Genomic DNA, 63,554 nt, shown 5'->3' with positions numbered 1-63,554 from the left:
AGGATGATGCCACCCTAGTGCCAAAAACTGAAAAGTAGGCTCATGTGATTTCTGGTAAAGTCTTACTTTGAAAAGGGATATCTCTGAAAATTTAATTCTGAAGAATTTAGTAAAAGAGCTTGCTGAAGACAGCCTGACTCTTGAATGACCTATTTGATAAAGCTCAAGTGGAATGAATCTTAAATTTATCTGCCAGTTGTTGACATTCCAGCCCACAGCATAACATGAAGATAGTTGTTTCATGGCTTGTTATGCATTGCATGGCTGGAATGCCTGACGTTTTACTCCTAATTTTTTACAGATTGATACACAACAATTCAATAATCCACATTTATATGGTTCAAGGCTTTAGGGCTACCATCCTTAACAATCCCTGTGGTTTTATATTCAGCTTGTAGTTAGTTACCTTAAGGCCTGCAGGGAAAATCTGTTGGGTCTTGCATAATATAAAGGCATTTTTCTATGGGCCTTGAAATCATTCAAGTAAAACCAGTGTTCAAACACTAAGATTGCAACTGGGATAAGAACTTGGATACTCCAATCCCAAGAAAGATGGAATTTAAAACAATTCAAATAAGAATTCAAATAAATAATCATGACTTTGTCAATTATACACTTTTTGGAGTGTTATAATATAGTTATACCGCAGCCAACTTGCACACAGCAAGTCCCTATAAAGAACTACGTAATGATGACCAGTTAGTTTGTTTTTGTGATGTTGATTGAAAGATAAATCTTGGCCAGGACACTGAAGAGAACTCCCCTGCTCTTCTTCAAAATAGTCCCACTGATCCTTTTCCATCCAGCTGATAGGGTAAATGGACCCTTGGTTTAACATCTCACTCAAAAGATGGCACCTCAGAGAATGCAGTACTCCCTCAGTACTGCATTGGAATGTCAACCTATATGTTTTTGTCAATTCCTGGAGTGTGATTTGAACCCACAACCTTCTGACTCAGAGATGACAATACTAGCAACCAAGCCACAATTGGCAAAGTCTTTATTAGGTAAATTAATATTGGGCAGAATATTGCAATCGGCTTGTGGGGGCGGGCCCAACATGCCAATGCATCAAATGACACGCGATAACGTTGGGTGTGAGTCCCGACATCATCACGTGTCATTTCGATATTTCGTTTAGCGGGCGCACAGCTGCCAAACTGTCAACGGCCTAGTAAGGCCGTTAACAATATAATTTAGCTTGTTAACAATGCTGCAGGTGAAGAGTCCAAGCGGCCTTTGCGTTTTTCAGGAAACCACATCCACAAGCAGGGTGAGGTTTCCTGCAGGTTTTATAAAATAATTAAATAAATTTCCCACACTTCACAAACATGTCCCAGCTCATGTGACACTGTCACATAAGGGACATGTTTAGATCATTTTTTACTTTATTTATGAAAAAGTTTTATTATCTACTTAATCTCCCAGAGGCAGCTCCATGCCACGCGTTACACTGGGTGGGCCTTAACTGGCCCGTCTGCATAAAATGGCAGCACGCAGCCGATCGTGCCCGCCTGCACCCACACCCAAACAGCCCGTCCACCATAAGAAAAATTTTGAGGTCAGTCTAATCCATAGGTCTTCACACTCGAGCATCTATACAATAGGGGGTCTTTGAAAAAATTCTAAAGATTCATAAGATTTCTGCATTTGATGACTTTATAGCAAATTGTTTTGCTCATCTTGAGAGGTTCAGAACAGTCTACTAGAGTCCAAAAGAAATGGAGAAACAATCTGAAAAATCACTTTCTTTACGAGGAACAAAATCAAAGACCGTTGGGAAGGTTGTATCCTGCAATGTTGTTGTCAGACAACAGACATTCTATCATTTTTACTAATGTGGAGAACAATTTCAAATGTGTTGCTTATTGATAACATTACGAGGTGAGGGCTAGGTTCACAAACAAATGGATCAATAATTTTGAGGTCAGTCTAATCCATAGGTCTTCACACTCGAGCATCTATACAATAGGGGGTCTTTGAAGAAATTCTAAAGATTCATAAGATTTCTGCATTTGATGACTTTATAGCAAATTGTGCACAAACAGCCTCTCATCCTAAGTTACACATTTGTTAGTGAAGTAAGTAAAACCTTTTGGAATCTAAAAGGATTGCAAGATTGAGAAAAGTCATTGACCAGATCTAGCTAAAAGCTTTCAACTATATCCCCTCAGGTCAATGAAGCTTCCCAAAACTTGGTGGAAAGGCTTTAAAACTTGCATTGTGCATATATATTATGCTGATACAGTAATATTGAAACTTTTTAAAATATTTCCTTAGGATAAGGGGGCACCGAAAGTTAGTATTTATCCTTAGGTATTGTGAGGCCATTAAGAGTCAACCACACGGTAAGGCAGAAGTCAGAGGTAGGCCAGATAAAGTAAAAGGAATAGGTAAGTGTGTAGAGACCATTCCTAAAAGGCCATTAGTGAATCAGGTGAGTTTTTACTGATAATCCAGTAGCTTACAATGTCATTGTCTGGCTCATAAATTACCAGATTTCATACTTGTGCTCATGAATTTGAACAAATACAACTTGCATTTATATAGCACCTTTATATGGCAAAATACTGCATGGTGCTTAATAAGCGCACTATTAAAAATATGTTTGCCACTGGGTCACTGAAGGAGATGTTGGAATGACCAAAAGTTTGGTCAAAGAGGTAGGTTTTAAGGAGCACCTTAAAGGAGAGAGAACTAAAGGGCAGGGAGATTTAGCAAGAGAATTCCAAATATTAGGGCCGAGGTAGTGAAGCGAGTAAAATCTGGGCCACAGAAGAGGCCTGATGGATGTGCACAGATATCACAAAGCTATGCAGGGCCAAAATAGGTTACAGTGACAGAGGCACAAAGCCATTGAGGATCAGAAAACAAAGCTGAGGATCTCAACACTGAGACATTGTCAGACCAGGGGCAGGATTTTCCCCCCGTCAAGGGGGAAGTTGAAGTGCTTAGGCGCGCCTCCAATCGGCACCCCTGATCGGGGGGGGGCCGCCGGCATTTTACGTAGGCGGGTCACTTGAGGCTCGCCCAACGTGATGTCCACACGGAAGTGCTATGCACTCCCAGTGTGGGCAGGGGGGGGTGGTGGTAGGAATCTCTAAACCTGAGAGCGCGCTCTTTTGCGCATGTGCATGAAAGAGTGCATTCATCTCCCTGAGGCTAAGTGCTGCCTCAGGGAGATCGGCTCCAATGTACAAATTATTAAAAATAAAAAATTCCCTGACATATGTCCTCATGTGGCACTGTCACGTAAGTTGGGACATGTCCATAACTTTTTAAAAAAGATTAATTAAATGCTTTAAAACGTACATGAAACCTCATCCCGCCCATGGATGAGGTTTCATGCTTTTTCTAATGTCTGCCAAGGCTCCTAGCCTGCCCGCCAACCTTAAAGTTGGACAGACAGGTCCATTAATTACTTTAATGACTCTGTCAATGGCCTCAATTGGCCATTGACAGGTCAGCAGGCGCACAGCTGATTCTGCTGAGCCCCCACCTACCTGAAAATTTAAATGGGGCGCGGTGATGTCAGGAGTTCCGCCCAATGTCACCGCGTGTCATTTTATGCATCAGCAAGTGAGCCCCGCCCCCTGCTCACCAATGGGAAAATCCTGCCCCAGGAGCCTGTGGAGGTTAGCGAACACAGGGCCGATGGATGAAAGAGACTTGGTATAATACCAACAGCAGAGTTTTGGATGAGCACAAGTTTATGTAGTGTGGAAGGTGAGAGCCTGGTAAGGAGAGCATTGGAATAGGCAAGTCTGAAGGTAACAATGGAATGGATAAGAATTTCAGCAACAGATATAGAATTACAGGTAGTTACAGAGGAGGTGGTACAGTCCATCTCTGCAAGAGCAACTCAGCTATTTCCAATTCTGTGCCATGTCCCCATAGACCTGCAATTCTTTTCTATTAAAATAATTATCCATTTCCCTTTCGAAAGCCATGATTGAATCTGCCTCCAGCACACTCTGAGGCAGTATATCTCAGATCCTAACCACTCACTACATTAAAAAAGATTTTCCTCATGTCACCTTTGGTTCTTTTGCTATTCACCTTAAATCAGTGTCCTCTGGTTCATGACCCTTCTGTCAAAGAGAACAATTTTTCCCTATCTACTCTGTTCAGACTCAGCGTGATTTTGAACACTTCTACCAAATTTCTTCTCAACCTTCTCTTCTCTGAGGAGATCAGCCCCAAATTCTCCAATCTACTCATGTAACATTCATCCCTCATTCCTGGAACACCGTTCTTGTAAATCTTTTCTGCACTCTCTCTATTGCCTTCAGATCTTTCTTTAAGTGTGGTGTACAGGTTTGAACACCATACTCACTTTGAGGCCTAAGCCTTGTTTTATAAAAGTTCACCTTGCTTTTGTACTCTATGCCTCTATTCATAAAGTCCAAATTCCCTTATGCCTTTTTAACCAATTTCTCGAACTGCCCTGCGATCTGCAATAACTTGTATACATATGTTCCCAGGATCCTCTGCTCCTGAACCCCATTTAGAATTGTATCTTTCTTTTGTATTACTTGTCCTTGTTCTTCCTACCAAAATGAATCATTTGTCTACATTAAATTTCATCTGTCACATGTCTGCCCATTCCACCAGTCTGCCTATTTCCACTTGAAGTCTGTCAATACCTTTCTCACAGTTTACAATGCTTCCAAGTTTTCTGTTATCCACAAATTTTAGAATTTTGCCCAGCAAACCCAAATCTATGTCATTAATAATGATCAAGAAAAGCAATGTTCCTAATACCCACCCCTGGGAAACCGTCTGCCAGTCCAAAAAAACAACCGCTCATTCCTACTCTCTGTTTCATGTCATTCAACCAACTTAATATCCATAATGCCACTATATCTTTTATTCTATGGCCTTCCCTCTGCTGACAAGTCTGTTGTGTGGCACTTTACCAAATGCCTCCATGTACACCACATCAACCGCATTACCCTCATCAACCCTTTCTGTTACATCATCATCAAAAAAGTCAATCAAATGAGTTAAACTAGATTTGCCTCTTGCTGGCCCTCCTGAATTCATTCACGCTTGTGCAGGTGAATCTTAATTCCATTCCAGATTATCATTTCTAAAAGCTTTCCCACCATTGAAATTGATCTAACTGGTCTGTGGTTTTTGTTATTAACTTTGCACAAGTTTTTGAACAAGGACGGACATTTGCAATTCTCTAGTCCTCTGACATCACCCCCAAATCTAAGCAGGATTAGAAGAAGGCCAGTGCCAATTAGAGGCCAGTGCGTCTATAATTTCCACCCTTTCTTCCTTCAGTATCTTTGAAAGTATCTGATTCATCCTGGTGACTGATCAACTTTAAGTGCAGCCAGCCTTTCTAACACCTCTTTATCAATTTTAGCCCATTCATTCAGTGTCACACCTATCTCCTTTGTCATTATGGGCAGGATATTGTGCTCGTCGGGCGGACGTGCGCCTGGGCGAGTGTCTCAGCATCATCATATACTTGCACGATATTTTAGTCAGCGGACGAGCGCAGGAGTTGGCAGCGTGCCCACCGACAATTAACAGACCCATTAAGGCTGCTAAAGTACCAATTGAATTAAACTTTTCACTGCCCATCCAACCTTAAGGTTGGTGGACAAACGAAAAGGCTAAGCAGCCTTTGGATTTTTTAGGACCTCATCCACAGGTAGAATGAGGTTTCCAACAGCAATTAAAAATTAATTAAAAATTTTAACATTTCATTCATAACATTTCCCTGCACATTTGAGAGAGTCACATGAGGGGGCATATTTTTTTAACATTTTAAAATTCTTTACTTTTCATTTTTTGAAATATTCAGCTCCCTGAGGCAGCTCCATGCCCCAGGGAACTTTCATTGTGTGCACTTGTGCATATGTGTGAACTTAAGCGCTCGCCCTCCTCCCGCCCCGACTCAGGCAGCGCTGCAGTATGCGCTTCCCAGTGGGCAGTCCTTAAATGTCCCGCCATCATGAAATCGCGGTCAGGGCCCGATTGCGGGTGGCAATCACTTTCACGGCCACTCCCACTCGCCCCCTGCTGAGCCCGCCCAAAATTCTGGCCAAGACTTTGACAGCATCTTCTTCCTTGGTAAAGCCAAGTGCAAATTGTTAATTTTGTTCTTCAGCCCTACCCTCTGCCTCCATACTTAAATGCTCTTCCTGGTCTCTTACATGCTCCAACATGTCTCGTATCATGATTTTACCATTTATATGCTGATAGAAGACTTAGATTCCCTTTTATGTTAGCAGCCAGTCTCTTCTCATATTCTCTCTTTGTTCCTCTTACTTCTTTTTCCACTCTCCTTCTGAACCTTTGATGTTCAGGCTGTTCTCAATTATATTATCCACCTAACATCTGTCATAAGCAGGCTCTTTGTGCTCCATCTTCATTCAGGGGGCTCTTGCTTTGTTTATCCTACCTTTTCCCCCTCAAGGGAACATATCTTGATCATACCTGAACCAGTTCCTTTTTAAAGTCAGCCCATTGTTCTGGTATAATTTTGCCAGTCAATCTTTGATTCCAATTTTCTGGACCAGGTCTGTTCTCATCCCACTGAACCTGGCCCTGCTCAATTAATTATTTTTACTTTTTTTTTGTTCTTTTCACGGAATGTGGGTGTCACTGGCTAGGCCAGCATTTTTATTGCCCATCCCTAATTGCCCTTGAGAAGGTGGTGGCAAGCTGCCTTCTTGAACTGCTGTAATCCATGTGGATTGATGTGTCCATTCTGGATTGCTCATTGTCACTTTTCATAGCTAACCTCATTCTTCTTATTTTTATTAATTCACAGGATGTGGGTGTCATTGGCTAGGCCAGCATTTACTGCCCATCCCTCATTGCTCTTGAGAAGCTGGTAGTGAGCTATTTTCTTGAACCATTGAAGTCCATGTGGTATAGGTACACCTACAGTGCTGTGAGGGAGGGAGGTCCAGGATTTTGACTCAGCAACAGTGAAGGAACAGTGATATATTTCCAAGTCAGGATGATGAGTGACTTGGCAGAGAACTTGCTGCTGGTGCTCTCATGCATCTGCTGCCTTGTCCTTCTAGGTGGTAGAGGTCACAAGTTTGGAAGGTGCTGTCAAAGAAGCTTTGGCAAGTTGCTCATCTTAAATCTTATGAAACTATGATCTCTGCCCTCTAAATGTTCCCCTACTGACACTTGATTTAAATGATCCACCTCATTCGCCAGAATGAGATCCAGCAAGGCTTTCTTCCTCACTGGATTGGAAACATACCATGTGGAAAGTTCTCATGAACACACTTCAAAAACTCTTCCCCCTTCCTGCCCTTTATACTAATACTAACCCAGTCTATACTGGGATAAGTAAAGACCCTGTGACTAGTTATGGTTTTTGCATCACTCTGTAGTTTCTTGTAAATGCATTCCTCTATATCTTTCCCACTAGTTGGTGGCCTATAGAATACACTGAGTAGTGTAATGGTAACTGCTTTATTTCTTTGCTCTAACTAAATGGATACTGCCCTTGACCCCTCTAGAACATGCTTTTTCTGAACATCATGTATCCAAGAATACTGGTTACCTAGTCTTGCCTTTTTTGAGCCAGGGTTCAGTTTCACCACATCATAATATTCCTGTGTGGCCGTGTCTGCATCTCACCAACCTTATTTACACATGCACCTACATAAACAGTAAACTGAATTTAGACCTTATTGTACTCCCTCTTAGTCTGACCCCACTTAATACTTTACAATTTCTTACTTTAGTGCTATCTGTCTCTCCTAGTTCTCTGTGCACCTTGCCGCCCTCAGTGCTTCCTCCAAGTGGTGTTCAACATGGAGGAGCACTGATTCATCAGCTGAGGGAAGGCATACGTGGTAATCAGCAGGACGTTTCCGTGTTTGAAATGATGCCATGAAACATCTTGGGGTCCAGAGTCGATGTTGAGGATTCCCAGGGCAACTCCCTTCCAACTGCATACCACTGTGCTGGGTCTACCCTGCCAGTGGGATAGGACATGGTGGTGATGGCGGTGTCAGGGACATTATCTGTAAGATATGATTCCGTGAGGATGACGATGTCAGGCTGTTGCTTGACTAGTCTGAGAGACAACTCTCCCAATTTTGGCATTAGCCCCCAGATGTTAGTAAGGATGACTTTGCAATGTCAAGAGGGCTGAGCTTGCTATTGTCATTTCTGGTACCTGGGTCGATGTCAGGTGGTCCGTCCAGTTTTATTTTTTTTTTTGAGGCTTTGTAGCAGTTTGATACAATTGAGTGACTTACTGTCTTTGAGATCCTACATCCTAGTTTCTTCCTAGCTCCCTAAAATCTTCCTGCAAGATCTCATCCCCATTTCTACCTATGACATTGGTACCAAATTGGGCCATGACTGCCAATATATAACAGATACACTTGGATGAGTTGTCTATAGGGTTTTAGTAAGATATATAGATATAAATTAGTAATTTTGTAGCTAACAGATATTTTAATATTAACTTTTAAGTGGCACAAGGCATTTCATTTACTGATCCATAGGAGCCCAGGGTTCATTCCTCAATCTTTGTCTGTGGTTCATCATTGTAAATGAAACAAACATTGGTGTATTGGACAGTTTTCATGTCCAGTGGGCAATGGTGAGGGTAAGAGTGTGTTCCCCTAATTCCCCACCCTCACACCATATAGGACTAAGCATCTTACTGACTGATATAAGTATGGTTATCGCCATAGAGGGAGTATTAAATTTGCATCCCATTAGATTGTTAATCAGCTTGCAGAACCTTCACTATTTTACACTATTCTTATTTGTTATCATTGTTATGCAATTAAAAGTGCTTCCATTTCTAATTATTGTATCTGTTCTAACTTCACAGGGTTAATCAAGTACTCTGATAGATCAAATGTATCCAGGGATGATGAAATGGATTGAGCTCTGTCAGAGACTTGTTAGGAGGGCATGGTCACTGATTGACTGCAGTCCTGTGATGGATAGCTTTGTAACTGAAAATTCTCATATAGACTTACAAATGGTTGAGGAAGGCAAAATCAGCAAATTATCAGCAGAGAAACTGGGTTGAAATAAAGAGAGAAAATGCTGAAAAAAATTCAGCAGGTCTGGCTGCATCAGGGGAGAGAGAAACAGAGTTAACATTTCAAGTCCGTTATGACACTTCTCCAGAATAGAGAATCCGGGTTGGTTTGATTTCATTGCTATGTTTTGCCATGTTAGAAGTGAACATTGTTGTCATGCTTCAAAGGCCAGTGGGCAATAGCTTGGAAGGAAGCATTATCATAGTTTTAATGGCGAGAAATATTGGGTCAGACTTTACGGTCTAAACAACAGTGTGGCTAATGGTGTTGCCATTATTTATATGCAACTACTGTAGCAACTTCTAGCAAGTATCAGATGTGGGGTTAAACTCAAGTATCCAAAAGTTGCTGTTGGAGTTATGTTGCTTCATAAAAACAGCACCTTGGCATCTACAGCACCATTGAAACACAGTAAATGGCATGAAGTTACTATATTCGCTCAATGATAGGAACTTTACTCACCACATAAAGTCCAATCTCGTTCAGTCTAAGTACCTTTTAGCAATGTGATATGTGTTAATTACAGCCAGTCAATCACTCCAGCACTGAAAATTAACTATTAAAAGTGTGGAGTCTCATTTATTCAGCTTTTAATTGTTGTTGAAAATTTGAAAAAGGCAAGATTAAGAACAAATATTTTTACTTTTCCAACCTTTTTTTTCCCCAATCTCTTCTCTTTTTCTCTTTCTTCCTAAATTGGCATTGAATTCACCCATCAATTTATATTTCCTTGCACTGTAAATTTCATTCATCTCCCAAGTGCCTGGCTTCCCTCACTGCACCATTATCAGCTTGCACTCTCAGCAACTTGTTCCACGAAACAATTAAAACCCCAAACACGCATGGGGTAGTCTAACTGACGGCAGACACCAGGCCCTACCATGGAAAATTGTGGTCCACCTTGACACCAATGCCTCAACAGAAGTGCAGCAGAGAAGGGGATTTCCTCAGATTGGACATTAGGTGGCAAACAGAAGCAGCATTAGAAATATCATGATGATAAGACAACTTACAGAACTTTGATGCAAGGAATTATTGCTGTTGCTTTGACAATCTAATTTTTCCATAAAAATCATAAAACAGTGGTTCTGGTAATGGCTGCTCTTCAACTTGTTTGCTTCAGTGGGGTCCTTTTAAAGGAAATTGGGCTGAGGTAAAATATGATTTCTGACAATGAATAGACAGCCGCCTGCAACATTTCAGCCTTCTCCTTGCTGAGCAGGCCAGGAGCAATCGGGGTCTGAAAAAAGTAGCGATGCTTGAAAGGATCATGTTTTTTTTAAGAATGTTTCTGAAAAATGTTGCTTTGTTTCAAACGCATCAACTTATTAAACTTACAGACCTTACATAGTGAGATCTGATTGGAAAACCTAATACTTGAACCTCACTAAACCCTATATAAAAATAACTCAACAGTCTTTTTAAACAAACTGTTTTGAGAGATAAGCAAAGTATTAACAATACAGAAACAGACCATTCAGCCCAACAAGTCTATTATGGTGTCTGTGCTCCACACAAGCCCCCTTCCACCCCTCTTCATCTAATCCTATCAACATATCCTATTACTTTCTCTCATGTACTTATCTAGTTCCCTCTTCAATGTATCTTTGCTGTTTGCCTCAACTACTTCTCTACATCTAGCCAATCAAAACCTGTCATAATCTTAAAAGACCTCTATCAGGTCATCCCTCAGTCTTCTTTCTTGAGAAAAACCATGCTTAATCTTTCCTGATAGATATAACCTCTCAATTTTCACATTATTCTAATAAATCTTATTCTGTGCCTTTTCCAAATGCCTCAATATCCTTTACAGAATATGGAAACTAGAACTTGTTCACAGTACTCCAAGTGTTGGTATAACCAAGGTCTGTACAATTTTAATAACTTATCTGTTTTTTAATTCTATCCCTCTAGAAACGAAACCAGTGCTGCAATTACTTTTTAAAATGGCCTTATTAACCCACATCATTACTTTTAGTGATCTGTAGTCCCAGATCCCTCACTTCCTCTCCTCCAGTTAGAGGCTTACTTTCCAAGGAATATACGGTCTCCTTATTCTCCCTATCATATGGTATAACATCACACTCGTCCATATAGAGCATATTTTTACTTTGTCAGCAGTTATTAGTTTCAAAGAAACGGCACATTTAAACCACTCTGCACCAATTATGCACACGTGGAGCTCAGAAATGAAATGAAGGACACTCAGAACTACATGTATCCTTCCTAAAGTTGCCTGTATCCAATCCTGTACTGTTTCCTGTTCACCCACCCTCACCAACCTGGCATATTCCTTTCAAAATCTTTCTGTATTTATGAATGCCTCAGTCAGCCCAACCAACTCTTGTGCTTTAGTCTTTCAACTCTACATTACTGTGCAACTTTCCGCACAGCAGCATTGGTAGCAAAGCCTTTAGGCAGCACAATCTGTACTGTGGAATTGTCTCCCAAAACATATCTGCCATGCTGCATCTCTATCCTTCTTAATAAACGTCTTTAATTTTCACTTCAACCACCTCCTTTAACTCAACTCTTGCGTGGTATCCAAAGTTCCCATGTAAAGAATTTGGGAAGTTTCACCAGATTGAGAGAACTTTACCATGATTGGTCATTGTGCCAAGCAGATCAGAAAGATCCCAGGTTCAATCTTTGATCTTTGCTGAATTAGTTACATTCGACAGATGCCTGTGTGGTACATTACAATCGGCAGTGACCTCTGAAAGTGCAGGAGTAATAAACAAAATTGAGCCAGATCTTCCAATTCAGTTCGGTATCTGCTAGGAAGATGAGATTGCACTTGGGTTAGAGGCCGCCCATAAATGAACTGCAACCAGGCTCCCAGAAGATGAATGGTCATTTTGTTTCGAGATTGGAAGGCTAGGAACCTAACACAAGGCACTGCACTTGAGAGGAGGGTACACTCATCCGATGCCTCAACAAGAGACTTTGTCTCTTTCTTTCAGGTGCAAAGGAACGCAAGCTCCAACAACTAATCGATACCAACGCCCATCCAGGACCCTCCACCCCTGCCCATCCCTCTGTCCCCAGCCTGTCTTCCAATCCTAGCCCCAGCTGTGTATTCACTATACCCCCTGACCTTCCCCTCTCTGCTGTTGAACGCTCAGTGCTCAGCAAAAGACTCAGTTTCATACCCATACGCCCTCATCTCAATGAATTTCGGGTTCGGCACGATGCTGAACTCTTCTTCCGCTGCCTTCATCTCCGTGCTCACTTCTTTGGGCAGGAGTCCTCTCCCTGTTCAATGGATCCTTTTACCTGCCTCCAATATTCTCCCTCTGCCTGGACCCCTCCCTCTGGATTCTTACCTGCTCTTGATCTTTTCATTGAGAACTGTTGGTGTGACATCAGTCGTCTCAATATCTCTGCTCCTCTCACCCATTCTAACCTGTCTCTTTCTGAACTTGCTGCACTCCATTCTCTCAGATCCAACCCTGACTTTGTCACCAAACCTGCTGACAAGGGTGGTGCTGTTGTTGTCTGGCGCACTGACATCTACCTCGCAGAAGCTGAGTGTCAACTCACAGACACTTCCTCCTACCTCCCCCTGGACCTTACCCCACCACAAACAGGACTGTCCTGGCAGACCGATTGTGTCAGCCTGTTCCTGCCCCATGGAACTCATTTCTTGCTATCTTGACTACATTCTCTCTCCCCTCGTCCAGTCTCTTCCCACCTACATCCACGATTCCTCTGACACCCTATATCGTATCAACAATTTCCAGTTCCCTGGCCCCAACTGCCTCCTCTTTACCATGGGCGTTCCTCTACATTTCCATCCCCCACTGGGATGGTCTGAGTGCTCTCCGCTTCTTCCTCAAACAGAGGTCCGAACAATCCCCATCCACCACTACTCTCCTCCGTCTGGCTGAACTTGTTCTCACACTGAACAATTTCTCCTTAAACTCCTCTCACTTCCTCCAAATAAAAGATGTACCTATGAGTACCTGCATGGGCCCCAGTTATGTCTGTCTCTTTATGGGGTATGTGGAACATTCCTTGTTCCAGTCCTACTCAGGCCCCCTCCCACAACTCTTTCTCCAGTACATCAATGACTGCTTCGGTGCTACTTCATGCTCTCGTCTGGACCTGTAAAAATTAATTAATTTTGCTTCCAATTTCCATCCCTCCAACATTTTCGCATGGTCCATCTCTGACACTTCCCTTTCCTTCCTTGACCTCTCTGTCTCAATTTCTGATGATAGACTGTCCACAAATATTCATTACAAGCCTAGCGACTCCCACAGCTACCTCGACTACAGGTCCTCACACCCCGCTTCCTGTAAAGACTCCATCCCATTCTCTCAGTTCCTTCGCCTCCATCACATCTATTCTGATGATGCCACTTTCAAAAACAGTTCCTCTGACATGTCTTCCTTCTTCCTTAATTAAGGTTTTCCACCCAAGATGGTTGACAGGGCTCTCAATCGTGTCCAGCCCATCGCCTGCACATCTGCCCGGACACCTTCCTCTCCCTCCCAGAACCATGATAGGTTCCCCCTTGTCCTCACTTATCACCCCACCAGCCTCCGCATTCAAAGGACCATCCTCCGCCATCTCCAGCATGATGCCATCACCAAACACATCTTCCCTTCACCCCACCCCGGCGGCATTCCGCAGGAATCGTTCCCTCCGGGACACCCTGGTCCACACCTCCATCACCCCCTACACCTTAACCCCCTACCACGGCACCTTCCCATGCAACCGCAGAAGGTGCAACACCTGCCCCTTTACTTGCCCCCTCCTCACCGTCCCAGAGCCTAAACACACCTGTCAAGTAAAGCAGCACTTCACTTGCACTTCCCTCAATTTAGTCTACTGCATTCGTTGCTCCCAATGCAGTCTCCTCTACATTGGAGAGACCAAACGCAAACTGGGTAACCGCTTTGCAGAACACCTTCGGTCTGTCCACTTCATTTCAACACATCACCCTGCTCTCATGCCCATCCTTGGCTTGCTGCAACGTTCCAGTGAAGCTCAATGCAAACTGGAGGAACAGCACCTCATCTTCCGACTAGGAACTTTACAGCCTTCCAAACTTAATATTGAGTTCAACAACTTCAGATCATGAACTTTCTCCTCCATCTCCACCCCCTTTCCGATCCCCCCTTTTCCAATAAGTTATAATTTTTTATTTTTTTAAAATATATTTTTCTTTTCCCACCTATTTCATTATTTTTAAATGTATTTCCATCCATTGTTTTATCTCTACCTTTTAGCCTATTTCGATCCCTTCCCCTCACCCCACCCCCACTAGAGCTATCTGTTACTTGCTCGTCCTGCTTCCTACCCTTAATGTCATCATTAGCACATTTCTCAGCTAATATCACCACCGTCAACACCCCCTTGTCCTTTTGTCTATGACATCTTTGGCAATTTCGTCTTTGCCTCCACCTATCACTTGCCCTCGATCCAGCTCTACCTATCCCACCCCCCTTCAACCAGCTTATATTTCACCTCATTTCTATATTTCTTAGTTCTGATAAAGAGTCATACGGACTCAAAACGTTAACTGTACTTCTCTCCACAGATGCTGTCAGACCTGCTGAGTTTTTCCAGCTGTTTTTGTTTTTGTTTCAGATTTCCAGCATCCACAGTATTTTGCTTTTATATTACAGTAAGAGTGATGGTGTTACTGGATCGTAATCCAGATGACTAATGACCTGGAGGCAGGTGTTCAAGTGCACCAGCAGGAGAATTTAAATTCAGTTGATTAGTTAAGTAAATAGATTTAAAACAAAAATATCAGATGACCATGCAACTATTGGATTGTTGTGAAAACCTATCTGGTTCACTAATGTCCTTTCGGGAAGGGAATCTAACGTCTTACCCACTCTGACTTATATGTGACTCAAAACTAATTATGCAAGTCACAGTGAATTTAATTGGAACGCCCTTAAACTATTTGGAAGGAAAAAAGGGCTTGGCGAATTAAACTTAAAAGCACTCAAGACCATCAAATATTTAAGAGGACAATTTAAATATCTGAATGTGAATACCTTGCTTTAAATATTAATTATAATTGTGTAAGAAAAAGATTGGGGTGTCATGGCTCCTGTTTGCTCTTAAAAACTTGCCAATTTTCTCAGTAAATGGGAGCACATTTTGTCTAATAACATCTACTTGTGGCTCAACTGTAATTAAAGTTTTAAAAACACATTCTTCTAATTACATCCAGACATCAACAGGTTCTACTGACAGAGTTTACATGCAATCTAAAAATAACTTTAAAAGGACCATTTTGTGTACATAAATACAGGCACCATGCAAGTGGCTTTAAATAAATGCATCAACTACAGTTTGAATACAACATTCAGAGCCTGAAGTGGTTGGAGTCAATTAGGCTTGTCGCAGCCATCCTTGGTCCCCTTGACTCTCATTCTCCATCCTGTCAGTGAAAGTGCCCACCTTAGATAAATAAGGCACTTTTAGCTAGAAGCAAGATAAACTTCAAAACTGCCAGGTCCTGAAAGACACTTTGGCATAAAGGAAGCAGCAATCTTTTTTTTGTATCTGATAATGTACACACTTAATTTCTTTCTCAGGGCTCAGTTACATTCTTGGACCTTATTTTCATTCATCTACCAAACTCCATCAAAGCCAATTCATATATTTTACACAAAATGCTGGAAACACTCAGCAGATCTGCAGCATCTGTGGAGAGAGAAATAGTCAATGTTTGAGATCAATGATCTTTCATTACAATTGAAAATTTAGAAATGCAAGAGGTTTTAAGCAGGTGAAAGAGATGAAGGTGGAAAAAGAACAAAAGGGTAGGTCTGTGGTAGGGCGGAAAACAGAAGAAATTAAGTGACAAAAGAATTGGTGGTGCAGGGCCATAGGGAGTGGTCATAAGTCAAGTGAAGAAACAAAAGCTGGGTCCAGAGGAGGTGAGGATGATTGGATAATAAACAGCTGCCTTCCGCAAGCAAGAACAAGAGTAGGATCGAAACATGGAAAGAAAACAAAATGGGGACAAATATTACAGTATAAAATTGTTGAACTCAATGTTGCATCTAGGGGGTTGTAAGTACCTAATAAAATAATGAGGTCTGTTCTTTAAGCTTACATTGAGCTTTACTGGAACACCAAGTAGCCAAGGGCAGAAAGCACAAAGTGAGAGCAAAGTGGAGATTTCAAGTGATAGGCGACTGGAGGCCCAAGATAATGCTTGCTGAGTGTTTCACAAAGTGGTTGACCAATCTGCATTTGGTTTTACCAATGTAGAGCAGTTTACATTGAGAGCATACGGTGTACTAAATTGAAAGTACAGGTAAGTTGTTATTTCATCTGGAAGAAGTGTTTGGCCCCTTGAATGGTGTACAGGTGAAAGGGCAGGTGTTGCATCTCCTATACTTGCATGGAAAGGTGCCATATGGGAAGGGAGGTTAAGGTGATTGAGGAGTAATTCAGGGTGTCATGGAGGGAACATTCTATTGGGAATGCTGAAAAGGGAAGAGACAGGAAGCTGTGCTCGGTGGTGGCATCCTGCTGGAGGTGGCAGAAAGAACGGATAATGATTTTTTGAATACAGAGGGTGGTGGAGTGGAAGGTGAGGACAAGGGGAACCCTATCATGGCTCTGGGAGGGAGGGGAAGGGAAGGGGTGAGTGCAGTAGTGTATGAGATGAGGTGGAGAGGATTGATGGCCGTGTCAACTATGGTCAGGGGGTGAGGGAAAGGCAACCTCAGGCAGAAGCGCTGTTGCAGAAAAATGGGTGAGGGACCAGGCCAGAGTCCAGGACTGGAACAAAGAATGTTCCACAAAGCCCAAAAAAGAGCAGGCACAGTTAGGAACCATGTGGTTACCCATAGCAACAACTTTTATTTGGAGGGTGAGTTGCATTAAAGGTGGTGTTCAATGTGAGAACACATGCAGTCAGGTAGAGGAGGATGGTGGTAGATGAAGCCTGTTTGAGCCTTTGTTCAAGGGGAGTAGCTGAGACTCCAAAGACCGTCTTAGTGGAATATGAAACTGTGGAGAGATTGGACACCCTTAGTGAATGGGAGACAATTAAGGCCAGGAACCTGGAAACTGTAAATTGACAAGGGCTTCAGAAAAGTCATGGATGTCAATGGGAAGAGACTGGGCAAGGGAAAAAAAAGATAAGAAATAAGCTCAGTGGAGTAGGAAGAGGCTGAAAAAGTAGGTCTTCCAGGGTAGTCCTATTTATGAAGGGAGGGGGGAGAAGCAGGCTGAGTGGGATTGCACGATTAAGATGTTGGAAGTCATGGAGGACTCATCAGGGGCAATAAAGCGAGCGACAGTATTGGAAACAATAGCTTGATTTTGGTAGTGGAGAATATACAAAGAAGTGTTGGAAAGTTGATGTTTAGCCACTGCTAGGCAGAGGTCAGTTCACAAGTTAACAGCAGTACTACCCTTGTCAGCAGATTTGATGACAATGTTAGGGTTAGACCTGAGAGAACAGAGGGCAGCAAGTTCAGAGGAAAACAGGTTAGAGTGGATGATGGGAGCAAGGGCCCTCTACCCTGTCCATCCCATTTCCTGCTCTCACCCCTCCCCTCCCTGTCCTCAAATTCCACTCCACCAGTTTCCATATTCAACAGAGTATACTCCATCTTCACAACCTAAAGCATGATGCCACCACCAAATACATCTTCTCATCCCCCTCAGCATTCTGAAGGGACCATTCACTCATGACGTTCTGGTCCACTACCCAATCACCTCAATAGACCTCCTCTTCCCACAGAACCTTTCCATGCAAGTGCAGGAGAAGCAAAATCTGTTGTTTTACTGCTTCACCATCTAAAGCCCCGAACTCTCCAGAAGAAAGTGAATTATTTATACTTCTTTCAATTTAGCATACTGTATTCATTGATCATTGTTGTCTTCTCTACATTGGGGAGATCAAATGGGGATATCAAATGCAGATTGGAAATGTTCTGCAAAGTGATCACCCATTCAGTTTGCCAGCATGACTCTCAGCTTTGGGTTGTCTATCATTTCCATTCTCCACCTTGCTCTCTCATCTTCAGCCTACTACGGCATTCCAATAAAGTTCAACATAAGCTTGAGGAACAGCTCATGTTTCAGTTAGGAACGTTACAGCTTTCCAGACTCTGTGTTGAGTTCAACACTTTCAGATTGTAAGCTATGCCCCCATTTTGATTCCTTTTCTTTCCATGCTTTGGTCTTACTCTTGTTCTTGCTTTTAGACGGCACATGTTCGTCATGCTGTCATCCACACCTCTAGACATCTTTTGTTTCTTCACTTGTTCCATTGCTCCACTGCAATTTCAGGCTCAACGTATTAGGTTTGGATTAAGTTGCACACTGAAGATGTTTAATGTCCCATTAGTAAAACAAATGGCTTCCTTTACAGATGAAAGTAACAATTTCCCTGGTCATTTTAAGTCAAATTGCTACCCAGTGTAGCACTAAGACAAAGACTACAGAGCTATCAGATTCATTGGCCAGTTGGCTTTTATCAGTCGATTGCACTTGGGGTCTTGCAATTGGCCTCAGAACCCGTAGTGTAAGCAAGACAAAATGATGATCTTGGCATTGATTGCTATCCAATCAGTCCTGTTGGAACCAGACGGGTTTTAGCAAAGAGCAAAGCCTAGGGACCAAAGATGCCCACTGGCAAAGTTCAGGAATAAGGATTGGCGATCCAGGATACCAAGGCATGAAAACGTAAGGATGCTTCCAACTTTGCAACTGAAGGTACAGCATTGTGACCTAACTTCAAACTCTCAATGACCAGGAGGTCTATGAGGGTTTTGTTGCAAACTAAATAATACAAATGGGCTATACTAAAGGTTAAAGAAAATATTAAACATCAGATATAAATATGATACTAAAAGAACCAAGAACACAAATCGCTAATAAAGAGCAGAATAATTTTATTAAAGCCCACAAAAGAGGCAAAAAAATTACATCATCTTTGTCATCTGGGAGACACCATCTCACTTGAAGAGCATTTTTTAGAAATCTCAAACGCAATCCTTCTGCCAGACAAAAGCTCATGGAGTTAAGCACCATAATTTGCTGCAGCGTATAGAAAAATTAACAGAAATGAATATTGACTTGGTTTGCATTGTTCCGTACCGTAGGTGTAATTACTGAAAATTGGGTGAAGACTGTTCGAACTTATTTCACGCAGCAACGTTTAGCAGGTGTGGGAGACTTTCGCTCCATTGATGCTATGAAAGAAAAAAATTGTAACCCGCACCTGCATCCTTAAAAACAAAAATGGCCTAAAACCAAAAAACATATACCTTTCAATCTGATGTTCGAATGTTGCTGCAGTTTTCAAAGAACTGAAGAGAACTCTACATTTTTAAGAATGACAAGGTCCATGCAAGCTCATCATTAAATTTGGACAGTGGGTCTTGAAAGAAGCAGAATTGTGGTCAATTTTGATAAAATAAATGTTCACCTACAGAAATTGTAAGCTTATGTACATAAACACTCATCACTTGTCAAAATGTTTACAACTATTTTTATTCACTGCTTTGTGGTTCTTAAATGTACTCCTGCACAGTCTGTAGTTTTCTTCAAACAGCACTGTAGGCTCTATTTGTTAAGTACTGCCCTGCGTTAAATCCTTTACTTTGTCCATGTTGTGCTCAATTGCTCCACTTAGAAACTGCAACCAGCTGTTCTCAGATTCAGGGCATATGTGACTGGATCTATACAAAGAAAGAGAGAATTAATTCTTGAAACTGCTGTACCATACAATGCAGAAAAGCATAGATGATGAGCAGATTGCTTATATATCCCCGTTTCAAAAATGTCACTGGTCAATTAAATAGTTAATCAACGTGATATATCATTATAGTTAGCAATAACTATATAACACTTCTGGGACTAAGTAGCTACAGTACTGCTATAAGCTACTTTTACAATGCTGTTACTCGTCTCAGAATAGCGCTTACTATTCAATTCTCCTAGTGCTAATTCTACAGTGCTGAATAGAATTCTGTACATAAGTGGCTCCATGGACATGTAGAGCTCCTCCCTCAGTGACATTTGGATAGCACAAGACGTAATCAATATTGTATAAATAAATGAATTACAGTTTGATCTGAAGTCCGCAGGATGTCCAAGGGGCTCACCTAAGTACCTTTTATACCTGGGTTTCATATTACATTAACCCTAGGCTTCACACATCGTGTAACCTAACAAACTCCATGCGCTACCTTTCATTCCTTATATCAAAAGTTCAGTGAGGAACTGTCTTAAGATTTACACGACAATAGCTTGATAATGTAAAAATAAGCACTGCCTCAAATTATGACTCGAGGTTTCAAGATCAGGGTTTGATGCCCTTGGAAACCATCCCTTACTCCCAAAGCCCAGTTCTTCTGCTGAACAGTTATATTTTCCACTGGTTGTTCTAATCACCTGCCATAACTCCAGTCAATCAACAGAAATCTTGGAGAAATGCTGTTACAACAGAAGCTAGGGAATCTTCTCAGAAATTCTGCTCACAAAATCATAAGAGTTGTTGATTCATAATCACTGCTCTTCACCCTGAACCAGTCTCATGTTTTTTTATCTCAAATATAGACAAAAAGTGCTGGAACTACTCAGGTTTGGCAGTATCTGTGGAGAGAGAATCAAAGTTTAAGACATTTCATGTGCACAGACGCTGCCAGGACTGCTGAGTATTTCCAGCGTTTTCTGTTTTCATTTCAGATTCCCAGCATTCGTAAAGTAAAACATTAATACAAAACTAAAACATTAACAGTTTCTTCTACTGCACCACAGCACTATTTTGAACATGAGTGAGCAAGATTGCACTGCAGATTAACAAATCTGATTGCATGTTCTTATTTCTGAGTGTAGATGTGCGAGCTGTTGCTGCATGCATTTCCCCCTCTGAATTAAATAAAGCACATCACATTACCAAGAATTTCAGTCATCAGGAACCAAATAATTCAAGGTCAAACTCATGTATTCAAAGACCAAATTCCATGACTTAGAACATGGGATGAGACCATGTATCCTTTTATTGTCCAATGCTCTGAAGTATACTTTCTCTACACATGCATTTTTTTTGTTAAATGCTTTTCTTCAAGTACATCTTACAGCAGGGTACAAACAGGCTGATAAGATGAATCTTCCTGTCCCACAAATGATCACCAAGGTCTATTCCTTTCATCTTCACATTGCCTTCCTCAACCCCCATGTCTCATCTCTATTCTCTAGAACCTTAAACAATACTTTATCACTTGGCAGTTGAACTTCACAAATGTTCTGCTTGCTTCTACCATTCCTAAATTATAAGTCATCCATAATGCCATTCTCCATCCAGATAATCAATTTCCATTACCTCCTCAAGTCCTACAGTCACTCCCCACTCACTATCAGTGGCTGCTCCTTTAGCCACTTTATCCCTGCTTTCCAGAACTCCCTGAGCATATCACCTCCTCTCTTTCAAAATTTCCAGAAGGCTCCCAATTGTTTGACCAGGCTTTTGCCTTTCTTTCTCTCCCCACTTGGCACCAAATACCTTGTAAATCATTCCAAGTTCATCTTTTGTATATACTAAGCACTGTAGAGCAAAGTATTGTGGATGCTCAAATCTGAAATGAAAATAGAAAATGCTTGAAATGCCCAGATGATCCGACAGCATCTATGGAGAGACACTGGGTGACCAGCACAGATTCTGACAAGACCTATTGAGTATTTTTAGCATTTTCTGTCTTCATTGTAAAATCGCAAGCTGTTGGCCTGAAGGCAGTATAATTACAAACAAGACAAAGGCAAAAAGAGGGATGCAGCTCTGCAGTTAAAATTTAGGGAGCTAGGTAGGGAATTATCAAGCAGGACTTTAAAAGTAGTAATCTCCAGATTACTCCCAGTACCACGCACAAGTGAGTACAGAAACAGTAGGATAAAGCAGATGAATGTGGATGGAAAGACTGGGATCAGTTCTGGGAGAGATGGGACCTGTACAGGGCAGATGGGTTGCAGCTAAACAGAGCTGGGACCAATTTCATTATGGGGCGATATGCTGGTGCTATTGGGGAGAGTTTAAATTAATTTGGCAGGGGTGTGGGAACCAGCAGGTAACATCAGAGTACCACTAAGGTGTGCAGAATATTAGGAGAGACAGCCAGCACCAGAATAGGAAATAGTAAGATATTAGGTGGGCTCAGCGTAAGAGGGTAAGTAATAAAGTATAAATTAAGGTTATTGCGCAAATATGTGAATGCGCTGTGTGTGGTAAATAAGATTGGCAAGTTGCAGATGCAGATAGCCACATGGAAATATGCTGTTGTGGCTATATCGGGGTCCTGGCTCAAAGAAGGACAGGACTGGGTATTAAATATCCCTGGATACATTTCTGGTATTGATTAAGGAGAACACTGCAGTGCTGGAGATAAAGGATGTCCCAGAGGGATCAAGGATAGAGTCTAATTGGCTAGACTAAGGAATTTAAAAATGTGCAATTACATTGCTTGGGGTGTAGCCTATAGGCCACCAACAAATGGGAAAGATGTGGAGGAACAAAATTGCAAGGAAATTAGAGAAATGCAAGAATCTTAGAGTAGTTATAATGGGAGATTTTGATTATCGTGTAAAGGGCCGAGAGGTGCAAGAGCTCCAAGCACGTGTTCAGGAGAATTGCAATACATGTCCAGTCCAACAAGAAAGGAGGCACTGCTGGACCTGATTCTTGGGAATGAGGTGGATCAAGTGTTAGTAGGAGAACATTTAGGGGACAGTGATCATTGTATCTATCATAAGGTTTAGGTTGGCTATGGTCAAGGACAAGGAACAATCTAGAATAAGAATAATTAACTAGAGGAAAGCCAACTTCAATGGGGTAAGAGTGGATCTGGCTCAGATAAATTGAAACCAAAGATTGGCAGGAAAACTGTACTGAACAACAACGGGCTGCCTCTGAAGAGATAGTTTGGGTCCAGTCAAGACATATTCCCACGAAGGTAGGGGAAACAAATCCAAAGCTCCATGGATGAAGGGAGATGATGCAGTAAAAGTATGCTTATGGCAGGTGTCAGGTGGATGATATAACTGAGAGCCAGCCAGAATATAGAAGGTTCAGAGGAGAATTTAAAAGCAAAGAAGAGAAGCAAAGAGTGAGTGAGTGAGAAGAGACTGGCAGCTAACAAATGGGAATCTAAAAAGTTTTCTATAGGTATATAAATAGTAATAGGATGGTACAATGGGGACTGGGGCCGATTAGGGAACAAAAAGGTGATTTACGCATGAAGGCAGGGAGGGGCATGGCTTGGGTATTAAATTAATACTTTGCATCTGTCTTCATGATGAAGATGCTTTTGCTCAGGTCATGGAAAGAGTAGTAATGCAGACACTTGAAGGGTTTAAAATTAGTAAGGAGGCGGCACTGGATAGGCTGTCTGTACTTAAAATTGATAAGGAACCAGGACCAAATTAAATGCATTCACGGATACTGAAGGAAGTGAGAAGGGAAATTGCACAGGCACTAGTCATAATTTTCTAATCTTTCTTAGACTCAGAGATGGTGGCAGAGGACTAGAAAATTGCAAATGTTACACCCTGTTTGAAAAAGGGTGCAAGATAAGCCTAGCAACTATAGGCCAGTCAGTTTAACCTTGGTGGGGGAAAGCTTCTGGAAACAATAATTCAGGACAAAATTAATAGTTACTTGGGCAAATTTGGGTTATCATTTATACTTATGTAAAAGTCTAGTTTCAGAGACCAAATTTTCAGCCAAAAAGTAGTGGGTCGATTTATACATGAGTAATATTTGAGGGGTTGAAATCCACCTTCTCCCATTGTCTCGCTACCTGACTGGCAGTACTTCAGCTTATACGCAAGATATATAATTCTTGAGGATTTTTGGGCCAAAAGTTGGGGGCCGACTTTTACATGAGGTCAACTATTACTTGAGTATATACGGTAATTAAGGAAAGCCAGCATGGATTTGTTAAGGGCAAACCGTGTTTAAATAGTTTTTTTTGACAAGGTAACAGTGGGTTGACGAGGTTAATGCTGTTGATGTGGTGTGCATGGATGCCCAAAAGGCATTCAATGAAGTGCTGTACAACAAACTTGTGAGTGAAGTTAAGTTCATGGAATAAGGGGAACAGTAGCAACATGAATATGAACTGGCTGAATGACAGAAAACACAGTAAAGGTGAATGGCTATTTTCCAGGCTGGAGGAAGGACCAAAGTGGAGTTCCAGGGGATAGGTGTTAGGACCCCTGCTTTTTGTGTTATACAAATGACCTAGGCTTTTGGGTAAAATTTGTAGAGGACATAAAACTTTGAAGAATTGGGAACTTCAAAAGGATGTAGGCAGGCTGGCGGAATGGGCAGACAAGTGACAGGTGAAATTTAATGCAAAGAAGTGTGAAGTGATTTATTTTGGTAGGAAAAGTGTAGATAAACAATGTAAAATAAAGGGTACAATTCTTAAGGGGGGTGCAGGAGTAGAGGGACCTCGATGTGTATGTGTGTACATCATTGAAGCTGTCAGGATAGGTTGAGAGAATGGTTAATATTGCAAAAGGTCTCCTGGGCTTTATAGAGGCATTGAGAACAAAAGCAAGCAAGTTACGTCAAACCTGTGATATAAAACACTGATTCGGCCTCAACTGAAGCTTTGCATCCAGTTCTGAGCACCACATTTTAGGAAGGAAGTGAAAACATTAGACAGGATGCAGAAAAGACTCAAGAATGGTTCCAGGGATGAGGAACTTCAGTTATGAAAATGGATGGAGGAATTGGGACTGTTTTCCTTGGAGAAGAGGCTGAGAGGAGGTTAATAGAAGTATTCAAAATCATGAGGAGTCTGGGCAGAGTACGCAGGGAGAAACTGTTCCCATTGGTAGAGGGATCAAGAACCATAGGGCACAGATTTAAGGTAATTGGCAAAAGAAGCAATGGCGACATGTGAAAAAGCTTTTATATGCAGTGAAGAGTTAGGATCTGAAATGCACTGCCTTGGAGTGTGGTGGAGGCAGGTTCAATTGAGGCATTCAAAAGGGAATTGGATCATTCCCTGAAAAGGAAAACTGTGCAGCCCTACAGGGAAAAATTAGATGAATGAGCTTAGGTGAATTTCTCCAGCATGGACACAACAGGCTGAGCAGCCTCCTCCTGTGCTATAACCATTCTATTATCCCAAGATAACTTAGAAAACAATTGTTAAGTGAACACATAGCAAATATGATATAAAAAAGATGCATAATGCACACCCTTTAACTTTGTGACTTTGTTAAATGAGAATAAATTTCTTAATGATAGTGCTTAAGTGCAGAAGGCATGCATGAACTGGAATTTGTTCATTTAAATACACCCAGTCTTAGATTTAGTGGAATACCCCTTTTATGATACTTCACTGAAACACCTGCATGCAAATGTTGCATAACATATCCAATGCCTGGGAGGAAATGGTGGCAGGGACTCAAGTTATTAATCCAGCCAGCATTTCACCCTGGGATTACTGTAGCGTGAGTCACACCTTAAGAGAAAAACACAGTTGCAGACAGGGGAACCTAGGAGATAGAGAATCAGGTCCCATAGACACTGGTCCTATCCAATAGGTATGAGGTACTTGCTACCTATGAGATAAGGATTGAAAGCTGCAGGAAGCATGGACAGAATGCTAACCATGGCACTATAAGGGAGCCAATCCAAGTGGAAAAGGAGCAAAAGTCTAATGTAGGCAATTTGATAATTGGTGCATGTTAGCATCCTTTGCAGTCAAGGATCAGTAGTTCCAAACTGTACAATGCCTATCTGATATCAAGGAAGGGAGATCTTGAAGTGACTGGAAAGGGAGGGGGAACATTGTCAAGGTTAGGACCAATGACATGGGAAAGAGTAGACATCAGCAGGACCTTAACAATGGCAATCTTACCATTATTGCCTGAACCACCTGTAAATTAGCATAGGGACAAACAGATTTGGAAAGTGGCTGTAGGGTTGGAATGGGAAAGAGGGATTCCAATTCGTGGGACACTGTCACCAGCACAGAGAAAGGAGGGAGCTGTACCATTAAGACAGGCTGTACCTGTAGGGATCAAAGTTCCAGCAGATAGGTAGTTAGGGTGGTAAAATATGACATTAAACAAATAAATGAACTAGCAATAGTCATTAAGAATATTAAAAAACGATAGCTTCAGGTTTAAAAATGTTACAAGCAGAGTTCAACTCTTAAACCGTGACATAAATACTCCAGGTGAAAACAATACCAATTACAGTAGTAGTGACACAAAGAGAATTGGACCTGCAGAGGGTCAGCATGAACACAATGGGCCGAAAGACCTCCTCTTCTGTAACTATTACATGATTCTATAATAAAAAATCCCTATTAACTTGGAATGCAACTGTTAGTAAACACAGAACAAACATGATTTTTTTTTTAAAAAGTATGCATACTACACCAATAAGAAACATGTTAAGTTAAATGATATGAGAAAAACAGAAGGATAGGTTAGGATCTCTTGCCCAAGAATGAATTTTCTTATACCCCATGTGTCAGTATAGAAATGAATTGAGTGAATTAGGGGCTTAAATACAGCTTAAACAGGTGGACAAAACTGTGGCAGATGGATTTCAACACACGGTGTCAGATCATTTTGGTCTAAAAAAGAATAGATTCATGTATTTTTTTTAAATCACATGAGGCTAGGAACATTGGAGGTTCAGAAAGATCTAGTTTTCCATGTAAACAGGTTAATGCAGTGGTCAGGTACAAAATCAAAATGCTTTATGACATTTTGGCCTTTATATCTACAGAGCTAGAATATAAGGTGGGGCGGGGGGAGAGATTTGCTAGAGCTATAAAAAGCCCTGGTTGGACCACATCTGGAGTACTGTGTAAAGTCCTGGGCATCGCATCTTAGAAAGATTACACCGAGTTTGGAAGTGCCACACAGATACACTAGAATGTTACCTTGGCTCCAAGCGTTAAATTATGAAGAAAATTACAAACTCAATTTATACTCTAGAATATAGAAGGTTAAGTGGTGGTTTGATAGGGTGGACAGAGACCAGGTTTTTCTACTTTAGGTGGAATCTAGAACTAGGGGGCATAACTTTAAAATCAGGGCAAGGCCATTTGGGAAGGGTTAGGAAACAGCTTTGCACAAAATGTGGTAAAAGTATGGAACTCTCTCCCGCAAAAAGCTCAATCAATAATTTAAATCAGAGATTGACAGAATTTTGCAGGCCAAGGATAGCAAAGGATTATGAAGCCAGGGCAGGCAAATGGAGCTAGAATACAAATTGACCATGATCTGACTGAATGGAGGAGCAGGCTCGAGGGGCTGATCAACCGAATCCTGTTTCTATGTCGATGAGGTGGGTGTTAGCCTGATATAACTCTGAACCAGTACAAATGTAGTTGGATTTGGAGAAAAGTAACACTCCCACCACCTAGTGGTAGGGAGTGCTCAACTGAAGAATCAGGAATGTTGCCTATTCCAGAGTGCTCCTAATTTTACCTTTTCAGTTTGCCTTACGCCCTTATCTCCAGTAAGAGATGTAGAACCAAATTAATGTCTGAAGGCATCTGTAGTAATATGAAATGCAATAGAGTACCTTCTAATAGGAGAAAATAGCACGATACGTATACTGCAATTTTGTTTTAGAAACATAGGAATTAAAATAATTACGGGCATGTTGAAATGAGAATATTTTAGGTAAACTTTAACTCACTTCGTTATTTCCAGAACTTTGTTCAGGACAGAAGCAACCTTTGCAGCCTGAAACAAATAAAACATTTTAATTATTTGAAAATAATTCAGAAAAATATTTTGACAACATCTAAAACAGTAAATTTGCGATTTTCTACCGATGACTGGAGATGATTAAATCGATCATGCGATGCAACAATGACACGCGTCAGTCTGTAAGTTCACTTAGGAGGCAACAGGTCAGAAATGAATAACTGAGGTGTGAGGCTGATAAAGTATACTAGGTTTAACTCAGCAGGTCTGGCAGCATCGGCGAAGAAAAGAGTTGATGTTTCGAGTCCTCATGACCCTTCAACAGAACTGATTTTTCTTTACAATGAGAGGGTTGAAATATAAGCTGGTTTAAGATTGGGGGGGGGGAGGGGGGGGGGGGGGGGGGGGGGGGGGGGGGGGGGGGGTGTGGAGAAGTGGAGGTGGGGGTGTGTTGCTGTAGGGACAAGCAAGCAGTGATAGGAGATCATCAAAAGATGTCACAGACAAAGGAACAAAAGAACACAGAGGTGTTGAAGTTGGTGATATTATCTAAACGAATGTGCTAATTAAGAATGGATGGTAGGGCACTCAAGGTATAGCTCTAGTGGGGGTGCGGGGCATAAAAGATTTAAAAATAATGGAATTGGTGGGAAAAGAAAAATCTATATAAATTATTGGGAAAAAAAAACAAAAGGAAGGGGGAAGAAACAGTAAGGGGGTGGGGATGGAGGAGGGAGCTCAAGACCTAAAGTTATTGAATTCAATATTCAGTCCGGAAGGCTGTAAAGTGCCTAGTCGGAAGATGAGGTGCTGTTCCTCCAGTTTGCGTTGGGCTTCACTGGAACAATGCAGCAGGCCAAGGACAGACATGTGGGCAAGGGAGCAGGGTGGAGTGTTAAAATGGCAAGCAACAGGGAGGTTTGGGTCATTCTTGCGGACAGACCGCAGGTGTTCTGCAAAGCGGTCGCCCACTTCACGTTTGGTCTCTCCAATGTAGAGGAGACCGCATTGGGAGCAACGGATACAGTAGACTAAGTTGGGGGAAATGCAAGTGAAATGCTGCTTCACTTGAAAGGAGCGTTTGGGCCCTTGGATGGTGAGGAGAGAGGAAGTGAAGGGGCAGGTATTACATCTATTGCGTGGGCATGGGGAGGTGCCATAGGTGGGGGTTGAGGAGTAGGGGGTGATGGAGGAGTGGACCAGGGTGTCCCGGAGGGAACGATCCCTACAGAATGCCGACGGGGGGGGTGAAGAGATGTGTTTGGTGATAGCATCATGCTGGAGTTGGCGGAAATGGTGGAGGATGATCCTTTGAATGCGGAGGCTGGTGGGTGATAAGTGAGGACAAGGAGGACCCTATCATGGTTCTGGGATGGAGGAGAAGGCGTGAGGGCGGATACGTGGGAGATGGGCCGGACACGGTTGAGGGCCCTGTCAACGACCGTGGGTGGAAAACTCAGTTAAGGAAGAAGGAGGACATGTCAGAGGAACAGTTTTTAAGGTAGCATCATCGGAACAGATGCGACGGAGGCGAAGGAACCAAGAGAATGGGATGGAGTCCTTACAGGAAGCGGGGTGTGAGGAGCTGTAGTCAAGGTAGCTGTGGGAGTCGGTAGGCTTGTAATGGATATTGGTGGACAGTCTATCACCAGAGATTGAGACAGAGAGGTCAAGGAAGGGAAGAGAAGTGTCAGAGATGGACCACGTGAAAATGATGGAGGGGTGGAGATTGGAAGCAAAATTTCCGCCAACTCCAGCATGATGCCACCACCAAACACATCTTCCCTTCACCCCCCTGTCGGCATTCCGTAGGGATCGTTCCCTCCGGGACAACCTGGTCCACTCCTCCATCATCCCCTAGTCCTCAACCCCCACCTATGGCACCTCCCCATGCCCACACAAAAGTTGTAACACCTGCCCCGTCACTTCCTCTCTCCTCATCATCCAAGGGCCCAAACACTCCTTTCAAGTTAAGCAGCATTTCACTTGCATTTCCCCCAACTTAGTCTACTGTATTCGTTGCTCCCAATGCGGTCTCCTGTACATTGGAGAGACCAAACGTAAACTGGGCGACCGCTTTGCAGAACACCTGCGGTCTGTCCGCAAGAATGACCCAAACCTCCCTGTTGCTTGCCATTTTAACACTCCACCCTGCTCTCTTGCCCACATGTCTGTCCTTGACTAGCTGCATTGTTCCAGTGAAGCCCAATGCAAACTGGAGGAACAGCACCTCATCTTCCGACTAGGCACTTTACAGCCTTCCGGACTGAATATTGAATTCAACAACTTTAGGTCTTGAGCTCCCTCCTCCATCCCCACCCCCTTTCTGTTTCTTCCCCCTTCCTTTTGCTTTTTTTTCCTCAATAATTTATATAGATTTTTCATTTCCCACCTATTTCCATTATTTTTAAATCTTTTATGCCCCCGCACCCCCACTAGAGCTATACCTTGAGTGCCCAACCATCCATTCTTAATTAGCACATTTGTTTAGATAATATCACCAGCTTCAACACCTCTGTGTTCTTTTGTTCCTTTGTCTGTGACATCTTTTGATGATCTGCTCCTATCACTGCTTGCTTGTCCCTACAACAACATCCCCCTCCACTTCTCTCCCCTCTCCCCCCCACCTTAAACCAGCTTATATTTCAACCCTCTCATTGTAAAGAAAAATCAGTTCTGTTGAAGGGTCATGAGGACTCGAAACGGCAAATCTTTTCTTCTCCGCCGATGCTGCCAGACCTGCTGAGTTTTTCCAGGTAATTCTGTTTTTGTTTTGGATTTCTAGCATCCGCAGTTTTTTGTTTTTATACTAGGTTTATGTTACGTTAGGGGATCAAGGAATTTTTAAAAAAAATTTATACCTTTCACCTCCAGAAAATAACTGAGGGAGGTATGTACATGGTCTGACTGAGTTAATAGCCTTTGCTCAGCCTAATTATTTTTTAGATTATGTCTGAATGTACTATACTGGGGATTTATCTTTTATAATCAGCAAGATCTGGTCAAAACAGTGTACCAGCATTCCAACCTCCGTATGCAATACCATGCCTCAAATTGCCACACAGCTGATTTCCAGGTCACCTTAGCAGTGACTGAGCAGAGAGAAGGCACACACAAAAAAACAACAGGTTGTGGGTGACTCAGGACAACCCGTGTAGTTGCTCGCTGATATCCAGCCTATTGCCTTGTTCACTAGTAATGAACTGCACAGGAAAGAAATAAGCTCCCACCACAAATACATGTGCACACCTAGGGATTACTCTGAGGACTACAATATCCTATTCTAATATATACTCATTCTATTCTTGCATTTCTGTGAAAATGTAGGATTTTCTGTTCCTAGAATCAATTTACATGGTGCCAATGAGTGATCAGCAAGCTTGCACATGAGCAGGGGAGACACCTCATCCTGAGTGAGGCACAGCCAGAGCGAATGTGGGTATTGGCAATTTGGTGCACAGTGGGAATTTGTGCAGAGGGGAAGAGATGCTCTTTGCATTTTTTCTTTGCTATCTAACTTCTTAAATCTTCAGAGAGTGGTCTTGCCCTGATGCAGTAGTTGAGGCTACAAGGGAAGAGAAATGACTGGTAAGTAGTGGGTAAGGTCAGGTAAGTATTTACTACTTTTAACACTTATGGTTTAAGGTCTTTTTGTGGTTAATAGTTTGTACATTCTGTAGTAAGAGGATCAGGAAAGAAGGGCCCTAGAGTAATTGATTTAAAAGGTTTAATTTAAAGGGATAAGTCATGGCAAGAGAGCTCAAAGCCGTAATGTGCTCCTCGTGCTCCACGTGGGAAGCCGGGAACATTTCCAGTGCCCATGACCAGCATGTGTGCAGGAAGTGTGTCCAGCTGCTGCTCTTGGAAGCTTGGGTTTCAGAGCTGGAACGGCGGTTGGGGATACTGTGGAGCATCCGCGAGTCTGAGGGCATCGTGGATAGCATGTTTAGAGAGGTGATCACACCACAGCTGAAGGGACTTGAAGAAGAAAGGGAATGGGTGACCACTAGGTCATCCAAGAGAAACAGGCAGGTAGTTCAGGAGTGCCCTGGGGTCCCACTCGTAAATCGGTATTCCATTTTGGAGGCTAATGAGGACGCTGGTTCCTCCAGGGAGTGCAGACAGAGCCAAGCTTCTGGCACCACAAGCAGCTTGTTTTTACAGGAGGGGAGGAAGAGAGGAAGAGCAATAGTAATAGGGGATTCTATAGTCAGGGGAACAGATAGGCGCCACTGTGACCGTCAACGTGACTCCAGGATGGTGTGTTGCCTCCCTGGTGCCAGGGTCCGGGATGTCACTGAATGGCTGCAGGGCATCCTGAAGGAGGAGGATGATAAGGCAGAAGTCATGGTACATGTTGGTACCAATGACACATGTAGAAAGAGGGATAAGTTCTTGCATCAAGAATTCAGGGAGTTAGGCAATAGACTAAAAAGCGGGACCTCTCGGGTTGTAATCTCTGGATTACTCCCAGTGCCACGTGCTAGTGAGCACAGAAATAGGAGAATAGCACAGACGAATACGTGGCTTAAGAGTTGGTGCAGGAGGGAGGGTTTTAAGATTCCTGGATCACTGGGACCGTTTCTGGGGAAGGTGGGTCCTGTACAAGCAGGACAGTCTACATCTGAACCAAAACGAGACTAACAACTTTGCGGGTGGGTTTGCTCATGCTGTTGGGAGGAGCTTAAACTAATTTGGAAGGGGGAGGGGACACAATGTTAGCAGAATAGGGACACATCATAATGCAGTAAAACAATCAAGTCAGAGGGAAAACAGCTGCATTAAGTTTCAAGGGAGTAAGGCAATGCTGGATGGCCTCTACGTTAATGCCAAGAGTATTACAGGTAAAACAGATGAGTTAAGGGTGAGGATTGACATGTGGAATTGTGATATAATAGCCATCACTGAGACGTGGTTGAGGGAGGGGCAGGATTGGCAGCTCAACATTCCGGGATATAGAATCTTCAGGTGAGACAAGGGAGGGAGTAGAAGAGGAGGAGGCATTGCATTATTAGTTAAGGAGTCAGTTACTGCAGTAAGGAGAGATGATAACTTGGAGGGGGCATTGAATGAAGCTTTGTGGGTAGAGCTTAGCAATAAAAACGGGGCAGCCACATTGTTAGGTGTTTGTTATAGATCCCCAGATAGTCAGCAGGAAATTGAGGAGCAAATATGTGCACAATTCGCAGAGGTGTGTAAAAACAATAATAGGGTAATATTAGGTGATTTCAACTTTCCCAACATTAACTGGGATAGACATAGTGTTAAGAGCTTGAATGGAGTGGATTTCTTGAAATGTGTGCAGGAGAACATTTTAGGTCATTATGTAGAGGATCCAACAAGGGACGGCACAGTGCTGGACCTAATTCTGGGGAATGAAGCCGGAGAGGTGGCTGAAGTGGTGGTGGGGGAGCATTTTAGTGATAGCGACCACAACATGATACAATTTAAGCTTGTTATGAACAAAAAAATAGACAAATTGCAAAAAATGTTTTGGATTGGTGGAGAGCAGATTTTAGTAAAATAAAGCAGAGTCTGGCCAAGGTAGACTGGGAACAGCTACTTGTGGGGAAATCTACAGAAGAGCAGTGGGTGGATGTTCAAAAAGGAAATGGGGAGGGTACAGGCTCAACATGTTCCCTCCAGGGTGATAGGAAGCAGTAACATGCCCAGAGAACCATGGATGACCAGAGATATTCAGGATACGATGAGAAGGAAAAGAGATGTTTTTAGCAGGTACAAGGGGAGCAAATCAGCAGAGGCATTAGTGGAGTACAGAAAGTGCAGGTGGAGCTTAAGAAAGCAATTAGGAGAGCCGAGAGGGGTTATGAGAAAGCTCTGGCTGGTAAAAGTAGGGAAAACCCCAAGATATTCTATAAGTATATCAATGGGAAGAAGATAACCAGGGAAAGAGTAGGATCCATTAGGGACCAAGGGGGCAATCTATGGGCAGAGTCAGAGGACATCGGTAGAGTGTTGAACGAATACTTCACATCCGTCTTCATCCAAGAGAATGAGGATGAAGGTATGGAACTCGGGGAGAGAGACTGCGAGGTTCTTGAGCAAATTGATATAGGGAGTGACAAGGTATTGGAGGTGTTGGCAGGCTTAAAATTGGACAAATCTCCAGGTCTGGATGATTTGTGTCCCAGACTGCTGAGGGCGGCAAGGGAGCAGATTGCAGGGGCTCTGACCCAAACTTTTAATTCCTCTCTGGCCACGGGGGAGTGCCAGAGGACTGGAGAACAGCTAATGTGGTTCCGCTATTTCAGAAGGGTTATAGAGATAAGCCAGGTAACTACAGACCACTGAGTCTCATGTCAGTGGTAGGGAAACTATTGGAGAAAATTCTGAAGGAGAGAATCTATCTCCACTTGGAGAGGCAAGGTTTCATCAGGGATAGTCAGCATAGCTTTGTCAGAGAGAGGTCATGCCCAACAAATTTGATTGAATTTTTTGAGGAGGTGACCAGGTGTGTAGATGAGAGTATTGCAGTTGATGTAGTTTATATGGATTTCAGCAAAGCTTCTGACAAGGTCCCACATGGGAGACTTATAAAGAAGGCAAATGCACATGTGATACAGGGTAATTTGAGAAGGTGGATTCAAAATTGGCTTAGTTGTAGGAGACAGAGGGTGATGACAGAAGGATGCTTCAGTGACTAGAAGCCAGTATCCAGTGGTGTACTACTGTGCTGGGTCCCCTATTACTTGTCATTTATATAAACGACATAGATGACTACGTGGGGAGTAGGATTAGTAAGTTTGCGGATGACACAAAGATCGGCCGAGTGGTTAACAGTGAGGTTGAGTGTCTTGGGCTACAGGGAAATATAGATGGGATGGTCAAACGGGCAGATAAGTGGCAGATGGAATTTAACCCTGAAAAGTGTGAGGTGATATACTTTGGAAGGAGTAATTTGAAAAGGAATTGTTCAACAATGGCATGACACTAGGAAACTCTGAGGAACAAAGGGACCTTGGTGTGTGTGTCTATAGATCTCTGAAGACGGAGGGGCATGTTAGTGGGGTGATGAAAAAGACATATGGGACACTTTCCTTTATCAATCGAGGCATAGATTACAAAAGTAGGGAGGTCATGATGGAGTTGTATAGAACCTTGGTGAGGCCACAGCTGGAGAACTGATTGCTGTTCTGGTCGCCACATTATAGGAAGGACATGATTGCATTGGAGGAGGTGCAGAGGAGATTCACCAGGATGTTGCCTGGGATGAAACATTTAAGTTATGAAGAGAGGTCGGATAGACTTGGATTGATTTTGTTGGGGCAGAGAAGACTGAGGGGCGACCTGATCAAGGTGTGCAAGAAAATGAGGGGCATGGACAGGGTGGATAGGGAGCAGCTGTTCCCCTTAGTTGAAGGGTCAGTCACAAGGGGACAGAAGTTCAAGGTGAGGGGCAGGGGGTTCAAGGGGGGATGTGAGGAAAAACTTTTTTACCCAGAGGGTGGTAATGGTCTGGAATGCGCTGCCCGGGAGGGTGGTGGAGGCGGGTTGCCTCACTTCCTTTAAAAAGTACCTGGATGAGCACTTGGCACGTCATAACATTCAAGAATATGGGCCAAGTGCTGGTAAATGGGATTAGGTAGGTAGGTCAGGTGTTTTTCACGTGTCGGTGCAGGCTCGATGTGCCTCTTCTGCACTGTGAGATTCTGTGATTCAATAGTAATCAAAATAGAAAAAAGAATAAACAGCACCATCTTGCTATTCCCACAACTTTCCTGAACCAAAGTAAACAGAGTACAGTACAATACCACTAGTTGTATATTTCAAGGTGGATGGGAAGTACTCACATTCATTTGTACAGTCATATAGTTCATTGGAGGGTAAAGGCTTAAGACCAATTCATCAACACTAGAGGAGGAAAGGAACAACTTTACCAACGGTAGCTCCAAATATACAGTAGATTGAAAAGGCAGTACAGTAATCAAGTAGAAATAAAAATTATATAACTGCATGTTCTTCTTAGAAATATACACTCATAGGCACACAATGTGTAAAACCTTTTGGGAATCCATTAAAAAGAATTTCCTTTTTAATAGCATCTTAAGCGATTTGCAGCCAGTTTTGAACTGTAATCAATGTTTTGCCAGCAAACGTGGCAGCCAACTTGCAAACAGAAATAAAGTAAAGTACTATTTATTCAATTTTAACCCTATTTAGGGGCAATGTTGAGTAGGGCAAGAGGAGATTTTCCTCATTCTTCTTTGTCCACTACAAGTAACCAGACAGAACCTCAGCATTAACCTCTCAGAGAAGACAGTGCAGTACCCCTTCAGTAGCATCCAATGATTTTTGAAACTGTAATTGCTCGAACATGCTAACAATTTGATTAAAATGAAAGTGAAACTCACCACCACCCCACAACCATTACCCAACCCCCACCTTTCTAACACCTGCCTCCTCCCACAGATTCGAAACGCTAAAGTTGCAGGCAGGATTTCATTCAGTAATAAAAATACAACTTACCTCGGGCTAATTTCACAGGTAATATCACCCAAATCATCCAACTGTGTTGTGTGTTGTAAGCTGTCCACCTTCCCATGAGTTTTCATGGCTCCAGAGACCTTTTTCAGACATGCTTTGGCTGCTTTCACTAGTCCTAAGCAAGGAGCCATCAACTGTTTGTCTGTTTCTGACCAGTAAGTATCCCGATTTTCTCGTGAGTCTGCATCATCAAAAATGTCACTGAATGGATCTGGATTATCTGCATGCCGAGCCTGCCAATTACATACAACCAATTATCAGAACAGCACAGATACAATTCATTCACCGCTATTTCTACAGGCTCAGTGTAGTCAACTGTTCCAAATTTCAGGTCTGCCTTAGAAATTGTCTCTGTTCCACCATTGCTGATCCTTGCATCTCATAATGCAGGATACCCAATGACTTGTTGAATTTTCACATGCAGCTCAAATGTCTGGTGGTGCTGCAACGCCTCGAGACAAGCCCAGGTATACGTATCTGTAAGCCTGACAAAGGGACTGGAATAGTCATCCTCAACAAACATGACTATATTGTTAATCTTAAATTGGTTGTTGGTGTAATTCTTGGCACAATCAGGATTGCTTAGTAAGTGTTGTTCAATCGTGGAATCACATCTAATGTTGGAAAGTTCTGAGTTTTGCAATCACGAGCTGGTTGAGTACAAGCTGTTCGCAACAGGCAATGGGATATGATGTTTCATATGATCCAACAATCTATGGGACGTATGGCATCAGACTGTTGCCCGAATCTGTTTTCAATGAACTTAGCAACTTGCACAGTTGAGTTCAATTTTCATGACACCATATATGTCCAAATAGATGGTGTTGCCATGGGATCCTCTCTAGGTCCAGTTCTCTCTAACATTTTTGTTGGCTTCCACGAGAAACACATCTTTTATGGAATGATCCCTAACCTCTTCCCTTTGCATATTTCCGATATATATATGAAACATTTTGAATCTGCAGCTGCATATAAGAATTTCCTTACATGCATTAATGAGCTCCATCCTGCGCTCCAATTCACCTTTGAAGTGGAACAGTCTAATCAGCTCCCTTTCCTCTATGTGCTAGTTGAGAAATCTGCTAATGGGTTCTCTATTCCTGTCTACCACAAACACACCTTCACTGGTCAATATACAAATTGGGATTCCTACAGCTCCATGATCATTGGCCTTACCAGCAACCTTGTAAATAAGGGCCTGAGCCATTTACTCACCATGCAAGCTAGATGCCAAAAATAGGATGCAAAGCTACCCTGTGTGATGACTACCAAGTCAGATCATTGCTTGCCATGTATTTTGCAAACTCTTGAATGGGCCTAAGGCTGCCACTTTCAATCCTGAAGCGTGCACAGTCTACCTCAGATTACCCTGGAAGGATATGGTGTCTAAAAAATTTGAACAACAGGTGAAGCTAGCCATTTCACACTGCTTCCATGCACTAACAATATGAGTGGTATTCTCCACTAACAGGATGCTACCATCAATCCAAAAATATGTTCTGCCTACCACACAAATAAGTAATGGGGTGTATGAATTTCAGTGCTGGTGTGACGCCAGGAATGTGGGTCATACGTCCCACAGACTATTAGATCATACCAAACAACATGTCCCTTTGCCTGTTGCGAACAGCTTGTACTCAACTAGCTTGTGCTTGCAAAACTCAGAGCATAATTTCCAACATTAGATGTGATTCCGTGATTGAACAACACTTACTAAACAATCCCGACTGTGCTAAGAATTACACCAACAACCAATTTAAGATCATCAGTCAGACTTGCAGTCTGGCTCACTTATGAGTGCTATAAGCTACAAATATTCATACTCAGTACAAAGCTCGGGGTTCAACTGTTCCCTTGTGTACTCCCCATGGCAATACCTCAACCAGAGTTGGCCTGCTTGATCTGGATTTAAACAAAAGCTAGTAGGATAAATGCTCCCTGGTGCATTCTCCATGGCTACACCTCTACCAAATAGCATCCTTTTCTCATGCAGTATAAATTGTCGTTCCCTTTGAAATTTGGTATTCTTGTGATTCTGTCCTGATCAATGCGAGATGAAAAACTTCGACAGCTTGTTTTTTTTTCAGCAATACTCAAGTTCTGTACTACCGTGTGTCTATTCGACATAACAGTATAACCATGTGACCTGAATATCTTAGATCATCATAGAAAGCATTTTAGTGAGACGTGATAAAGTACACTTCATTAAGCTGCTTTAGTTTGTTGACAGAAAGGGGATATGGAGTATAACAACTGTATTAAAACTTTAAACTCATCATGAATAAAAAAGAACATATGTTGTCTTGCCCTGGGCAAGGGGCTAATTATTGCTCTCATCAGTCTAGAATTGAAACACACCAAGGCTTACAGGAGTGTTTTTTTTTTGTTCATTCATGGGATGTGGGCATTGCTGGCAAAGCCAGCATTTATTGATCATCCCTAATTGACTTTGAGAAAGTACTGCTGAGCCGCTTTCTTGAGCCACTGCAGTCCTTGTGGTGTATTTACGCCCACAATGCTGCAGGGACTGCGTTTCAAGATTCTGAGTAACGGTGGGGGTATATTTCCTAAACACAAAGTTGTGTCACTTAGAGGAAAACCTGCATGTGGTAGCGTTCCCATGCACCTGTTACTCTTGCTCTTCTAGATGGTAGATGGTTTAGAAGGCGCTGTCAAAGGGTTGGTACAACTCTTACAATTTACTACAAAACAAAAACAGAAATACCTGGAAAAACTCAGCAGGTCTGGCAGCATCAGCGGAGAAGAACAAAGTTGATGTTTCGAGTCCTCATGACCCTTCAACATCTTACAATTTACTGCCACGTCCTTTCTTTGTGCAGACAATCCTCACTCACTAGCCGAGAATAAATTATTTTCTCTCATTTTGGTTACTTCCAAAGTAAGTTCAAAAGCTGTGTGATTGACTTTTTCCTCAGTGATTTTCCAGTAGCCTGTTCACTACTTGCCAACACCCAAAAATGAATTCCAACTGGAAACTACTCTGAGTGTTCACAGGAATCAGTTCACATCAATAATAAAAAATAGGAGTCAGTCATTACTGGAATGTCTAAATTAACTTCTATTGTCTAAAGCACTATTCATCTGGATCTTAATTAATTAATATTTATTAAATAAATATTTACAAGTATTATCATCAGCAGTTGATGGTAGGGGGTCATTGACAGGGCTACCAAAAAGCACACTGGGCTCCACCAGGGCCACTCAGCTTCAGATCTCATTACAGCCTTGGTTCAAACATGGATAAAAGACCCTTAACAGGAAGGCAGCTTTTAACCAAGTGTGGCATCAAGGAGCCCCAGTAAAATTAAGTCAATGGGAATCAGGGGAAAACGCTCCAATGATTAAAGTCACAGCTAGCACAAAGGAAGATGGTTGTGGTTATTGGGGACCAATCATTTCAGCCCCAGGACATTGCTGCAAAAGTTCCTCCTGCGGTTGAGCACTGCACAATTAAACATCCTAAGCTCAACCATTTCCAAATGCTTCATCAATGACCTTAATGCCAGTATAAAGTCAGAAGTGGAGATGCTCGCTGATGGTTGCAGACTGTTCAGTCCCATTCGCAATTTGTCAGATACTGAAGCAGTCCACGTTCACATGCAGCAAGACTTGGACAACATTCAGTTTTTGGGCCAATTAAGTGGCAAGTTACATTCACACCACAAAAGTGGCAATGACCATCTCCAATAATAGTGTGCAGGCAATGCATGCAGTGTACATGAAATTTTATAAAGTCTTTAACAAGTTAAATAGAAGGCTACTGGAGGTGATCATGGGAGGATAGTATATTGGATTAAAAACTGGTCAGAAGGGAGGTGTTGGAGTTTCTTTCTGTTATTCATGGAGTGTGTGAGGGTCACCAACACGGTCAAGCATTTGTTGACCACCCCTAACTGCCCTTGAGGTGGTGATGGTGAGCCACCTTCTTGACAGCTGCAATCCACGTGGTACAGGCATATCCACAATGCTGTAAGGAAGGAATTCCAGGCTTTTTGACCCTTTGACAGCAAAGGAATGGCAATATGGTTCCAAGTCAGGATGGTGCGTGACTTGGATGGAAACTTGCAAGTGGTGGTGTTCCCATGTGTTTCCTGCCTTTACTTTTCTGGGTGTTAGAGGTCAGCAGTAATTTGGCAAGTTGCTGCAGTGCATCTTGTAGGTGGTACACGTTGCTGCCATTGTGTGCTGGTGGCTGAGATGATGAATATTTCAGGTGCTGGATGGGGTGCAGATTAAGCAGGCTGATTTGTCATGGCTGGTGTTGAGCTTCTTGAGTGTTATTGGAGCTGCACTCATCCAGCCAAGTGGAGACTATTTAATCACTCTTGAATTGTGCCTTGTAGATGGTGGACAGGCTTTGGGTAGTCAGAAGGTGAGCTAACAACAGTTGTTCAGAGTGGATGGATATTTCCCCATTGGGTTCTATTCTGGGACTAGTTCTGCTTTCTGTATACATCAATAATTTGGATATTGGGCTATATGAAGTGGTATACAAAATTGTAGACTATATCAAAATAGGAAGCATAATAAATAATTGAGGACCAAACAAAGCTGCAAAACTTGATATGCTGGTGGAATGGGCAGGAAAGTGACAGGTGGAATTCACTGTCTCTAAATATGAGGTGGTAATTTTTGAATATGTTAGATACTTGAAGGAACAAGGAATAAAGGGATAATACAGACACATGTGATTAGGATCAGTGCTGGTCTGAAGGGTAAATACTGACACGGATTGGTTGAGCTGAACTATTTCTGTGTTGCGATTATTATATAATTGTTTTTTTTTAACCTATACTAGTAAACTGCACAGACTGGTAAAACAATGCTATGAATGTGTTAATATGAAGAAATGTCAAACAACATTTCATTAAATGAACACATTAAACAAAACACTACTTTCCAAGGAGACATTTCAGCAGAATGGGAGTTGGACAGAACAAAAGCAACAAAACTCTCCAACCTAATCAGCCTAAAGGAAAGAGCCACACAAAACAGCTGACTTTTCTCCCCCAAACGTCTGATAACAATCGAGAGGGTGTTTTCTCTCTAACTGCTGTCAGATGTTCTGTACTGAGACATTGCTGACAACAATGTACAGAGGCAATAATCTTGCTCATTTGCACACACTTAATTTTAACCTAGCCCACATTTAAAATAGGCTGGCAACATAGCAGTTGTCAGCGCCTATTTCTCAAGTAAATGCACAGAAGCAGTGTGATTGATTGATCTGATTGCATGCATTCATGCAGGCTTACAAGCACCTTGGTTTTAGACAACCACAATGAAATATGTTGTCTGTATGATAAAATGGGCAGGTGAAGTCTGAATCTGTGAACTGAAGTGAATGAATGGCCTAGAAGAAGCTTTATTACGGCCACTAAGAAAACTATAAAATGATTGGGCAGAGTCAACAAATTTATGAAAGGAAAATAGTGCCAGACAAATCTGTTAAGAATTTTTTTGGTTGTAACGAGGTGTGTAGATAAGGGGAAAATGGTATGGGCCGTAACTTCTGACCAGCGTCAGAAAGTGCTGGCCTGCAAAAGTCAGAAGAAATAAATACCTCATTTGCTCTTGAAAATTGCGTTGCTATTTTTGTTCACCAGAGCTGCTTGAAAGACTCCTCGTGGGCCCCAACAAACTCTAGATCCAGCGGATTCAAGGAGGCTACATCCCTTTTTTTTTAAACAGCACTTGCCGCCATAAATCAGGTAAGTTTAAAGGGCCAGGGAGGTGTCTAAACTAAGTGAATAGGATTCAAGGGTGAGGTGGAGGTCCAGAGGGGTGTACAAACTCGGAGGCAGAGGCCCAGTAGGGTCATGGGGTGGGGGTCAGAGGTCCGGACGGGTTCATGGCACACACACACCCCACACCCCGACCCCGAGGTCGGGGGGGGGGGTCAGAAGTTCGTGGGGAGAGGGTCCAGGGTCGAGGTCAGTCAAAGGTCCACCAAGGTCAGCGGTAGAGGTCAGTCGAAGGTCTGGTGGTGTGGGATGACGGGGAGTCAGAAGTCTGTGGGGAGGTAGGGGGAGCCTCGAAGGTCCGGGAGCGGGTTGGAGGGGGGTGGTGGGGCATCCCCTCTCCCCATGTCAGAGGTCCAGAGGTGGTGGGGGTTAGTGGAGGTGGGGGTTGAGTCCCATTGGGTCAGTCTGGGTCTTTACAGTAGTTACTCAGAAGTTAGAAGAGATTTTAATGCTTCTAACTTTTTGTGGGTAACTATTGGCACAACCCCGACGGAACCATCCAAAGTTTACAATTTAATTCGCATTTTCGGATGGTTCCCAGTGCAGCGCAACTGTCCAGAGGAAGCGTACACTTCTGTATGTCTGTATATATCTGAAAAGATATAGTTGTGGGTGTAGGAGCATTGCAAAATAGTTAATTTCTTGTTTAATAAATGTTTTATTCTTTTGTTAAAAGTTGATTAGCTGACTCCAGTATCTCTGTTCAGTAGCCACTGTCCATGTATCTAAACAAAAAGTTGGGACCTATCAAGCCGGGTTCCACCATGGGATCAGCTGGGATCATAACACAAGTATGATCACTCTGTGGGGAAAAAAAGACCTTTCTGACATCAGTTCTAAATTTACATTTATTCAGTTTGAACTTGTGGCCTTCTGTCCTTCTCTTACCATGTAATTTCAAATAATTATCCAGGTTTAACTTTTCTTTACCACGTACTCTCATATCTCCATGATCACTTTGCAGATGTCTCCATACCTCTGCTGATTTTTCACTGCCCTTCCTAATTTGAAGTCATCTGTAAGTTTGATACAGATCAAGTTGCTGAGCACAAGTCATGGATGTAAATTAGGAACTGTAGTAGTCCCAATGCTGATTCCTGGGCATCCCATTTAGAACATTCTCCACAGTCCACTCCACCACCGCTCCAAGTGTTACTCCTCTAACAAGTACCTGTTGTCTACTACCCTTCCATCAATTTCTTGTCTATATCCCAATTACCCACACCTTTTAGCTTAACTAAGTCTTTCAGTGGAACTAAATCAAAGGGCTTCTGAAATCTAAGTACAACACATCATAAGGCTCATGATCACAAGTAGTGTAGACGGGAGTATAAAATCATAAATAGAGATTGACAAATAATGTTGTGAGCAAAATAAAATCATCCATTTTGAACCAAAAAAATTAAACTATTTCTTACATTTTGAAAAGTGCTGATTTTCAGCATGGAATTACCTTGTATGCTGAGCACTATGCATCTAAAGGTTTTCTATTTACTCCCCATCAAAGTGTTGCTAAATAACCTCTCCCAGTCAATTTGTTTGAGCTATTCCCTCATTTTATTGAAAAGAGCCCTTTTAAAGTTATTTGCCCAGCAAATTGTCTCTGATATTTCTGAGTCCCAAATCAGAATGACCTTTGTCATTCTGTGGTAACTGTCCACTCAACATTTTAGATTATGTGGGTCAATTGTGAATGTCACTCTGCTTCTCAAGGATTCACTAATGCGCTGGTTCATGAAGTAGAGATCCATTATATCTACCAAATCCGATCCAAGCTAGTTGGATTGTCCTAATTTATCAGGCTGTTGAAAATAAGTTTGGTAAAGAGGCAAGTTAATATTGTGTGTGAATACTATTAAATCACAACTTACAAAGGATCTATACCAAAGACAAATGTTGACTAATCTGCCATATTATTTATATCAAACAAATTGTTACAGTACCACAAAGTAGCAAGATTCAGGTACAGCAACTGAGTGTATCGTATGAAACAAACCAGTACTTGAAACAGTTATGCTTTTTAAGCTTTCTTTTGATTTAGTGTATTAAATGAGCAAATAGATGAGACATACAGGTCAGGAAATTACTGTGTTGTGTCCTCAGTTCATGCTGAGTTAGCTAATCTGCTGCATTTTAGTGTCGAGTAGGGAACATCAACATGCCTGGTCGCTATTAAATAACACACAATGATCAATAAAGGTGGGATGCAAGCTCAAACTTCCCAATCTCAACCTGCTTCTGTGGGGAGCCATCGAGTGCAAGTCAAATAACTCTCCATAGGGAAGTCAGAGACCATCCCTACCTTTAGTTGCTATAGTAACATGGGCAGAAGCCCAGGAGCTAACTGCACACACATTATATAATTGGTTTATTTTAGCTAAAATTGAAACAAGTTAAAACAGTGACTCATTCACTAATTCTTTAAGCATGCACAAAGAAAAACCAGCTGACAAGTTTCTTTTTTTTTAAATCCTTTCATGGGATGTGAGCATTGCTGGCAAGGCCAGCATTGTTGCCCATCCCTAACTGCCCTTGAACTGAGTGGCTTGCTAGGCCATTGCAGGGGGCAGTTAAGAGTCAACCACAATGCTGTGGATCTGGAGCCACATATGGGCCAAACCAGATAAGGATGGCAGATTTCTTTCTCCAAAGTGAACCAGATGGGTTTTTATGACAACCGATGATAGCTTCATAATCACTACTACTGAGATTAGCTTATAATTTCAAATTTTATTAACTGAATTTAAATTCCACCAGCTGACATGGTGGGATTTGAATTCATGTCCTTAGAACATTTGTCTGGGCCTCTGGATTACTAGTCCGATGACATTCCCACTATCTCTCCATTCTCCCGCCCCCAAAACCATTATCAAAACTTCCATCCTACATAAAGATGAAATTTCTCTCTCAACTTGTTTATTTTTTAGTGACCATAGACTCTCAGCACAAACTCATGCTTTCTGGTACAAACGGACAACCTCATTCAGAAAAACCATAACAGGTAGATAAACTAGTAATTGCAAAATGAAATGGAAGGAGTCATTGAGATTACATAAAAACAGAAAGATCTGGAAATACTCAGCTAGTTAGGCAGCATCTGCGGAGACAAACAACTTTTTAGGTGGTGATGACTCTTTATCAGAACATTGAGAGATGCATTTATCAATCTGTGTTCTATTAAGTGATCCATACTGCCACCAAGTGTTCAAAATGGGAAATAGTGCTCCATTCTCAACTCTCCAAGCAGGTTCACAACAATACATTTACTCAAGTACACATTGATTTGTTTGCCACATGTCTTTGCTGCAACTGAAGGCAGCTACTTAGTCCCATTCCCAAGATCACAGAAGGGTTCTGAAATATGAGGGACAACTCGCCCAAAGTCATATGGTGACAGAAATAAAAAACAGAAAATGCTGGAAATACTCAACAGGTCTGGCAACATCTATGGGGAAATGAACAGAGTTAATATTCCAGATCAATGACCTTTTGTCAGATCGGGGAAAAGTTAGAGATGTAATTGGTCATAAGCAAGGGACAGGTGGAGGCCATTGTAAAGAACAAAAAGGGAAGGTGTTTGATAATGTGATTCTGTCAACCTAATACAGAAATTTTAAAAAATGATTACTCAACTATAATTAGTGCATTTCCTAATCTAATAACTAAAAAAAATTGAATCTCATGCTGAACACGTTATTTTCCTAAGAATTTCTATTTGTAACTAGGAAAAGTGCATTTGGGCTCTATCCTAATTCAGGTGAAATTTCCTACTCAGAAAACGAGAGTCAGGAAGATAGTAACAAGCTGGTAAACGGGCAAACCCACAGCAGACCAAGTTGAATGCATTTTAGTCAAAAAATAAGCAGAGGCAGTATGAACAAAATCATAATTTTAAAGGGGGTGCACATAGGGATCTTTGAAGGTGGCCAAGACAAGCAGAGAAGGTTAAATAGCATATGGGATCCTTGGCTTTATAAATAGAATCAGAGAGCACAAAAAAAGGACAATAAGCTAAACCTTTACAATCATGATTAGTTGTGTTTGATTCCACGCACCAAACATTAGGAATAAAATTAAGCACTTAGAGAATATGCATACAAGGTTTACTGGAATGGTACCTTTATCTGAATGCATGCAGCATTTGTAACAAGATAGATGAATTGACAGCACAATTAGAAATAAATAAATGTGACTTGATAGCTATTACAGACACATGGTTGCAGGGTGACCAAGACTGGGAACTCAATATTCAAGGGTATTCGATGTTCTGGAAAAATATGCAGAAAGGAAAAGGAGGTAGGGTAGCTTTATTAATAAAGGAAAGTACCAGTACAGTGGTGAGTAGTGATATAGGTGCAATAGAGTGTGATGTGGAGTCAATTTGGGTGGAAATAAGGAGTGGCAAGGGAAAGAAGTCACAGTGGGAGTTGTCTATAGGCCCCCCGAAGAGCTGCCTCACTGTAGGACAAAGTATAAATTGGGAAATAATGGAGGTGTGCAAGAAGGCCACAACAATTGTCATGGGTGATTTTAATCTTCATATTAAATGGTCAAATCAGATTGTCAGGGGTAACATGGAAGACAAATTTATACAGTGCATCAGGGATTATTTCTTAGAGCAATATGTTGCAGATACTACCCTGGAACAGAATATTTTAGATCTAGTAATGTGTAAAGAGGTAGGGTTAACAAGAGGTATCCTAGTTAAGGATCCTCCAGGGGGTAGCGATCACAAGATGGTAGAATTTCAAATTCATTCTGAGGGTGAGCAACTCAGGTCTCAAACCAGTGTCCTCAGCTTAAACAAGGGCAATTACTGAGATATGAAGAAAGAGTTGTCAGAAGTGGGCTGGGAAAATAGACTAAGGGGGAGGTCAGTGGATGAGCAGTGGCAGATATTTAATAACGCTCAGCAATAATTTATTCCAGTCAAAAAGAAGAACTCGATGAGAAGGATGAACCACCTGTGGTGATTAAAGGAGGTCAAGGAGAGTATCCAATCAAAAACTAAGGCATACAAAGCAATGAAAACTAGTGGGAGGCCAGAGGATTGGGATTTTTTTTTTTTTAGGAACCAGCAGCGGATGACTAAAAAGCTAATAAGGAGGGAGGAAATCGATGATGCAAGTAAACTGGCAAGAAATATAAAAACAAACAGCAAGAGCTTCTACGGGTATATAAAAAGAATGGCTAAAATGAGCGTGGGACCCTTGGAGGAAGCGACTGGAGAATTGATAACGGGCAATTGGTAAATAGCAGATAATTTAAACCAATATTTTGCATCAGTCTTCATGGTGGACGACACTATAAACATCCCAAAGTTTTCAGAAAAGCAAGGAGCTAATGGGAGGAAAGATCTTGTAAGAGTCTCTATAACGAGGAACAAAGTATTTGACAAACTAATGGGACTAAGGGCAGCCAAGTCGCCAGGACCTGATGGCCTGCATCCAAGAATTTTAAAGGAAGTGGCTGCAGTGGTAGTGGAGACATTGGTCAAAATATTCCAGAACTCACTGGATTCCGGAAGGATCCTAGAGGATCAGAAAACCACTAATGTGACGCCCCAGTTCAAGAAGGGAGACAAAAAGCAGGAAACTCTAGGCCAGTCAGCCTAACATCTGTTGTTGGGAAAATGCTAGTGTCCATTATTAAGGAAACAATAGCAGGACAATTAGAAAAGTTTAATGCAATCAAACAGAGTCAACATGGTTTTGTGAATGGGAAATTATGTTTGACAAAATTGTTACAGTCCTTTGAGGATATAACAAACAGAGTTGATAAAGGGGAACCAGTAGATGTAGTGTATTTGGATTTCCAGAAGACGTTTGATAAGGTGCCACATAAAAGGTTATTGCACAAGACAGGAGCTCACGGGTATTGGGGGTAATGTATTAGCATGGATTGAGGATGGGTTAACACATAGAAGAGAGTCAGGATTAATGGGTCTTTGTCAGGTTGGAAAGACGTTACTAGAGGAGTGCCACAAGGATCAGTCCTCAGGCCTCAATTATTTACTATCTATATTAATGATTTGGAGAAGGGGACAGAGTGTAATGTATTCAAATTTGCTGATAATACAAAAATAGATGGGAGGGAATAATATGATGAGGACATAAGGAGTCTGCAAGGGGATATAGACAGGTTGACTGAGTGGGCAAAAACTTGGCAGATGGAGTTTATTGTAGGAAAGTGTGAGGTCATGCACTTTGGTAGGAAAATCAAAAGGCAGACTATTACTTAAATGAAGAGAGACTCCAGAAATATGTAGCAGAGGGATCTGGGTGTTCTTGTGCATGAAACACAAAGTTAGCCTGCAGCTGCAGCAAGTAATTAAGAAGGCAAATGGAATTTTGGCCTGTGTTGCTAGGGAGTTGGAATTTAAAAATAGGGAAGTCTTGTTACAACTGTACAGGGTGTTGGTGAGGCCACACCTGGAGTACTGTGTACAGTTTTGGTCCATGTATTTAAGAAAGGATATACTGGCATTGGAGGCAGTTCAAAAGAGATTCACTAGGATGATTCCTGGGATGAAGGGGTTGATGTACCAAGAATGGCTAAGCAGATTAGGCTTTATTCATTAGAGTTTAGAAGAATGAGAGGTGATCTTATTGAAATGTACAAGATTCTGAGGGGGCTTGACAGGATAGATGTTAAGATGATGTTTCCACTAGTGGTGGAATCTCAAACTAGGGGGACATAGTTACAGAATAAAGAGACACTTATTTAAAATTGAGATGTGAAGGGATAATCAGAGGGTAGTGAATGTCTCCAATGCTCTACCTCAGAGAATTGTGAAGACTAGATCACTATTAAGAGGAAGTAGATAAGATATTGAGGAGTTGAGGACTATGAGGAGCTGACATGAAAGAGAAGTTAAGGCCTGGGGCACATCAGCCCTGATCTTATTGGATGGCGGGGCAGGCTTGAGGGACCAAATGACCTACTTCTGCTCCTACTTCTTATGTTATGTTCTTATGGCACAGATTTAAGGTATTTGCAAAAAAGCCAGTGGTGCAAAGAGGAGGTATTTCTTCACACTGTAAATTATAAAGAAATGGAATGCACTGCCTGAAGGATAGTTGTAGCAGATTCAATAGTAACTTTCAAAAGAATCTGATAAATACTTAGAGGAGAAAAAAAAGTGCAGTGCTATGGGGAAAGAATAGGGGCATGGGACTAATTTGATAGCTTTTTCAAACAACTAATACAGGCAGCATGGGTCAGATGCTTTCCTTATTCTGTATTACTCTATGAAATTCAGTTTTAAAATCTTACATATATATATATATAGAAATACACTGAAGTTACAATGTGGATGGGCCATTCAGCTCAACTGGTCCATGTCAGCATTTGTCCTCTACACAAGCAAATAGTTTGACACACGTTTACCCAACTTGTTCCTATATCTCTTCAACCGCTTTTCTTTCATTTTCCTGCCCATTCTAATTTCGAACATTGACCCAGAAACTGTGTCAATCACTAATCCCGGAAGAGCAATCCACAGCCTCACAATTACACGTAAAGGCATTTTTCCTGTCCTTTATTCCAAACCTTGTTTCAAGGGACACTCTTCTTGACCTTTCAATTACTGGAATTTTAAACTCTTGTGTATCGCCCTTCAATCTGTAATGTTGCAATAAAAATACCCAATTTTTTTACAGACATTTCTACTTCCTTTTACCATAGAGCAATCTGCATTGTACCCACTTCACAACCCGTCTTCTAGCATCCAACCCTACACTAATCAAGGTCCTAAGATCTGTATATTCTATTAAACTTCATACCTGTTCCATTTCCTCCAATGCATCTTCTACAATAGCAGCAGAGGAAGACATCAGTGATAGGACAGCCACCTGGTTATCTGTGGGGAATACAGATAAGTCCGTTGCACTTTGATTAAATCAATTAGAAAATATAACCAGGCATGGTCGACAAATATTACACCCAAAAGAGAAAAAAAAAACCTCAACATTTGGTTAAAGAAAAAATTGTGTATAACACTGAAATTGCAAGGCTACATATGACTCCTTGCAAACAACTTTAAAAATTACATTGTGGTATTATTTCAGTCACAAGCTCTTCAAAACTAAAGCAGATCTATAACTCCACAATTCTGAAACAGTCATAATTAATACTAGTACAAAGAACACCAAAATATTGATAGTTTTTAATTTAATTCAGTAAATATCAGAACTTACAAATTATATTTATTACACCATAGCAAGCACCAATATAAGATACTTGCAATACTGTACAAGCTTATGAACTGTTGCAGATTATGGCTGTTCTGATATAGAATGGTGCCCAATAGATCAATATGTCTATGATACTGAGGTTATATTGAAATATCAAGCAGCTCTTATTTTTAAACCTTTCCTGGGAACACATTTCCACTGAAAACATCAACATCCTCACAAAATAGTTGCACAGCACAGCTTTTTTTTAATTATTGTCAGCTGCCGATAATTATGGTGAAAAGGCATTTTGTGAAAACAAAGGTTTCTAGTGGGAATGACCTGATTAACATGAAAGATGATAAATATTGAGCTCTGCCTGATGTTCACATGCAACTTCCATATCAACCACAAGTCAATCACCAAAACAGAAAACATTTTAATGAATAAAATGATCCACGGTTCAACAAACCACAAGACTATTTAGATGATTTCTGACCACCCGTTTTCCCTGCCCCCTTTTCACGTGCAGAATATATTCAGCCATGAAATTTGGGCAGTGGGGCGTGGGGTGAGGGGGCTGGCAAAGGGAGAAAGAGAAAGGTATGCACTTCAGGCTACCACAGAAGTCAGTGTTTGAAGCCTTGAAAAATCCCTACAAACACTGGGGTTGACTTATACATCAGGTATAAAAGTGAACCACTGGTGTGAGGGTAGTCGCCAATTTGAAATGTCATCAGCATCTGGTGCAAGAAGTGGGCATATCTTAAAACTACCATGCATCTTCACAGACTGCTTGATCCCTTGTGCGCAGTTACTAAGTACCAGTAAGAAAAACATCCATTTATAAGGTGAAAAATTGAGGGTCACTACTAATGCAAAAATAGCAAGTTGTAGCTGCAAAGGGGTGTCGAATTATATACTGGGTATATGCAAAAACATGATTTCAGAGGCTAGATAAATGAGCTCATCTTATATGCGAGGTCATCTTATACAACGCCACTTAAGGCACATTTTGAAATCTACATTACCTTTTGGTAACTTAGAAAATCGGTCACAAGCTTCCCAAACTACACCTGTGGATGTCAGCTGATCCTGTGACAAACTAAAACCAAAAGGACAAAACATACAAATCAAGCAAAGGTACAAGGCAGGACAGAAACACCATCATATTCAAACCTGCAACATTAATTCTGTTTCACTAAAGAAAACTCTTCAGCACAATCATGGAGAGCTAAAATGGTGCTCACGCTTGAAAAAAAAATCAAAAGTAGATCTCAAAACAAATGTTGCAATTACATTGCATTAAGTGGGCTCCAACGTGCTAGTTTGCAAATACCACCACCACAATGGCTAAACTCTGAATTACCAATCACATTTTCTTAAAGTAGCAGCATCCATTTAACTAGGCCATTTTTGTTCTAAAGCTAAAAGAAAACAAGATCGTAATTTCCATGTTTTAAATGTGCGCAGGTTTCTCAATCTGATCCTTTTAGTTTAACATTTTTAGAAATTATTTATATTGCAGAAGTTTGTTTGCTGATTACATTTATTTTCGTACACTAAAGACCGGCAGAGGATTTCAAGAAGCTAAAACTGATACAAGTATTAGCCAAGTCTGGCAGCATCTGTGGAGAGAAAAACAGAATTAGCCTTTCAGGTCGATTTGACTTTTTGTCAGTACTGATGAAAGGTCATCGACCCGAAACTTTAACTCTATTTCTCCTCCACAGATGCAGCCTGACCTACAGAGAATTTCCATCATTTTGTTTTTATTTCAGATTTCCAATGTCTGCAGTATTTTGCTCATATTGGAGCATCACCCTTTAGCTACATTGAAAGGGATTTGAAAACAAGGATGAGAAGTTTAACAATGAAGTATTGTTTGATTGGAAGCCAATGTAGGTCAGTGAGCACAGGAAAGATGGGTGAAGGGAACTTAGAATGTGGGAGACCAACCAGGGGCGAGTTGGAATAGTCACGTCTGGAGGTAACAAAAGCATGGATGAGGGTTCCAGAAACAGATGAACTGAGACAGGTGGAGTCGGGCAATGTTACAGGGATGGAAATAGGCAGGCTTAGTGACAGCACTAAGTCAGTAGTTTCTCTCAGGATCAAATATGACACAAGCAGTGTTCTTCAGCCTCAGAGTTATCAGGGAGAGGGATGGAGTCAGCTGTTAAGGGTTGGAGTTTGGCTTCGGTCTTCAAGTAGGGGAAATTTCTGCCCATCCAGTATTGGGTGTCACATAAGCAGTCTGGCAGTTTAGCAGCACTGGAGGGGTTGACAGGTGGTGGAGAGGTACAGTGGGATGTTGTTTGTGCCCATGTGAAAACTCACGTCAAGTTTTCAGACATGTCACCAAGGAGCAGTATGGAGATGAGAAATAGGAGGGGACCCAAGGATATATCCTTGGGGGACACAGAGGTAATGGTGCAGGGAAGAGAAACCATTGCAAATGATGCTCTGGCTACATTATATAGATAAGAACAAGAACAACAGATATATGGGAGAACACACACTTGAAAATTCCCCTCCAAGTCACAAGCCGTCCCGACTTGGAAATATATCATTCCTTCACTGGCATTGGGTCAAAATCCTGGAACTCTCTCCCTAATAGCACTGTGGGTGTAGCCACACCACAAGGACTGCAGCAGTTCAAGAAGGCAGCTCACCACCACTTTCTTAAGAGCAATTAGGAATGGACAATAAATGTTGGCCTTGCCAGTGATTCCCATGGATGAATGAAAAAAGGAATCAGGTGAGTACAGTCCCATACAGCTGGACAACAATGGAGGTGGCTCTGGGGGAGAATGATGTGGTCAACCACATCAAAGGCGGCAGATGGGCGAGAGGGTTCACTCAACTGATTCCTGGGATGGGGGTTGTGGCAATTGGGTTGGTTTTGTATCCACTGGAGTTTAGAAGAGTGAGAAGTGATCTTATTGAAACATATAAGATCCTGAGGGGACTTCACAGGGTGGATGCTGAAAGACATTTCCCATTGTGGAGAGACCAGAATTAGGGGGCACAGTTTAAAAATAAGGGGTCTCCCATTTGAGACAGCAGTGATAAGATTTATTTTTCTCTCAGAGGGTCGTGAGTCTTTGGAACTCTCTTCCCTGGAGCATACTGGAGACAGGGTCATTGAATATTTTTAAGGCAGAGGTAGGTTGATTCTTGACTAATAAAGGAGTCAAGGTTATGAGGAGTAGGCAGAATAGGAGTCAAGGCCACAATCAGATCAGCCACGATCTTATTGAATGACGGAGTAGGCTCAAGTGATTGTATGGCCTAATTCAGCTCCTAATTTGTATGCTCATATGTATGTTCCTACATAAGGAGTAGGGGATAGTTTATCTTTGTCACTTGGTAAGAGTAGTTCCACACTTTTCCAGAGGTGGAAACTTGATTGGAAGGATTCAAACATGAAGTTCTGGGGAAGATGGCACAGATTTCAGAGGCAACAATCTGTTTAAGGACTTGACAGGAAAGGAAGGTTGAAGACAGGGTGGCTGTTTGTAAGGACAGTGAGGTCATGGGTTGTTTTTTTGAGAAGGGATGACGCCAACAGATTTAAAGAGGAGAAGGGCATTACCCAAAGAGGGAGTACTAGTAACTATCAGCTAACATTGGATCAGGAGGGGAACTTGGGTGGCCAGCAGTTTGGAAGGAATAGGTTTGAGGAAGCAGGAGGTGGGTCGCATGGACAAGATGAGCTCAATTACTGGAACAGAAAATATTTCAATGAATAAAATGATGCACAGTTCAACAAGGAGGATATTTAGATTGGTTTAGATTTAAATGCAGTTCAGCAAGCCACCAGGCTATATCAACTGACACACAAGATTGTAAGAATAAAAACGGACTGACCACCTGGCATGAAGCCGGGCACCAGAAATGACAAAGGCTCACCCAGTCCAGTCAATCCTTACTAACATCTGGGGACTTGTCCCAAAATTGTGCAAACAATAGCCTGACATAGTCATACTCACTGAATCAAACTTTACAGCCAATGACCCAGATTCCTCCATCACCATCCCTGGGTATATCCTGTCCCAAGGGCAGGACAGACCCACCAGAAGTGGAAGCGCAATGGTATACAGTTGGGAGGAAGTGGCCTGGGAGTCGTCTTCATTGTGTGAGGGACTCAGACCTCACACTGTATATTTATTTTTGAAAATATATAGAAATATGCTCATTGCTATCTCTAAAAAATAATGGACAAAGACCTAAAATGACTGAATCTATGTCTGTCCGTGACACTGGAACAAAAGAAGCTACCTGGCAGTATCAGAGAAACTCACACATCATTATCTCTGAAAAGCCACTAATGGCACATTAAAGGCTGTACAGACCAAATTCAAGAGAGCTACACAAAAGCCACCTGCATTTCACAATCCAGGTTAGCCAACAAGAGTCTGCTCATCTAAGACAAAGGACCCTGCAACCTTCCTTTCAATTCTTAATGGTCGAGACATTGAACAATTTCAGGAACCCAGGTGAGGGATACTTATCCCTTGTCAAAGCCAGAGTGGAGAGATGGGAGTCATGAGATTTGGACCTCTAGCTTGTGGAACCAGTAAAATTGCCTTGTGGAACTGCAATATTACCATCTAACTAGCAGCATCACAGACAAGAAGCTCTAGCCCAGGTTGGACATCTGACCCCCATCTACACTGCGTCTACTGAAAATTCTGTACTATCGCTTACAAGACTGATTCATCTCTGCATGCCTCTCTCATTGTCTGAAGTCAACAACACAAGAAAAGTTAATTATCCAGTATCGGTTTTCAACCTGCTGACCTCCGTGAAGGAATACGTCATTGGACTTGGATTCTGGAACCCATGTGAAACAATAAGTATTTTCTGTGGTCTCCACACTATAAATACTGCCTTTCTCTATCCCTCTTTTACTGTATGATTTCAAAGGAGGCAAAGTTGTGACCCTCCTCCCACATTTTGAGTATGTGCAAACAAACTAACCGTTTGAGTTCACCCTATCTCAAGTTTGCTGTGGAGTTATTAATAGAAATTGGATCACACCAAAACTGAGGGGTTGGGAAATACTCCACCACTTATAAAGGGGGAAGCAAATCAAAAATACCTTTCTGTTTACGGATGGGTGGTAAGGGGAGAAATTAATCCTGTTTAAATTAGCCACCACCCCCCCACCCCACCCCACCCCCTTCTAGTCCGTTACAATTGATTCAAGGTCCCAAGAAGCTTTATAGCATCAGGTCAAACATGAGCAAGGAAACCTCCTGTTGATTACCATCCTCCCTCACATGATGGATCACTATGCCTCCATTTTGAAAACCGTTTGAAAGATGAACCGAGGGCACAGAATCTACACTGGATGGAGAACTTCCATGTCCATCACCAACAGCGGCTTGGTGCACTCTACTGACAAAGATGGTCGACACAGCTGCCAGACTGGGCCTGTGGCAGAAGGCAAGAGATCTATCACTTTTAAGGCGAGTCAATTAAACATTCAGCAGGTGTATGGGAACACCACCATCAAATCACACACCATCTTGACTTGCAAACATAACGCTGTTCCTTCACAGTCATTTGGTCAAAATCCTGGAACACCCTAAACAATAGTGTGGACATACCTACACCACGTGGGCTGAAAGCGGTATAAGAAAGCAGCTCACCGCCACTTTTTCCAAAAGTAATTAGGGATGGGAGACAAACGTTGGCCTTGCTAATGACACCCACATCCTATGAATGAATTTAGGGATGGGAGACAAACGTTGGCCTTGCTAATGACACCCACATCCTATGAATGAATATAAAAAAAAGTGACTCCAAACAGTTTTTCATATATTCTTAAAGAAGGCTGGTTAGTGACTATCTCAGTAAAACTAGCGGTGTAGGGAATCACACAGCCTAAACTAGGTCATCGCTAAATTACTCCTCAGGAGACCTTTTCTTGAAGGGTGGGGGAAAAAAAACAATGCTTGTCGAATGCAAGATCCCAATTCAGCTTGGCTTCATCAAAATATAGTTCAAATTTTCTCCTCTTTTTCTTCCTCCCTCCACAACCCCTAACATATAATGTATAAACTCTCTCTTGTTACACAAGAAAGATCTACCAGATAGAAAATCAAAACATTACTCCTGATTGGGTATCAATCATAAAAATTGCTTGTACTTTAAGAACACTAAGCAGTGTGAAAAGGGGTTACTGGAGGGTTTTCCACCAGGAGTTCAGTGCATACGGAAGGTCTTCTGACCAACACTGCCATTTTTACATTGATGGATACCCAAAACCACTGTGTCAAACAGAAAGTATCAATATAATCCCACTATTTAAATTACAGTCCATACTGTAACCAGGCACCCACAAGTATATCAGATACTGATTCTGAAGAACTGTGTGTGTGAATTCAGCACACAGTCAAAGATTAAAACCAAAGTTCATTAATTTTAACAGAAAATATTGGAGCAACACATTTCTTGCTTTCCTGGAGGGACCATGAACTTTGCTAAGTATTATATTTTAAACAACCATCTAAGTTTGTCATTTACATTTTCAGATTTTCAACACAATCATGTATTTGAAGTTTGCACCTTTGAAGTGGTGTGCTCAGTATCACATTCAATAGCTGAATAACTCCCTCTACTATGTCTATTGTGGCATCTCGAACTAGTCGTCGTAGAGTCACACCTGAAGCAAAAGAGACAACCATTAGCCTCTCTCAGCCACAATCAATAATTTCTACCTATAATTGTTTAGCTAACAACACAAAACATGTTACACTGAAGGCTTAACAAAAGCATCAAGTCAGAGACCTTTTTGGCTAATTCATTTAGCTTCCAAAAGGACAAGCTTACTTAGAAAGTGGTACATTTTCTGTATGCATTCTAACACAGAAGCATTGAGAAATCACTCAGAGTGAGAACCATGCTCAACATGCACAACAATATTTCTAACAGGAACTCCCCACTAAGAATATGGGATCCTTTCAGTCTTTGCCACTGAAATTTTTCACCACTATGAGAAATAGATTCTTCCAAGCATTGTGCACGAGACAGGTGGTTATGAGGGTGCACTAGTACTGTGATGTGTAATCAACCTTCACATGCATCAAATCCTGTGGAAAGTTATCAGTTACTGGTGGTAATTATTTTTCTTCAAGGAAAACTTATAATAATGAAAATGGTACTCCAGTCGGTTTTCTGTCTGTTGCTTAGGTGTGTCACATACTCATGTCTAAGCCACATATTTCGGGGCCTCTAATTACTGGACACTTTATAAGTTGCTTCTCCCTTCTGAAGCAATCATGATGATGGACAAGGTGCAAAGGAGACTGATGAGTTAAGGTGGGATGAGGCGATTGAAGGTAAAGACAACTATTTTGAAATTGATCCTGAAGGACATAAGGAACCAGCAGGCAGTATTTCAAAGGTAGAAAAGGTAGTCAGTCGTTGGACAAATACAGAGAAAAGAAACATTCAAATCAAACAACATATAAGGCTCCGAACCACTAGACAACAACAGATGGCACTTGGGAAGACTGATAAAGTTAAGAGGGGAGGCATGCGGAGACTGATAAGATGCAAAAGGCTGAATTCAGTTTTTTCTCCACTGACTTGGAGCAAATGACTTATTCAAGACTTGGAATTTGAATAGGCAATTGCAAAGTTGAGCTTACCAATAAGAAAGCTTGCCGTAGCCTTGCGCTTGTGATCTGCATGATTTATGCTGGTTAAACTGTAGTAGTAACATATTTGAAGGTCTCTCAAATCTCAACAACATCGGCCTAAGAGCTCTGCATTTACTTGAAGGGGGTGCAAATCGACAGATAGGATTGTGCACTCGGTCAGGAAAATGGAAACCCTACGATAGTGGGCTTGTTTGGAGGATCAAGTAAAGTGGTTTGTGTGTTCTTCAGCCACGCAGGACAGAAACAAAAGGAAATCCATCAAACTTACAACTTCATAATTCCTATTCGCTGCCTTTTCAGTTTAAAAAACGTAACAGGACATTTGTTGCACAGTAATTATAATTGTGAAACAAAATTCACATTTCTACCACATGGATCTACACATTACAGCATTAACAACATCTCAACGGTTAAATGTGTAGCCCTTTGGCAGCACTTGCCTTGACTCTTAGGTAACCAATAGTACACAGTGGTTAAATTAAGGATGTTCTTCTGAAAGTCTGCAGTGAGTTTCTGACAGTCCTAGTACAGAAAACATTCGTAAATGGAATATAGTGTTGCTTCATTTATTTGCAAGAATTGTAATCTGAGGTTCAACTTGTGCACTTACTTGCACAGATGGTAAGGGTGGTTTCGAAAAGGCCAGACTTAGCTTTGTTGCTTCTTGTGATATTGCTTTAAAACAGTCACCTAGAGGAAATATGTTGGGAAAAGTTAGGCAATGGTTTGTGAAAATAAAAACTGAAAATGGTAACAGCAAATGGACTAACCATATAAATAACGTGGTTATAAGAGCAGGTCAGAGGCTAGGAATCCTGCGAGTAACTCACCTCCCAACTCCCCAAAGCCTGTCCACCATCTACAAGGTACAAGTCAGGAGTGTGATGGAATACTCTCCACTTAACTGAATGAATGCAACAACACTCAAGAAGCTTGACACCATCCAGGACAAAGCAGCCTGCTTGAGTGGCATCCCATCCACAAACATTCACTCCCTCCACCATCGACACACAGTGGCAGCAATGTGTATCATCTACAAGATGTATTGCAGAAACTCAACAAGCCTCCTTAGACAGCACCTTCCAAACCCATGACCACTACCATCTAGAAGAACAAGGGCAGCAGACACATGGGAACATGACAACCTGAAAGCTCCCCTCCAAGCCATCACCATCCTGACTTGGAAATATATCGCCGTTCCTTCAATGTCGCTGGGTCAAAATCTTGGGATTCTCTCCCTAGGTGCACTGTGGGTGCATGGACATGGACTGCAGCAGTTCAAAAAGGCAGTTCAGCACCACCTTCTCAAGGGCAATTAGGGATGGGCAATAAATGCTGGCCTAGCCATTGCCGCCCACATCCCGTGAACGAATGAAAAAAAAGCAACTGGTACTGAATCAGCTAGGTGACTGACTAATACAAGTTTAAACTTGAAATGTATTATTGAGGCAGAGTTTAGATTACAGTTGCAAACTTTTCCCATTGTATTGTACTTGCTTTCATACAGTTGTAAGTTAATTTTATGGAAGTCATTGGTACAATATCAATAAAAGGTTCTAGGAATTCAGGGTTGAACTAAATGATAATCGCATGTGGTGTTTTGGTTAAACTAAAAGTTGTTTTTTCCTTCAATTGCAATGCTTAAAGTAAAACTTCAACAAAATAAAGCTAAATGTATGATCTCCCTATATGTAGTGAAAGGTTTACTTTCAGGGTTGGTATGAGTGTTGGAGAGGGCTTACTAATCTGCAATTCAGTCATAGGCTATGTGACCTTACCACAAATGTTGGCATTGGTTAGGAACATGATGTTCCAATATAACAAAACCGAAGAAGAGACTAAAGTTAGTTGGAGCAAACTACTTTTTTCCATATCCTTTCAATCCCCAGTTGCCTGCTGGCTGGTTTTTGATTCTGTGCATGTAGTAGATCTTACCTTATTGCAATGTGTATCATCACACATCCTTTTTCCCCTAACAATTCAAGCCTTTCCTCCAAATAATAGTTATAAGAAGTAGCTAATAGTTCAACTCATTTAAGGTACAAAATAGTGAAGCTAAAACTCCAGTCAATATTGGAGTATAAAATTTAAGTTGCAAATATTCTAGTTTCCTTTTTGAGCTCCAGTACAAATGTCAACAATTACCTTAAAATCATCCCCTTCTATATTTAGCTTATTTCAGTATATATGAAAAACAGCACAGATTATTTAGCCACTTAACACTATCTGTAATCTCTCCTCACATCTTTATACATAAAGTACCAAACCTAGAGTTTTCCAGAAGAACTGTAGGTCAAAATCTTCAGACCTCCACAACGATTCCCCTTCTGTAAAAAGATAATAGTTTGCATTAATATGCTGGCTTGGTTTCACAGATTCATAAGAACAAAAATACACCTCATTAAAAGCTATTTGTGCTGAGTTATCCAATTTTGGGCAGGATGGTTAGAACGCACAAACTGAACTCACTGTCCTGGAGCTGAGGGAGGGGAAAGATGAGGTGTGAAAACAGCCAGGGAATCTCATTCTAGCAACCACTGCTGAAAATGCACATATGACTGTTATAAAGCAATAAGATCATACATTTTTACAGCACAGAAGGAGGCCATTAAGCCCATTCAGTTTGTGCCAGCTCTTTCAAAGAGCAATCCAGCTAATCCCATTTTCCTTTTCTTTCTCCATGTTTCCACAAGGATTTTCTCCTTCAACTATTTATTCCCAAAGCTACCATTGAAACTGTTTCCATCACCATATCAGGCAAATTTCATCGAAATACTGATGCATGGCTCATTGTTAGACCCAAGTAATCAGTCTTTAGACGTCAGAAGAGGAGAATGAAAAGGTGCCAGCAGCAAGGGCCTGTGTAACGGCTGCCAGAACATTGTGTACAGAAACCTAGGAAGGCTGCAAGTAAATTGACCACCCCCGCGCAACCCACAAAATCATTTACTTTTCCAGCATCATGAAGGCTGCCTGCTTACCCTTGCTCCAGCAAGTCTCTGAGGCTTCCCACTGCAAATTCCTCTCCCAATTCCAGTACAATTCTGCGGTGGAGGCTGGGGAGCCAACTTTCCATGCTTAAATGATCCCAGTCAGAAATTCACCCAAAGTCATGGGACCATCTCTGTGATGGGCAGCAGTCTCTCCCAAACTTGCTGGAGACACCCACGCCCCAGTCCCACTATAATCCTGGCTAAGTCAAAAAAGCAAAGCCCTTCAGTTCATTTTCAATCTAACACTCTCCTAGGTTTACACATAAACCACCTATACACAATTAGATGGCCATCTGTGCTTCATTCCCTGGTATGCTCCAACTCAAGATCTTCTCTCCCGAAGTATTGCCTCATGCTGCTGTCAGTCCTCCAGTATCCATCCAAACACTCACCACACCAATGTCTTAATCAACACACATGCTTAGATAGATATGGAAAGGGGAAGGAACTTCAAAGCTACTCGAAAGGGGAAGGAAAATGTAGCTGAGCCCAATCCTGCTCAATAACGGACACACTTTTTTAAGATTGATCTCAACGCCAGCCCCAAGATCTCATATTGAGGCCAATCAGAGCAACGTCTATCTCAATTGAGAAAAGCTAACCAGGCACATTGGACTCAAACCAATTATAACTCAATAGCCCATGTAGTAGAGCATTTACAAAAGCAACTTGCATTTACATAGCATCTTTTACCTGGTAAAACATCCCAACATATTCACAGGAGTGTAACCAGACAAAAATTAACACTAAGTCAAAAGGAGATGCTGTTAGGACAGATATCCAAATGCTTAATGAAAGAGTTAGCTTTGAAGCAGCATCTTAACGAAGGCAGAAAAGAGGCAGAGGAGCTTCTAAAGGGAATTCCAGTTTTTTTTTGTTATTAATTCATGGAATGAGAGCATTGTAGGCAAGGCCAACATTTATGGCCCATCCCTAACTGTGCTCGAGAAGGTGGTGATGAGCTATCTTCTTGATTATTGTAGTCCACGTAGTGCAGGTATATTCACAGCGTTTAGGGAAGGAGCTCCAGGTTGTAAGCCTAAACAGCTGAAGCAATCGTTGGGAAAACACACAAGACACCAGGATTAGGTGAACATGCCATTCTGATAGAGAGGCTTGAGGAGGTGACAAAGATGTGGAGTGCAAGGTCATGAAGGGATTGGGGCACGCCCATGAGAAACTTAAAAATCAAGGCATCACAAGGCCAGGAGCCACAGCTCAGTGAGCACAGGGGAGAGGGATAAACAAGCATCAGTGTGATTAACAAAATACTCAGCAGGTCTGGCAGCATCTGTGGACAAAAAGAGAGTTAACATTTCAAGTCTGTGATCTTTCATCAGAATGGTCACAGTTCTGAAATGTCAACTGTTTCTCTCTCCATAAGTACTTTCAGACTTGCAAAGTATTCCTAGCATTTCCTGCTTTTATTTTGGATTTCTAGCAACCACAATATTTTGATTTCTATTAAGACTTAGTGCAAGTCAGGATGCAGTTAGCAGAGTTTTGAATGAACTCAGTTTAATGGATGGGAAGCTGATTAGGAGGGTATTGAAATAGTCAAGTCTGGAGACAAACGTCTAGATGAATTTGTCCATTGAACTCAATTCGTTACTGAGGGCCCTCTATTAGATCCCAGCCTGGAACTCCTCAGCTACTTTTACATCAGTTAACACAGATGTCAGGAGTCTGTGTGGCCCAGCTCCCAGCGTTCTCTGTCCAAACCTGGCTATAGGGTCGCAGAGACAGCTCTAACCCATTTAACGCTCCCTTCACTGTTACTGCAGGTTTGCAGCGGGTACCTGGAAATCGACAAACAGCCTCAAACGTTGTTTATTCATTCAAAGAGACACTGAGGGCGCCCCGGCGTTGTCTCCAGGGCCCCGGCGTCTCCCCCCTCCCGGGCACTCTCCTGACGGGGTTCCTGGGATCTGCTCCCCTAAATACGCCCACTCACCTCGCAACTGCGACACCACTTCCCTGAGGCCCTGCACCATGTTCCGCAGCGGCAGCCTCAGATCCTCCCCGAATTCCGAATGCAGGGTCTGCGACTGGACTGAAACCCGCTCCTCCATCTTCCCGTCAGCCCCGGGGGTGGGGAGGAGTTAAAACCCGGGGGCGGGACCATCGGAGTAAAGGGGCGTGGCCACATGCCAGAGGCGGAGTCTGGAAATCGGGGCGGGGCCTAGTAACAGGAGGCGTTCCAATTTCTTTACAAAATAAAAACACTCCTTTTACCTTCCACTGTGGCATGCCCTAAATAGTCAAGTGGTTATGGTACTGGGTTTGTGACCCCAAGATCAAGAATTCAAATCACACAATGGCAAACTATGAAACAATGTAACTTCATTTGAAACAGATGGAAACGTGTTTGCACTCGAAAGAGTTACTTTCCACTGTCATCATTTTTCTTATTTATTCCCTTTTGCCTCCCACCACATCACAGACCAGCCCTTCTCTTTTTTACCCCTCCCTTGAATCTGCATTTTCTTAAAATCTATTGCATTCTGAACTTTTTCCAGTTCTGATGGAAGGTCATTGACCGGAAACATTGGGCAGGATCGTCGCAGATTTGCAGAAGTGTGGTAGCGGGCAGGAAAAAAGTTGTCTTACCTGCTGGCAGTAATGGCATGTTTTTGCACCATATCATCCCATTCCAGCCTCATTAATCATGCAGCCATAGGAAGCACGCCATCTCGCTGCACTGGTG

The 63,554-nt window shown here is 41.9% G+C and overlaps 1 protein-coding gene across 2 annotated transcripts; it reads right to left on the bottom strand.

Annotated features, from left to right (window-relative positions):
- Nucleotides 1–18,923: 18,923 nt before the first annotated feature.
- On the bottom strand, nt 18,924–62,965 carry ccndbp1 (cyclin D-type binding-protein 1). 2 transcript variants are annotated; one of them, XM_041204917.1, is made up of 11 exons: nt 62,802–62,960; nt 60,122–60,181; nt 58,465–58,544; nt 58,295–58,376; nt 56,758–56,854; nt 51,210–51,283; nt 49,789–49,865; nt 36,222–36,472; nt 35,546–35,606; nt 27,724–27,770; nt 18,924–19,729 (listed from the first exon to the last, which is right to left on the bottom strand). In XM_041204917.1, the coding sequence occupies exons 1-11, from the start codon at nt 62,917–62,919 to the stop codon at nt 19,621–19,623; spliced, it is 1,056 nt and encodes a 351-aa protein (XP_041060851.1). In that variant the 5' UTR covers nt 62,920–62,960; the 3' UTR covers nt 18,924–19,620. The 2 variants fall into 2 exon arrangements, with proteins under 2 accessions (XP_041060851.1, XP_041060852.1); XM_041204918.1 differs by lacking the exons at nt 51,210–51,283; nt 56,758–56,854 and having other exon boundaries at nt 62,802–62,965.
- Nucleotides 62,966–63,554: the final 589 nt, after the last annotated feature.

This window comes from Carcharodon carcharias, chromosome 14, assembly GCF_017639515.1.
Source record: "Carcharodon carcharias isolate sCarCar2 chromosome 14, sCarCar2.pri, whole genome shotgun sequence".
NCBI classification, from domain to species: Eukaryota; Metazoa; Chordata; class Chondrichthyes; order Lamniformes; family Lamnidae; genus Carcharodon; species Carcharodon carcharias.
This window is presented reverse-complemented; position numbering and strand designations above follow the sequence as displayed.

Excerpts from the sequence above, each read along its gene's own strand:
- ccndbp1 (XM_041204917.1), bottom strand. The coding sequence starts at position 62,919 with ATGGAGGAGCGGGTTTCAGTCCAGTCGCAGACCCTGCATTCGGAATTC. Across the intron at positions 51,284-56,757 it reads CTGAGCACACCACTTCAAAG|TTTGTCACAGGATCAGCTGA; the intron begins GTGCAAACTTCA and ends TTTTGGTTTTAG. Across the intron at positions 27,771-35,545 it reads ATATGACTGTACAAATGAAT|GCTGCAAAGGTTGCTTCTGT; the intron begins GTGAGTACTTCC and ends TATTTGTTTCAG.